The sequence below is a fragment of the Rhinatrema bivittatum genome, chromosome 8 (genome assembly GCF_901001135.1).
Source record: "Rhinatrema bivittatum chromosome 8, aRhiBiv1.1, whole genome shotgun sequence".
NCBI lineage: Eukaryota > Metazoa > Chordata > Amphibia > Gymnophiona > Rhinatrematidae > Rhinatrema > Rhinatrema bivittatum.
The window spans coordinates 221,484,608-221,556,475 of NC_042622.1; the positions used below are offsets into that span (position 1 = coordinate 221,484,608).

Below are 71,868 nucleotides of genomic sequence, written 5' to 3' on the forward strand. Positions count from 1 at the left end.
TTCCTGAAATTATTGACACACTATAATGATTTTAGAACAATTTTACAATCACTAATCTTCACCGGCACTGACTATTGTAATTCCCTTATGTTAGGTTTACCTGCATCAGTGATTCGACCACTACAGATCCTTCAAAATGCTGCCTCTAGAATTTTAACCGGATGCAAGAAAACAGATCACATTACTCCTATATTAAAAGCTTCGAGTATAAGGTATTATGCATTTTACATAAAGCCATATACGGCAACCAAGTAGAATGGCTAAATGCCGTGGTCCGCCTCCATACACCACAATGCAGTCTCAGATCATCCAATAAAGGGTTACTATCAATTCCCTCTCTAGTGACAGCACGTCTTACTACAGTCAGAGAGAGAGCAATCTCGCTAGCAGGTCCAGGATTGTGGAACACCCTCCCAACGAATATTCGATTACAAAGTGATTTAAAACTATTCAGAAAGCAGCTGAAAACTGGCTCTTTGAGCAAGCTTACAAGGATGGCATTGAAATCTTTTCCACCTACACCACACTATTTTTTTTAATAATGTTATTAATTGGGATTATTTTGCACCACTTTAATTTTCTTTTTTTATAATTTATATCTTTATTGAAATTTTTAACAAATATTTAACATAAAACATGTTACATCACAATTAGGCAATCCTTTCTTTGAAAACCATAACATTCCCAAATATACTTTAACTAAAATTTACCAAAAAATTTTTTTTCAAATTAGGAACTAATAATAAGGGGGGTCTGTATAGTAATAATACTTTTACTCATAACAATCAAGATATGAGAAGACAAACTTCATTCATTCAATTCTATAGCCTCACCCATGTTTGATACTTGGTTATTTGCTAGACTAGATTTATCTTTCAGAAAATGTTCTAACTGCAGGGGCTCATTGAAACTGAATTTCTTACCCTTGAAATTAATATAACATCTAGATGGGTATTTCAAATAAAAAGTTGCCCCAATTTCTAGAGTCTTACTTTTCAGTATCAAAAATTGCTTCCTGCGAATTTGTGTTACCCTAGCAACGTCAGGGAACATATATATCTTTTGACCACAAAACTGTATATCTTTATTCCTGAAAAATTTCTCAAGCATAATCTCCTTATCTCTCTCAGCCATAAAGGATAGAAAGAGCGTAGCTCTACTATTAATGATGTCTATAGATTCTTCTAAGAAGGTGGTGATACCTAAGCTGTTTTCTTCACCTACTACATTATTTTTCCGAAATGAAAAATAAAATATCTTGGAAATGCCTGGGATATCTTTATCTTCATACATAAGAATTTCTTTTAAATACTTAACCAACATCTCTGTTGGAGATAATAACCTAGTAATAGGAAAGTTAACCAATCTTAGATTTTTAACCCTTAACATATTTTCCAGGTTTTCCAATTCAAAATGTATAGAGGTATTATCCCTAACCAATGCATTCCCCATGTTTTGTGTACCATTAACTTTTTCAGACAATTCATTAAGTGTAGTTTCTACTGAGCTCAATTTCTTACCCTACTCCACAATTGACACTCTATTAACATTTACTAATGATGAGAGAGATGAGTTAACCTGAGTCAAATTCAGATCTAGCTTTACCAGAACCCTCCACAAGTCCAATAGAGTTACCTTGGTAGGATCTACAGAATTAATCTGAGTATTACCAAGAGTCACGGCAAGATTCTCCTCTCGTGCCTCAATTGAAACACTTTTGAGGCCCAAAGAGGGTTCAGGCTCATCTCTCACTTCCTGCAAATTCGTTGCACTCACGTGTGATGAGTCCTTCCCGTCCTGCTGGACTTCTAACGGACTTGTTTGTGGTTGGAAGGGGGTGGGCTGATTGCCTGGACTAAGCGAGGCTTCAAACGAGTCTCGCAAATTGTCCATTGCTGGCAGTCCCTGCCGACTCACGTGGGCATCCATAGGGCCACTTCTAGTCGTAGAAGGTGATGATGTTGTAAACTTAGCCTTCCTTTTCCAACCCATTAGATCTTAAAGGGGTCCAATTCCTCTCCTGTACTCCAAATCAAAAACCCGGCCTCAGTCCAGCCAAAGTCCAGTCAAAGCCGGTCTAAGCCGCGCGCGCCTTCGGCACGCGCGGCTTAGGCAACGCGCCGGCGTCGGCTACGCGCCGGCGTCTCTCTGGTTTTAAACCCGGTCTCCTGGTGATGACGTCAGTCTCGGGCACAGCTGATGGTGTTAGCCTCTCTGCTACTCACTGCTCGCATTAAGCTGGTAATTAGCAAGCGTTTTCGCTCCCAATGACTGGAACCAGGGCAGCTAGTTGTCCTCTCAGCTTCACGACCAGACCCCACTGGTATGCCGGCGTCTCTCTGGTTTTAAACCCGGTCTCCTGGTGATGACGTCAGTCTCGGGCACAGCTGATGGTGTTAGCCTCTCTGCTACTCACTGCTCGCATTAAGCTGGTAATTAGCAAGCGTTTTCGCTCCCAATGACTGGAACCAGGGCAGCTAGTTGTCCTCTCAGCTTCACGACCAGACCCCTGCACCACTTTAATTTTCTAAGTTTTATGATTTATTTATTAATGCCATTAAGTGTCCGCTATTTGTTATTTTACCTTAGTCATTATTTTATTTTGCTCTTAGGAATTTGAAGGTTAGTACTTAGTTTTAATTCATGAGTTAATTATCTTATTTACCTTTTTATATTTTATTGTTTAAATATTTATTGTACTTTGTATTATTTTTTTATTATTTTACAGACAATTCTTTGTATTCTTTTTTTTTTTGAAACCTTTATTTATCACATTTTTCAATAACAAGAATCGTATCGTAAACAACCACTGAAGTGAGTAACAGATTGGAAAGGCCCCTTGGTCAGCGACCCTGAGCCAGGGGAGAGATAACAACAGGAAACATCTGGTATATAATGAGAAATTATGACCAACAACATTAAAGGAATAGAGTGAATACAGCAAGAAGTTAATACTTTCCAACTTGCTCGATTTCCCCCCCTGCCCCCCCCCCCATTTCCCCTCCCTACCCCGAGCGCTATTGAGGTTGAGATATAAAGAAGGATTGATATAGCACAAGCTTCATAAAGGCACTAATTATATGAACATGAAATAATCTTGTGAGTCTCAATAATAGCCGAACAATTGACATAGGAAGTAAAAGTTCAGTGTTCAATTGTCCATGTGTAACATGTCAGAGGTCTACCTCTGTTCTCCATACCAGCGATGACGTGCTTTCCCTGGATAAGATCCGATAAGCAGAAATAACTTGAGGAACAGATATTAAAAAAATAGGACAAATAGGAGAATAGGACAAATAGGAGAAGTCCCTCCGGGAGCCAGGAGAGTGTCAGCACAATCATATCGAGGAGGCCAGTATTTTACTGCGAGCTCTAGGGTTGAGGGATAATAGGTACGGATTCCATATGTCCAGGTAGAGGTCATAGCGTCGTTGAGATGGCGACGACTTTGCTGACATATGCTCGAAGATGGCCAGTCTGTGTAGTCTTAACCTCCACTGCATTAGTGAGGGAGATTCCTTCGCCAGCCACTGAGTGAGGATTGTCTGTGTGGCTAACAAGAAGGCCTTGCATAAGAATTGGCACGTAGGATAATTAGGCGGTCCCGAAAGCGTGTTTTTGATGAGATGCAGTAAGCAAAGCTGCGGATTCAAGGGCAGATTTAAAGCTAAGAGTCCGCTCAGGTAATGAAGGATCTTGGTCCAGAATCTCTGAATTGCCTCACAGTCCCAAAGATTGTGAATCAAAGTCGCAGGCTCCGTACCACACTTAATACAAGTGGCTGATACAGTCAGCTTCCATTTATAAGCGAGAGTAGGCGGGATATAAAGTCTATGTAGTAGCTTGAACTGGGTTTCCCGCTTCTTTGTATTCTTATTATTCTTGTTTGTAAACCATTGTGATGGCTCGTTCCAAACGACGGTATACAAAAGTTTATAAATAAAATAAATAATACTTCCTTCCATCCATGCTTGCCTCTGACAGCATTTTTCAGCTTGGAGGGACTGAGGTATATTTCTCGTAGAACATGTATGGGAGGGTGACCTTGTGCTCTCTTTTGCACAGTTGGAGTTGCGATATCTCCTCCCTAAATCCGAATTTCTCCCTATTTCAACAAATTGCCCATTTCCTTTCAAGTAAACATATTAAGTCACACTTGTTCCTTGGCAAAAACCTTTGCTCTGGAGGGAGGGAAATCAATGGTCTAATCTCTAAGCTGTACCATTTGCTGCACCCCATCCTCCTTCTGGGGCTCAGCTACAAGCATGGGAAGCGGATCTAGGCCAGACGTACTCAGAGGAGGACTGCGATATTATCTATTTAGGCCTTCACAAAGCATCTGTCTCTTCCTTGATTGTGGAAGACAGCTATAAGATGCTTTACCGCTGGTACTTCACACCTGATAGGTTGCATAGGGTTGTTTTCCTACACCCTGTAACCTATGCTGCTGGGACTGTGGTTTGCTGGGATCCTTTTTGCATATTTGGTGGGATTGCCCAATTATTCAGAAGATTTGGGAAAGGATTGCAGCACTAGCTACTGCTATAATTCGCTCCCCTCTAGGATTATTAGCCCCCACAGTGCTGTTGAATTTCCCTTCTCATGCAGTGGCGGTCTCTGAGGTGTGGGTGGCCTCTCAGATTGATATGGCGGTACATGGGGGAAAGCCTGAAGCCCCAGCAGTTTCCAGGGTGATCAGCAGGTTAGATATGGTATGCACAATGAGGAAGCTTACTGCCATAAGGAGAGGCACTTTGGGCAAATTTCATGCTATTTGGGACCCATATTGGGATTGGAGGAATGCTACCCAGGGGGAATTCTTATAACTCACCATCAACCTTAGAGGCCAAATGCTTCTGGAGGGTTATTATTGTGTAGTACATGCCTGTATTGCATATGTTTTTCTTATTCTTTGTTTTCTGAGGAGCTTGCAGCCAATGACTATATAAAGATGTTAAGGGCTAGGTACCTCAGGGTCAAGGGGTTATGTTTAAAAAATTCTTATGTATCATAACGTCAACTTAATTTTGTTATCATTGTTTTCTATTTTATTTAAAAAGCTTTTATATACCACTATGATAATGTTGACATAAATAAAGACATAATTACAGAAAAAAAAAAAGTTATGCCATATGGGGTCAGACCAAGGGTCCATCAAGCCCAGCATCCTGTTTCCAACAGTGGCCAAACCAAGTCACAAGTACCTGGCAAGTACCCAAACATTAAATAGATCTCAAGCTACTATTCCTTATTGATTAATAGCAATTTATGGATTTATGCGCTAGAAACTTATCCAAACCTTTTTTAAACCCAGTTACGCTAACTGCTGTAACCACATCTTCTGGCAATGAACTCCAGAGTTTAACTATGTGATGAGTGAAAAATAATTTTCTTTGATTTGTTTTAAATGAGCTACATGCTAACTTCATGGAGTGTCCCCTAGTCCTTCTATTATCTGGGAGAGTAAATAACCGATTTACATTAACTTGTTCAAGTCCTTTCATGATTTTGTGGACTTCTATCATATCCCCCCTCAGTCGTCTCTTCTCCAATCTGAACAGCACTAACTTCTTTAGCCTTTCCTCATAGGGGAGCTGTTCCATGCCCCTTATCATTTTGGTCATCCTTATCTTTGCACATTTATACCCTGTCTTACTTCTCAGCAGCAGGTCTGTATAGATCATGGGGTAGATTTTCAAAGGGGTATGCGCGTAAGATATGCGCATACCCCCCGAAACCTGCCCCAAGTTCCCCCTGCGCTCATATGTTGAATAGGCTCGGCGGCGCGCGCAAGCCCCGGGACGCGCATAAGTCCCGGGGCTTTCCTGGGGGGCGTGCCGAGGGGGCGTGTCGCGGCGGCGCGTCATTTGGGGGCGGGGCCACGGATGTGGTTCCGGCCTGGGGGTGTTTTGGGGGCGTGGCTGAGGCCTCCGAAACAGCTCCCGGGCCAGGGAATTGCCGGCTGGCTGGCAGGCGTAACTCGCATGCGCCAGCCAGCCGGCAATTCCCCGGCCCGGGAGCTGTTTCGGAGGCCTCAGCCACGCCCCCGAAACACCCCCAGGCCGGAACCACCGGCCTCGGAGGGAACGGAGGCAGGCTGTGTGGCTCGGCGCGCACAGGCTGCCGATTTTGGGCAGCCTTGCGCGCGCCGACCCCGGATTTTAAAGGATATGCGCGGCTACGCGCGTATTTTTTAAAATCTGGCGTACTTTTGTTTGCGCCCGGTGCGCGGACAAAAGTACGCGCGGGGCGTAGATTTATAAAATGTACCCCTTGACTACCTTCTTGACTCTGTACCCTATTTGCTCACTTTGCCAGAAGTCTTGGTGTGAACATGGACCCAGTATTGTTTACCTACCCACATTACCAGCTCCACAGTGTATTCAAAATCTACTCCTCTCTCCTAGCCTTGGTATCAGGTTTCCAGTAAATTAAATTATTCTTCTATACTGCCTTTCTCAAACAAAGATTCCATCCCACGTGGTTGTATGGTTACTGGCTCTTGTTACACCTAACGTTGTGCCAAAGTGTTTAACTGGTCTAAGGCAATAGAAAAAAAAAATCATACCTCAGTAATTGCACCAAAGTCACCCAGCTCTAGTGCTCTTTCTACAAGGGTGTCTCCAAATGGGTTTGGTTTGAGCAACACCTTGACGGGTCTAAACCTCGCTTGGAAGCCTGGGTCTGAGCTCAAGCTCTGAAATGTACTGCTGCTAATGCCCTTCTCACCACTGCAGTGTGCTAGAGTCACCCTCCTCCTGGGGCTCATAGGATTCCCGGGCTGGAAGCACCAGGGCCTCAGCAACTGCGGCCTTCCTTAGCCCTCCTCATGTCTTTGCTCTCCAAAATGTTACAGCAGACATCAGAAAACCCAGGCTGAATTGTATTCGTTGCAGCCCTTGGCACTGCTTGCAATCTTCTTGTAACTTGGATGGCAAAGGTTCAGAAGAGACCCGTGCAGTGCAACACGAGATATCACTCCCCATTAATGCCTGGTACCGGCGGCTCTCAGCTCAGGAAGGGGGTGAGGGGAGGGCAGGGCTAACCTGAGGCCCTTTACACCCTCCTGGGTCCCTGTGGTAGAAAGAGCCACCTGTCACGCCCTAGGAGGACCTAATGCACGGCAGCGGATAAAGACCAATCAGCCCATCCAGTTTGCCCAGTTGTGATTCTTCTCTGGCTCTCTACTATTTTGGAGAGATGAACATATAAATTCCCATAATCAAAGCAACATCCGCTGGCCCCATTTCTTTCACACAAATTCTCAACTGTTCCTAGCACTGCCCTCTCTCTCTCTCCCCCAAGCCTGTCTAATTGCCACCCACAGCAATAGCCTCCACTGCCAGGCCATTCCAGGTCTCATCACGAACTTCGCTACTTACAAGCCACGAAGCTGTGCTCCAGTAACATCGGGCCAGCCCATGCTCGCTGATGTGTGGATTTTCATCACGGATGCTCCATGCTGGTTACTCCAATCGAGCAGAGATAAAACAGCCAGTTCAGAAGACAAGATATTAAAAAAAAAAAAAAAAAAATGACAACCTAACACTGGAGTGGTAGAAAAAAGTAGTAAAAAAAAAACAGGTCAGCTTGCAAGAAATCCTTCTTGATAACAGCTAGAGCAAAAAAAAACAAAAAAAAAACAAGGCCCGCTCCATCTGCCCCACTACTGTTAGAGCTGGAAGCAGGGTAGTACCAGGCAGCTCATCCCACTCACTGCGCATCGGAGTGCATTTTCCCCCTCCATAAAAGTTTCTTTTTTTTAATTTTATGACTGAGCAAATGCTCCCCCTCCCCCCTTTTAACCCCTTTCCTCCCCCTCGCTCTCATCACTATGCTCTGGCTCAACCATGTGCAGGTTGTCACGAGTGCTACGGCCTCTGCCGGTGGCTATTTCCACTATCTACACCCCCCTCTCCCCCCCCCAGTAAAGTATTCTCTCCTGTTTCCTTTGTACCTTTCTCCCTGCAATTTCAAATCATAGCCCAGCAGATAGGCAGATGATGCCAAGTCCAGCTGCGATATTCAGAAATCTAGGAGGGCCCTCTCTCCTCTCTCAAACATGTAAAAAAAGAGGTATAATTAGGAACAACCCTGCAGTCACAGTAACAAAGCACTTCCAGGCCGCCCTGCGGCTTATTGAGTGTCTTGAATGGGGCTGCTGCAGTGAGGACTGCCGTGCCCAGGCTGTTCCCCTGCCAGATTCAGGGACCCAACTTTACAGAAGCAGGGCTCGGCCCCAGGTTTCCCACCTCTAATGAAAGGTGGAGGGGAGTATAGCTTTCTCCTTGATCCTTCTCCACCCCCCCCCCCCCCCAATTACCTCTGCGCAGCCTTCATGTGTGCCCTTGCCCCAGCTGTTAAGACCTGTCAGCACGTGGGCCAGAGGGGAGGAGATGTTGTGTGTACAATACTATAACCATGGGCCCCTTGCATTTAACAGTGTGCGACTACTACCCCATCAGCTTCCATGAGGCTCTCTACTTCACCTTCATTCGTCTCCTGTTGCCTCTCTCTTGTAGTAACCCCCCCCTCCTTCTCCTCGTTGGGATTCCCCAGTTTGTGTCCCACCGTTGCTTTCCTTTCTTCACATCCAACCCCATTACCTGCCCCCTCGCTAGTACCTGCCCCCTGCTATATTTCTCTTTCTCTAGATACTAACTGGACCAGTCCTATATTCCTCCCTATCAGTTGCAACTTTTGTACCCGTTGTACTAGCTTTTCTCAATCTCTTGTTTTTTCCGTTATCTGCTCCCCATGCATACAAAGTTTTCTCTACTGTTTTAGCCCATATTGCTCTATGTACAGCCCTTGAGCGAAGTTAATGTACCTGTTGTACCAGTTTGTGCCAAGTCCCGTTACCTCTTTATTGGTATCGCCTACGAGCAAAGTTTTCTACTGTTCTTGTTTTCCATTGTTATCTATTGTTCTATGTACAACCCATCAGCAAAGTTTACCATTCACTGTAAACCGAGGTGATCTGTATCCCACACAGGAACCCCGGTATATAAAACCCAATCAATAAATAAATAAACAAACAGTAGAAGAGATAGTACCTTTAAAGTGGAGGAGCAGGCTGGGACCAAGCGCATGCAGGCTTCCAATTCCATATCTTTCCTGTGACCTTGGACTGGTCACTTCACCTTAATTGGCGCCAGTACAAACTTAAGCCCTGATTTACTAAGCTTTTTTTTTTTTTTTCTTACAGTTTGAGAAAAGCCTTCCTAAATCAGGCCCTTCTCTTGTAAGCCCTCCGGCAGGTAGACTTACCGATTACACCTAAAAGGTGGCATTTGCTTTTGAGCTCAGGTTTGGAGAGGCAATTGAATCTAAAATCCTAGTTCATCATTACCAGCTTCAGGTTTGGGTAGGCCCTGCCCCACTCCAGGCGACTGCACCAGCTCATTCTTACAAAAAGTAATGCTGTTATACAGTAAGAGGCTCGCCCCTGGGAGACAAAGCACCACTTCACAAAGGGCCTAGCGCGCACTGCACCATTGCAGGCTACTTCTAAATCTTAGCCCACAGTAGGAAAATTGGTTTTACCTGCTAATTTTCGTTCCTGTAACAACCGCCCTCCCTACCAGCAGATGGAGACAGAGAACAAAACTTTGAGGCACTGCTACAGAACAGAGAGTGCCACCTGCAGTCCCTCAGGACTGACCTGTAGCCAAGCCAAGATGTCTACCTAAATAGCCCTTGCATGGGCGAATCGATCCAAAGGGCTGGAAACCCCCCAAAACTGCAGACTTTACTCATCCACAAACAAAAAAACCCCACTTGAACTGGAACATCGCAAATCCTGCCCAGAAAGATTTTTTTTTTTTTAAGGTAAAATCTTGAGTATCAACTTGGCAGGAAATTCAGGCTTTCAACAGCAACGAGGTGGGGTCTCAGGACTGATCTGTGGTATTACAGGAACGAAAATTAGCAGGTAAGAACCAATTTTCCTTTCCTTACATACCCAGATCAGTCCAGACAAGTGGGATGTACCCAAGCACCATTAAACTGGGCAGAAACCCGAAAGACCCGCATGCAGAACACTCTCACCAAAGGATGCCTTGTCTTGCGCCCTTACAGCTAATCAGTAATGTCTGGTGAAAGCATGAATCGAGGACCACACCGCAGCCTTACAAAGCTCCTGGGGAGACAGGAGCTGACCAGGACGCTGCCTGCATCCTTCTGGAATGCGCTCTCTAACCCACAGGAATCTGGCAACCTTTACAAATGCCATACAAATTTATACCAATAGATTTGAGAGCTGAGGCAAATCCACTAAATTTTAAAAAGAACTTAAAAAACCTGGTTATTTTAGCAAGCTTTTCCTGATTGAATAATACCATTCTACCATTCTTTTACTGTACTATTTAATTTTATTGAGTATTTTAGGTTTACTGCATTTTATTTCTAATATATTAACTATGTTGTATTTTCTTTATTTAGCTTTTATGTGATGTATTTACTGTATTATTTTATTTTTTAATTCTGTAAACCGATATGATGTATTTTTCGAATACCGGTATATAAAAACAACCAAATAAATAAATGCACGTTGAACAAATTGCCTCCTTCAGCCAACGAGAAATGGTAGCCTTAGAGGCTTTGTCCCCCTTCTTCACTCTGCCGTACAAGACAAAAAGATGATCTAACCAGCGAAAATCATTCATAACCCTCTAAATAACATAACAGAATCCTTCATACCTCCAGAGATGCAACTCTCTGTCCTGTGGGGAATCTCTTGACCACTCCGGAAAGCCCGGTAGCTCCACCTTCTGACTGACATAAAAAGAAGATACTACTTTTGGTAAAAAGGAAGGCACTGTGCGCAACAAAACCCTGTCACTGTAAATCCCCCAAAATGGATCCCTACAAGACAGGGCCTGCAGCTCCGAAATCCGCCTAGGAGAAGAAATGGCCAGCAGAAACACCGCCTTCAACGTCAAATCCTTCAGGGTCGCTCTCCTGAAAGGCTCAAATGGGGCTCCACAAAGGACCCAAAGAACTAAATTTAGACTCCAATCTGGGCAAATCTTTTGAACCGGAGAGTGCAAATGCTTAACCCCCCTTCAGAGACCTGATTACATCCGGATAAGCGGCAAGCATCCGACCACATCACTTGCACCTGAGTGAACCCATGAAGGAACCTGCAGGTGAAGCGAGCTGTAAGCTAAACTCTTGGACAACCCCTGCTACAAGAACTCCAAAATATGGGAAACATCCACCACCAGGGGGTCCAACCATCGCTGAAGACACCAAAAGGTCTCCAGCCCCAACATACGCCAGGGACGTAGCAGGCCTCCTAGCTTGCAAAAGCATGAAAATGATCTGCACACAATATTCCTTCAGACACAGTCTCCGCCTCTCAAAAGCCAGGCCGCGAGACAGAAGTGATCCTCCTGATCCGAGAATATTGGCCCCTGATGCAGCAACCCTGGTAGATGAGCTAGTCTGAGGGGTCTTTCTGCTGCGAGCTGCACCAGATCTGCAAACCACGGCTGACACAGCAACTCTGGCACCACCAGTACCACACTTCCGGGATGCGACTCTATGCACCTTAGGACATGACCAACAAGGGGCCACAGAGGAAACATGTACAGCAGAATTCCTGTCGGCCAAGGGCACACCAGAGCATCGAGGCCCACCAAGCCAACTTCCTTTCATTGACTGAAAAATCTCTTCGTCTTCGAGTTGATTCACATCGCCATAAGATCCAGCTGAGGAACGCCCTACCTGGCGCAGATGTGATTCTAAGTCTCGTGGGACAACTCCCATTCCCCTGGATCAAGCTGTTGCCTGCTAAGGAAATTCAGCTGCACATTGTCTACTCCTGCTACATGCAACGCCACTAGGCATTTGAGATGGTGCTCCACCCATGCAAACAATTGCTGAGCTTCCAGCGCCACCGTATGACTCTTCATACCGCCCTGCCGATTGATGTTCACCACCGCTGAGAACACACGAACCATCCGCCCCCCTGATTAGGGGCAGGAAAACTTCCAGGGCTCATCAGACCGCCCTCGTCTCAAGGCGATTGATGGACCAGGACTTTTCCCATGTTAGCCAAAGACGGTGGGCCGACCGACCTAAACACACTTTCCCCCAATCCGAGAGACTGGCATCTGTGGAAACCACCCCCCAGGCCGGAGGCTCCAAATGCATTCCTTTCTCCAAATTGCGAGGAGACAGCTACCACGAGAGACTGGACCTGGATTCTCATAGAAGGGGCAATGGACTCCACCTGGACAATATCAGGCGTTGCAGAGGTCTCATGTTCACAGATGCCCACAAACCAAATCCAACATGGAAGCCACAGACCCTAGAACTTGCAAATAATCCCACACTGTCAGAACCACCAGCTGAGGAAGATGCCTCACCTGGCATTACAACTTCACCACTCAGTCCACTCCCAGGAAGACCCTGCCCTTCTGAGTATCGAAGTGGGCCCCCAGATACACCAAGGACTGGGTCAGCTCCAAGTAACTCTTTGTTACATTTATAACCCAATCCAGCAACCATAAGGTGTTCATCACTCTCTAAAGGGACCTCTCACATTCCTCCTTTTACTTCACTTGAATGAGCGAATTGTCCAAGTATGGATGTACCAAAATCCCTTCCTTGCAAAGGGCTGCTGCCACCACCACCATCACTTTAGTGAATGTGCATGGCACCGTCGCCAAACCAAAAGGGAGAGCCCGGAACTGAAAATGCTGACTCAACACCATGAAACGAAGAAACTTCTGATGCTCCTTCCGAATAGGAATGTGCAGGTAATCCTCTGACAGGTCCAGGGATGCCAGGAACTCTCCTTTCTGAACTGCTGCCACTACTCCATGTGAAAACGCAGAACCTGAAGGGCCTGGTTCACCGTCTGTAAATCAAGAATGGGATGAAACGTGCCCTCCTTCTTGGGAACCACAAAATAATGGAATATCTGCAAATGGGACGGGAACTATGGCCTTTAGGGCAAGCAACCTCTGCAGCATCCCCCACACCGCTTCTCGTTTGTTGTGAGAGACAATGTGGGATTCCACAAAGGCCTCCCTTACCGGGCAGAAAATTTTAGAGCATAGCCCTCTCTCACCACCTCCAGGACCCAACGGTTCGAGGTAATCCTTACCCACTCTTCATAAAAGCTGGACAATCTGCCTCCTACTGCTTCTACGCAGGAGTGGGGAACTGTGGCTTCATTGTGCTGACTTTCCACCTCCAATTCCCTGACCGGCCCCATCTCTGGCTGACCTGCGGGCTCCATGAAAGGACTGCTGGTGCCCACCGCCCTGCTTCGCAGAGGGGCCAGAAGGAGACTTGCCAGACCGAAACCTGCGCAAATCCTGCAACCGGGCACGATTTGAAAAAACTCTCTTACTGGGCTTCTTGTCCTCCGACAATCTGTTTCCCTTAGACTCCCCCAGCTCAATCCTCCCCAAATAGGAGCTTCCCCTTGAACAGGAGGTTACAGGAGGTTACAGAGTTGTCGTCCAAGGCAACAGGAGGTTGCCTTGGATGACAACTCTGCTGACCAATTGCGCAATCACAGATGTTTATGGGCCCCTACTGCTGAAACTGTGCTCCTAGCTGACGTACGTACCAAATCATACAGTGCATCTGCCACATAAGCGACCCCGGCCTCCAGGCGGGCCACCTACAAGGAACTGCAGTCTCCTCATGCCGCACAATCCAGAGGCTTCTGCACTCACCACAGACAGGCCCTCTGCATCAAACTGGCACAAACGGCCACTCGAAGCCAACACAGAGACCTCAAACATCTGTTTTAGCTGAATCTCCAGCTTCAATGCAGCAGCTCCCGCCATGGGGATTGTCATCTTCTTGGTAACTGCCGATACTGCTGCATCCACTTTCGGTACCTTCAGGAGGTCCAACGTCTCTTCCATCAAGGGGTAAAGCTTAGGCATTGCTCTGCCCATCTTCAGACCCGCATCCAGGAAGTCCCACTCCTGGTTCACCAACTTCCAGATCTTCTTCGGTAAAGGAAAAGCGCTTGTCGGACCTCTCAGCCCATCCAGGACCGGGCTAACTCCCTTGTTGTCAGACTCCTCCTGAGTCACCTTCACGCCCAATTCCTCCAGAACCTGGAGAATAAGAGGCCACAGCTCCTCTCGCTTGAACAAACGCACCACCCTCGGGTTGTCTCCTTCAAGGAAAAGAAACTCATCTAGGTCAGGGTCATCCTTGGTGCCATCAGGGTCCGCATGGGGGGTTGGCAGCGTGTCCAGATCCGCCCTGTGCTGATCGAGAAGGTCCTCCTGCTGCTCATCTGAATCATCACCATCCCTGGGAGACCCATCCGCATCCGCTTGACGTTAACCCCAGGAGCTGCAGGATATCTCTGGGCCTCTCTGAGGCCACCCTGGACTTCTTACCAGTGAGGCGCAGCAGCTGCTTCATGGCCCACATAGCCCCTGTGCCTTTCCTTGCCAGGAAGGCTTTATGCATGAGGAGCACAAATGCTGGGGTAAAATCCCCCAGCTCATCTTCCTCTGGGGTTCCAGGGGGCTGTCATTTGAATCCCCCTCCCCATTAGAAGCTTCCTGCCCCACCGAGGAAAGGGAATCATCACCTCTCGTGGTTAAGATCTCATCACCATCCCCTGCAGGGTCGGCTGCGGCTCAAGTAACCCCTGATCCCCCTAATAGGGGCCCGGCCCAATGGAGGACTTATTTTCCTCCAAGGCCCCCCCGCTGAGGAACGCTCCTGTCCGACCTGCATTCCCCACATAGGGACCAAGCGTTCAGCCAGGCCGAATACAGACCACAAGAGTGGCTGGCTGCCATTTTCTGCTTCAGCACCATTTTCCTTGCAGCACACAGCTCAGCTAGGTTGCACATGTGGCACTGGCACAGAAATCAAAGCCCTTGCAACCACCAGCGTGCTAACAGGACTGTGGTCGCCTCACCAGGCACTCGCCGTCGGCCCTCATAGGTGCGCCCGCGGCCCCTCCAAACCTGTGCCTGCGCCAGTCGCTGCACTCACCCGGGGCCCGGGGCTGTCAGCACTCCCTTCTCCCAGCCTAATATGATAGCTCCCGCTGTCCAGTCCCACCACCGTTGGGCACAAGACAGCCTTCCTTGATGTAATATACTCCTTTTGAAAAGGAAACTGAAATACTTTCCTGACAGAACCAAGGGCACCAGAGAGGGGAGCCAGTCCCCTGGCTATTGGACCCTCCAGCTCGATGCGGATGAAGCCTAGTCAGGGGTATCCACCCCCACTGGTTGCCAGGCTCCACCTGCGGGACAGCCCACGAAGGCGCCTAACACGGCAGGGAGCTTCCACAGTCCTCTTCTGCCCTAGCACCTAACTTTTTACTTTATTTTATTTATTTTTAACTAGACTGCAGGTTGCACCTCTCCCAGCTGCTGGAGCCAGAGAAATAGCGAGGAGACTGCAGGTGGCACTCAGTTATGGAGCAGTGCCTCAAAATTTTGTTCTCTGACTCCATCTGCTGGTAGGGATGCAAAACCCCATTAGTCTAGACTGATCTGGGGATGCTCAGCCTTATTAACCCTTTTCTTAATAAAGGGAACTGCCCAAGGCCTTTGCCCTCTATGTCTTGATTAGACTGTAAGCTCTTCTGAGAAGAGACCATCGCTTATGTGTTTCGGTACCACCCTGCATATGTCAAGTCACCCTACAAGGGTGATAAAAGTAGTAATAGACTGCATGGCAACGTGAAGGTGTGGATGAAAGGGGGAGAGAGGCAGGGCCCATCCGATCCTACACTGAAGTTCTGGACATGTCCCCTCTTGCTAATATCTTCAGCTACCACGACAGGGTGGCTCTTCATTGACAAGACACACGTGGAAGCTGCTGCAGTAGCCTGGTAGGTTTTGTTTCACTTGGAGAACTGAGCATTAGTTCTCTAAATGTTTGACTGCAGACTTTACCAATTATTCCATTGGTTGTTGGTGCAACCCTACACTACAATTACATAAAGATGAGTCCAACAGGCACTGCAGCTCCTGCTGTACCCCTACTGAGCAGGCATAGCTAGGTTTATTTTTTTATAATTATGACCTCAAGACTTGGCTATTTAAATGTGCTTTTACCGAATATGAGCTTTTAACCTCAAACACCAAATAATGAAGCCTGTAGTAAGACACAAATAAGCAACACCGGTTATACCAGCATTGCTGAACTAATCGGGCCGATCATTTTTATGGTTTGTCTGCTGTTTTGTGGTTTTTGATTATTTGTTTTTATTTTCTTGCTTTATTTAATTGACTTATCTTACTTTTACTGTTCTTAATAACTAACTTATTTCATATTTTAACAGAGTTAGTTATTACTTTTTATAAATGTATTGTATTTTATTATATGTTTTAAACCCTGTAAACCGTTGTGAAGGCACGTCTGATGTGACGGTATAGAAATACAATAAACTAAACTAATAAACTAAACTAGTAAAATTTGTTGGAAACTGATTTGAGTCTTTTCAAAAAAGTGTCTAAGGGTAAAAACGAAATGGAGGGAGGAGAGGTGGGGCCTGGCCATGGATTGGGCAGAGTAGAGCATTAGCCTGGTCTGGCCACTAGAGGGCACTCTCCCTTTTTCAGATTCACAGCACACAGGCTGCAGTCAGTCAGCCTCCCCCCTCCAAGAGGCACCAGCCACTGTACCCAGCCAACCCACTTCACCACAGGAAGGATCCAAGCTGCAGAGCTGAATAAAGCTCCTCTATGCCACTACTGAAGCCAGTTTCGCAGGCTCCCTAAGGTGCCCTTGAGCATGGCTTTTGCACTGAGTGTACAGTACTGCTGTGTGACAGGACACGAGTAAGGTTATAGCCTGTGCATGCTCTAATGCCTATTCCCACACCATAAAGGGAACATGAGAAACTGACGCTGGCAAGGACATAACACCCTCTCCACAACAGACACAGAAAGGAGACACAGTGTGATTTAATTCACGATAGTGACCCAAGATTTATACATACCAGAACAAAGAAAATGGAAATTTCCTCTTTATTGTGTACGTGATAAGACAGGTATATCTTTTTTAATTAAAAAACTACAGAGCATAGCGAGTCTCCACGATACATGTATTAATGAATTTAGAACACACTGGACACTGCTGCCACCAGTCACTAAACATTTTAAAAAGGTGGCACTGCCTACAATTAATGCAAGTCTAAAATTTCCCTTTTGTGGCCCCAGCACCGAAGCCCTGGCTTGTCTGAATTCCTGATGGCACGTAAAAAAAAAAAACTTAGAGAAGGAAGAGAGCAGAATGATGCCAAGAGACTTGAGCTACACTAGCTCAGCATAAAAACACTTAGTAAGGGTATGTGCATGCATTGCTGGTACCCCCAAACCCTCTAATTCACAAGTACGGCACAGGAGGGTCCCTTCTCTTCTCTGGCAGGTTCAGGATTCGTGATGGTCGCCTGTTCCAGGTTCCTCTGCATCACATGGAATCCTAGGCTCCGATCTCCCTTGAAAGAGCACAGCCAGGGGCAAGCTGGGGTCAGATGGATAACACATGTAATGTTAAAAGCCGAGAGCTGTCAGTCACGGCTGTCAGACAGACAAAGCTAGACAGCCAGAAGCTGTAGAGCCCAACACATTCCTGGGAGCTCATGTTACACTAGGAAGGACAATACTATGTCATCAAGTGGCCACACAGAGCTAGGCCAAGCAACAGCAAGAGGGCTCCAACACACATGTACACAAGAGTCCCACTAAAGCACAGTGCGAGAGCTGGGAGAAGTAAAAAAAAACAAAAAACTCATTGCCCGACACGGGATGGGGCTTCTGGCTACTACTTTCCAATCAAATAGTGGATATGAAGTGAAAGAACAAGTAGAAAGGTTGTTGGACTTTGTTCATGCTTCTAGCTTCAGAGCACTGCAAGGAGAGAGAGAGGGCATTGATCTAGCTCAATGATTCCCCAACCATTTTCATTCAGCCAAATGAATACTTATATAAAACAAACAAAAAAAAACGTAGCACACCAGACTCCTGCCCCTGGTCCTCCCCCCTCATTGACCCCAGTACATCAGTGTGTTCTTGGCCTCCTCAAATTGCCACCAGCAGCAGGGCCCGTAGCACCCTAGGCAGCCCAATGTAACACTGCACCCCTCCCCCACCCCGAGTTGAAAGTGCCCCTCTTACACTGGTAGATATATATAGTCATATTCTCCCCTCTTAGAGGGTTCTCCCCTACCCAGCAGCCCAGAAACCTTCCTACAGCCTCCCTCACCAGCCATGAGCCTGCTTCCTGTGCGCCTATGTCTGTGGGTGAAGGATTATGGGAATGGTTTTTCTGCCTCACTCCCGGACACTGATTTTTTTTTTTTAAAAGCGGAGTTGCAGGATGGGCTCTGCAGCTGGGCACACTGGTCTAGCTTTTAAAAAGCACCAGAACCAGACTGCACCGCATCTGGCAAAGGACATTCAGGTCCCACAGGTGACAGCTGCATCTCACCCTCCAGCTCTCAACTGCTTTGATCCAAAGACCTCCAAGACTATGTAGGATATGGGAGGGAGGGAATGCTACTCTTCCTAGGCCAGGAGGCTATTACTCACCATTCTGGGTCTACTCAGTTGGAGTTTCTCTGGCGAACATTGTCGTTGTTTATACTCGTGTTGCTCTTCCTATGGTAAGAAAAAAAAAAAGACTGAGAACAGTACCAAAAGCACCAACCCCCCAATCACCATCCTCTCTCACCCTAGGGAGCCTCTCCATCACCTCAGGGTTCCTGTCATCTCCATCTCCAAGCCCCCTCACATACCTGACAGGCTGCCATCCAGTCCCTCCCTGCCCAAAAACTTCCAGCACCACTAGAGCATCACCCTTCCCTCTCCAACCTTTGTCACCAGTCCACCAAATCCTCCAAGACTATCCCGTCTCTGCCCCCATCCCCCACTAAAACCCTCCCTGTTCCCCTCCCCCCAGGCTCTGGAGACATACTCACAGTGGTGCAGATCCTCCATCATCGTCTTCAGACCATCAAAGAAAGAAAGAAAGAAAAAAAGAGTGAGGAACTGTGACCATCTCTAGCTATACGAGTTAAGTCTGTACACGTCTCATCTTCTCAAGCACTCCAACCCTGCCCACCTGTCCGTTACCCTCAGCTCCACCTGTGCTATTGAGTCCCTGGCGCTGGTGTGCCCCCCTAGAGACTCCTGTCCACCAATACTGAGCACCTGGATTCTGTCCATGCCAGTCTGCTCTTCAGAAGGCGTCATCCAACTCTTCTGCCCCATGCCAGTTTGCTCTCTCCATCCCTGAACAGTGCCATTCCCCCTTGTGCCACACAGCAAAGAGCACTCGACACGAACGTCCCTTTGCCCCAATCTGTGAAGCTTCTGCATCGAAGCAGGAAACCAAGGAGCGGCAGATAGTTGGCCAAGATGGGGGTTATCAAGGGCAGAAGTCTGAGCACCTGCCTCCCCTGGAGGGTAAATACACAGAACTGGGGATTTCTGCTTCTAATTTTTCTATTGGAAGCATGGACCAGTGGCAAATGAAAGGACAAAAGATGCAGCCAGAGTAACACGTACCCTTCGCTTAGCCCACCGCAGAGCGGCCAGCAAGGAGAGGACACTACCGCCAATTGCAAATCAACGCGCAGGAAAGATGGTCTGCAGTACCCCAGTACAATATTACTCAGATCAGGTTTCCCCAAGCAATCCCCTCCGTGCAGGCATGCCTTACCGTCAGGGACCTCGTCTGGCTTTCTCCGTTTCTCATAGATGAAGATAATCGTGACCAGAATGACAACTTCGGCTACGATGCCCAGGAATGGCCACAGTGCAGCCAGCCTGCTTCGCACCCTGAGCATGATGGTGGCCTCTCGGCTGCCCAAGTGATTGGTGCCTTTGCAGACGTACTCGCCCTGGTCCTTCTCGATTTCCAGTTTAGCAATGTGTAGCTCCGTTTTGTTCCCACTGGCTTTGATGATAAAACGGTCATCGGTGCCATTCACCATCGGTGTCTGGGAGGAAGCAGAGAGACCGGTGAACCTGCCGGGTACTGCACTTGTGTTTCAAACTCTAAAGACTGGAGCCCCTACATGCCTTAGTTCATGCCTGGCTAGATATAACCCTACACGCTCCTGGGTCAGCTTCAGACAGGTTAGTAGTGGGCCTTCTGTAAAAGTGGCAAGCTTATAGAGAGTACTTGGCAATTGGCTCTTGTCAAGCGCCGATAATTTGCTAAAGATGTTCTCCTTTTGTCTCAGGTATGCGAGAGCAGATCAAGAAAGATTAAAGCTCGGTTGCTTGTTCCAATCTTTGAAGGCAATTAAGCCAAGCAGTGGTTGACACTGGACTATTTAAGGGGGAACTTTAACTGGGGTTTTGGGTGACTCTATGCTTTAAAAGTAAATATACACTTTTGTATTCCACCTATTTCCAGGGCCTGTTCTAAACGGCTTTTCATGTTGTGAGTCATCTATGATAAGATGAGGAACCCATAGAAAGACAATGACCACAAAAACCATCCCCCATGGTGGCCCTGTGAGAAGGCACCTGGAGCAGGTGAGACTATTCCCCCACCTTGAAACAATCCCAACTCAAAGGTGTGAACTGCAGAACTCAAAGGTGCCAGCCAGTCACACTTTGTCTTCTTAGCAGCGGAAATCCCGCTAGGAGAGAGCGTGCTGATGGGCATGGGAGGGGGATGCTCAGCCCACAGTGGTTACTCGCAGTGACGAATTTGTCCCAGGTCATCAGCCTGGAATCTTTTTTTTTTTTTTTTTTTTTTAAACTTACTTCCTTTTCCCCATTGGCAAATAGTGGAAATTAGAGGCTGTTGCTAGCCCTGATGTTGTACCTTGATTTAGAAAGATACCACCAGTTACTGTAATCTTAAGATTAACAAAAAAAAAGGGGGGGGGGGGGGGGGGGGGAGTTATTTTAAAGCGAAAACCTCAGCTATTTCCACTGAATTCTGGTGAACTCCTGAGCTTCCATGCCCGTCCCACCCAGCGAAGGCATTCAGGCTCCGCTACTCACCAGCTCCTCATCGCTGCTGCGCCTGTACCAGCTCCACTGGTCCACAGGAGGGTAGGAGCTGCACTTGCAGATCAGGACGCCGACATCGTTCTCATCCTTGTTCTCTTTCTCGTGGTACGCCACCACGTGGGGGGTAACTAGAAGTGAAGGAAGGGAAAGTGCTAAGAGCAAGAGGCTGAAATGTCCCCCTTTCATCACCAGAGTGACACACTAGTAAGACTCGGCTCTAGGAAAGGTGCACGTCAACATCCATATTCATGGAGAATCGGTGACAAGACAGGACAAGGTGCTCAGACTTCACAGACAGAAAGGAAGTGGCTCTCAGCTGCACAGCAGCCCTAGCACAGAGGGCCTGCTCCCATCCTGCCAGCTGATACCAACAAGACTTCTCCAAGGTAAGATCAACCCTCCCCCTGCCTGCCAGTTACCTGACACGTTGATGGTTCCTTTCACCGCGGGTTCAGTGAGGAAGATGCAGTGATACACGCCGGAGCTCTCACCGTTTACTTCAGAAATACTGCAACAGAAAACATGGCCATGAGAAACAAGCAAGAGGAAGCTACAGGGCAGACCCAGAGACCATACTGCATCCTCCAACCCCCCCCCCCCTCCCTCCCAATCCAATTGCCTCTCAGCCACCCTTCTCTGTATGACCAGGGCATCAACTCATGAAGATGGACACTGGCCTTGTTAGGGGCACCTATGTGCTCGTTCCCCAGCAAACCTGCATCCCCCCCCACAGGCACAGGAGGGGGCAATACTAACCACACAGACAGGAGGGCCCAGGAACGGCTGGCAACAGAGCTCACTTACATAAGAAATTGCCATGCGGGTCAGACCAAGGGTCCATCAAGCCCAGCATCCTGTTTCCAACAGAGGCCAAACCAGGCCACAAGAACCTGGCAATTACCCAAACACCAAGAAGATCCCATGCTACTGATGCCAGTAATAGCAGTGGCCATTCCCTAAGTAAACTTGATTAAAAGCCGTTAATGGACTTCTCCTCCAAGAACTTATCCAAACCTTTTTTGAACACAGCTACACTAACTGCACTAACCACATCCTCTGGCAACAAATTCCAGAGTTTAATTGTGCGTTGAGTGAAAAAGAATTTTCTCCGATAGTCTTAAATGTGCTACTTGCTAACTTCATGGAATGCCCCCTAGACCTTCTATTATCCGAAAGTGTAAATAACAGATTCACATCTACTCGTTTCAAGACCTCTCATGATATTAAAGACTTCTATCATATCCCCCCTCATCTGTTTCTTCTCCAAGCTGAACAGCCCTAACCTCTTTAGATTTTCTTCATAGGGGAGCTGTTCCATCCCCCTTTATCATTTTGATTGCCCTTCTCTGTACCTTTCTCCATCGCAAACTATATCTTTTTTGAGATGCGGCAACCAGAATTGTACACAGTATTCAAGGTGCGGGTTTTCACCATGGAGAGATACTGAGGCATTATGACAATTTTCCATTTTATTAACCATTCCCTTCCTAATAATTCCTAACATTGTTTGGCTTTTTTGACTCGCTGCAGCACCACTGAGCTGACGATTTTCAATGTATTATTCACTATGATGCCTAGATCTTTTTCCAGCATGACTGAGTATTAGAAAGCTGGTCACAATTCTCCTTTCACTAGTCACTCTATGACCTCAAAAAGTCACCCTGCCCTTTCCTTAAGGTCAGCCTAAGCTCTGTGGGACAGAAGGCCCTAGCACCCTAAGATCTCGAGCAGAGAACTGCGTATTCTGAAAGCTACACCGGCAAACATTACAAATAAAGGGACATAGAAAGCTTCAGTACATCCCAGAATACTGAGGAAACAAAAGTGCACCTCGCAGCTCACGTCAGCTTATCGCTTGAAACTCAATGTGGAACCACTGCACGAGGGTGGGAACAAGGAGGAAACGGAAAGCCTAGAGCGCTGTTAGCTTACCATGCACTCACTGGTGGCGGGGAAGTAATGAAAGGACGGAGCAGTGCGGTACCTCGAGGGAGGTGACAGGGATCACAGGCAGAAACTTGCCCAGCAAGCTTGATTTGATGAAGTGACCAGAGCAGGGTGGGGGGGGGAGGTGCTGTAGACGTGACCTATCTGGATTTTACTGACACTTTGACACTAGTTGGGAGAAAAGTGATAAAGTAGGAGAGAACCAGGACAGAGTTAGTCACCGGGGTCCGGGCTGCGGGGGGAGAAGTGACCAGTGCTAGTGCTCTTCAAGGTCTTTAGAAGTGATGTTGGGGAGGGGGGGGGGGAAGATTAGAAAGGAAGCTTCGCCCGTTGGGGAATGATCTGCGACAGTACTGACATGCTAGGACAGAAAGAAAAATGAGAACTTTTTGGAAGAATGGTCAAGAGTTTGGCAGCTACATTTAAAAAAACAAACAAAAATGATTTCACATCAAATACATAAACCCAAGGCCTTATCTCTTCTTGGAGAGGGAAGAGCTAGTGGTCAGCAAACTGGAAAGACCTGGTGTGACAAAGCAGTTGGAAAAGCTAAGACTCTCCTTGGGTGCTTAAAGAAAGGGCACCAGTGGAGATTACCTCTCCACAGGGCTCTGGCGAGACCCCCACCTTGAGACCCGTGACCACCTCTACAGAGGGACACCGACAAAGCAGAGGCAACTCAGAGGACGGTCACCAAAAAACTGGGCATGGACTGCACCATAAGCCACGCACGGAGAGCGAAGGAAGTAAAGAAGGGCCAGGGGAGGTGCGGTACAGACACGCACAGCTGGAGCGGAGAGGCGTCGTGGTCAAAATAGCACCAGAACGCAAGGAAGTTTGGGAACATGGTGGCAGAGGGAGGGGAGAAAAACTACCCATTCAGAATGACTGGCGACGGCACAAATGGACAGAGTGAGCACCAAGCGACATCTTCCCAGCACAAAGAAAGCATCAGCACTTTTAAGGGGGAAAGATACCACAGTTTAGAACCAAAGCCCGGCAGAAAATACTCCACCCAGCCAGGAATAAAAGTCATGAAAACCCCTGGCGGAGCAACAATGAACAAAGCCAAGTCACCGGACGTACGAGGAGTCAAAAAGAGAAGGAGCATTTAAAGCAACTCACCAAAACAGCTTTAAAATGTCCCTCTTTCTGGATTCCCTCATAGTACGCCATGAGCCGGAGTGCCCTGCCAGCACAGACCAGTAAAAGCCCCATCATCCAGCAGGCATCTGAGGGGGCGGGGGTGATGCAGAAGTGGACAGAGCACAGAAAAGCTACTGCACTCCCTAATTCCACGCCTCTGCCGCCCTCCTTGCAGAGAACAGGGAAGAGCAAACCTAGTGTTCGGTCGAGTTATTTGCCTAGAATGGCCCCTTACATTACTGATGGGTATTCAGAGGACAGCAGGATGTCTGTTCTCACATCAGAAGAAGCCCCGCAAAGGAAGTTTTGACTTAAACACGTCCAACTGGGCATATGCGGCCTGCTATAATTCCACATATCCACGTGGGGCCCCCTTCAGTCCATAATTTAGCCGAAACAAAGGGGAGTTGGGTGGATTGTGAGAGGACCAGAAACCCTGCTGTCCTCCGATTTGTCTTTTTCCCAGCATATTCCAGAACAATCTGTTCACGGTGCATTCCAGTAAGACAAACATAAAACACTTCACCTTAACACAGAGACAGGTAAAGCATTTCTGCTTTCTCCAAGGACAAGTGAGATGGCATTCCTCACACCTAGGGAACCCCTAGCTACACACGGCCTGAACCAAAAAAAAATAAAAGGCCAAAACAGGCAGAAACTGTTTGGGGTGCCAACAGGCATTTTTATACTTTGAGGTTGGTTTTTTTTTTAACTATATGGGGGGAGGGGTGTCTGAAACCCCAACAGACCCTGCGGGGGATGGAGTGTGTTTCTACACCTCAGAGACTGCTCCGGGGCCTAGGCCAAGCCCCCTGTCATATCGGGAAGTCCCTGCGGGGAGAACTCTACCATTGCAGTCGTGCAGACCTGCTCCATGGAGGCTTCTCTCAGGGGGGGCTTACTGACGCTGCCGTGGCTCTGACCCATCTCATTCAGGCCTGCTGGCCTGAGGGGAGGGGATGCAAGCTGCTACCCGATTAGAAGGGTGTTTTGTACTGGCAACAGCAATGTCAGGTTTGCAGATAATAGCAGTTATCCCTCCTTTATTATTTTTTTATCATACCTAAGATTAATTTAAGAGTACAGTATTATCATATGGATATCCTATTCATATAAATGGAACTTCCAATCCACAATCCAAATAGCGTATATTATTTGAACCATGTAACCGAAACTTTATTGGCACCTACTAGCTAATTTATAATCCTAACCAGACTTATTTATGTGCCTATCTGTAAACCGTTGTGATGGTAAACCACTAAACGACGGTATAGAAAAGTTTTTAAATAAATAAATAAAAGAAATAAATGGCAAAAGAAACACAAAGTTGGGTGGACTTTTTAAGGGCTTCAGCCTGCACTAAACAGAAGGCCCGTGCTTTAATGCAGTCCAAACTATGTGGTGCTTCTTCATCTCTGAGGACATGTGGTCTGGGGAAGAAAGTTGGAAGGACGACAGGTTAAGGTGTTGGTCTGCTAGTACCGTAGGCAGAATTTAGATGCCTGCATGTAACTAGCCTATTGTGAAACTACTTGGTATAAGGTGGAGAAGTCTCTAGGGCCTGGAGCTCCAACTACAGGTCAAAATGACCACCACCAAGTGTGACCTTCCCAGGTCAGGTACTTCAGCTCATAGGAGTCTATAGGCTAAATGTTTTCATCAAATGGGTTAATGCTACATTGAGGTACCATGACAGCAGGAGGCTTCAAGCGAAGCAAGCCCTCTGCATAAACCTGACAGCTAAAGCCTATACAGAAGCAGGTTTACCTTCTACATAGTGCAGTGGGGGCTCCAGAAAACTTTGTATGGGGGCAAAGTGAATTTCAGGGAGGGCAAGTGCCAAGAGGCTTTCCCTCCAACCAAAGTGGCCCAGCTGGACCTGGGGGGGGGGGGGGGGGGGGGGGGGATAAGATGGGGGTTTAAGCTCCTTGTCTGGGGGACACCCCCCCCCCCCCCCCCTTAGAGCCATCCCCAGGTGGTGGTAAGCACTAACTGTACTAACGTGAACCCTAACTGAGCTGGTCTTAAGACCTGACTCTAAATGACACAGAAAGTAATCAAGCAGTTTGGATGTGGAGCAGAAGAAAGGATCTGGCGTTTTCCCCTCACACCAAAAGGCAAACATCCTCTACTGTAGGACTTCCATGTGGAAACCAGAATGAGGCATCCTCGGGAAGATTCAGGGGTTGTAGAGTTACCCTGTCAACATCCAGGCTGTGAGGGCCAGGGACGGCACAATAGCCCCTGATCTTGATGGATGAGAGTTGGGGAATTGTCCGTCACGAATCCAGTCAAGCTGGACATCGCCCCCAGGAGTAGAAATCAAATCTGTCTTGGACAATAGGTAGTTATGGGAATTATAGTTCCTCAGTCTCTTCTGAGACTCGTTAAGGTCTTCGCCACTAGAGGAATTGCAGGATGTATACAGTAGACTCTGACCCCAATTCATGGCAAAGGCAACTGAGGCTTAATTTGTTTTGAGTCTCTTTGGGAGCAGAAGAGCAGGACCTCTCTGTTCTGAGGGAATATGAACAGATCTACCATGGCCGTGACACATTTATGGTGTATCTGGTACGCTATCTTCCAGTCTAAGGACCATTCATTGGGGTCCAGGACCCAACTGTCTGGCAGGATGTTCCCTCACTTGCCAGGTATACAGCCTTAAGTACCATTCCCGAGAAAGAGCCCAGTCCCACATATGGACAGTGTCCTGACATGGGAGTTATGATCCTATTCTTCCCTATTTGTTGATGTAAAACATTGCTACTTTAATGTCCATCTGGAGAAGGAAAACTGTTGGCCAACCAATCTCTGAAAGCGTTTAGGGCCTACTGTACCCACCCTTAGTACCAGAAAGGGTATCTAATAAAGCTTTTAAGCCAACCAAAGGCTTGGGGTGCAGAATCCCTCCACATTGGCTCTGCACCCCAGGTTGAACGCACCTGTGGTTAAGACCATTCGTACTGGAAACGTTTAGAACAGTATTCCGCTGGTCAGACTGGAATGAATCTGCTACCAGGACAGCGTGTCCCTCAGAGGGTGGGCGATGTGGATGCTATCCTGAAGATCTTGGAAGACTTGATTCCATGGAGATCTGAGAATCTGCTGGGCTCTTCTCATGTGAAGATGTACCAACTGATTAACCTGGATCTGCCATGAGGTCCAACAACCTCAATACGTCCTATGCTGATGTCTGCTGATTCATTCTTTTCCTCTCCACTGCAGACATCAATGTGATAACCCTCTCCTGTGGGAGGGAGGATCTAACCTGAATCATGTCCAGCAGCACTCCTATAAATTCCACTTTAAATGATGGGCTCAAGTGGGATTTGGGTTAATTTATGGAGAACCCTAGCAACTCCAGCACCTGAATGGTTTTACTCATTGAGTCTGTAGTACCACCTTTGGACATGCTCTTATCAGTCATGAGCTGAGGGGAAAGAGGACATCTCAGCACCTTGCTTGAATACCTCCTGGTATTGAAGGTCTGGAGTGGCACTGGAGAGACTCTGAAGCCATTACACCGTGGTCATTAATTTGGGCTACCACTTCCTTGGCTTTATTGCCAAACAGATTCTTCTCCATTGCAAAGTACATCAGTGAGTTTTTCCCTGGACATCTGGTTGGAGGTCTGAGGCCCACAGCTAAGCAGGTTTGTGGAAGCAGATATCCACTGCAATACAGTCTCCAAAATAAAAGCTGACCAGACCACATGGTTTCCATACTTCACATCCTTACCCACCAGTGACTCCAAGGTATCATACTGCTTCTGAAGAAGCTGCTCTGCTATCTCCTTTATGCTCTTCAGTATGTCTCACATATACTGGCTCATGAAGAGAGACTCCCTGAACAACTTCTCCTCCAGTCAAGTCCAGGTTACCAGAACCCATCTCCAGGGGGCACCAAGGAATGAAAGCAAATTCTAAACCTCAGATTAGTGGAGAAGCCGATGCTTCTCAAATCTGGGCGTCTTCTGGCCACAGTCTGCCTTCATAACAGGAACCACAGAGAGGGGACTCTCCCATGTTCTCATCTATGCCTCCTGAAGAATCTTATTGACAGGCACTGCCACGATATTCTTGAGGGGCTCCACAAACTGGAGGATGTCTAGCATCTTTGCCATGGGCTCTTCCTCATCCGCCATTCTCTTAAAATCAGTGAAGGAGAGGTCTTCCTGATCAAAGAAGTCAGATCCATAGCTGAACCCCCCCCCAGGACTATTCCAAGTGTGATTGGTACATCGGTGACATGGAGCTGGACCTCATACAGATAGACAAGGCCACAGAGGACAGCACGTGTCTGTTGGAGCCTAGATTCAGATGAACCCCCTGCACTTTGGTGAAGCTTCCTCCCCTGATGGCAAGAGATATCAGTGTGGCAGTATCTGATGTCAGTTCCCTTTCAGGAACCAGCATCGGGGTTCTTCCACTGGGTACCAATAAGGAATCCAGCAGAGACTGGACATCCATCTGCATCCTATGATCCAGGGCCTTCGGGATTTTCTGATCAAACTCCTCCTCAAAAGCTGCTGATGCCAACACAGCCTGGAAAGCAGGAGAGGCCATGTCTTCCTGGGACATGGAAAACATATTGGTGGTTAACATCTGGACCCTTGAGACTGTCTCAATTCCTGAGACGGCATGGAGATTCAAGGCTTCTGCCAGAATGTCCCTCCCTGCATTGCACATAGACAGATACAGATGCCGATGTTCTTTGACTTTCACCCAATGCATGTCAGAGCTTTGCGATGCTAGTACCAAAGAGGTTGAACGCTTTGCTCTCTTCAGATGGAAGGATGCCGATAATGGTCAGTCCCCCTGATTCTGCTTGAGGCCCGATGTCCTCTCAATCTCGATGCATTGCCAACAGTTGTGCAGCACCTGAGTCCCTTAATGTCAATGCCTCCTGTGCAAGTACTGATAGGCCAAACTTACAATTCCATGTGATCAAGGTGTGAAGGACACCCCGAGAGATCATAGCTGCACAGAGGGGAGAGCCCCAGATGTCCTGCTCAGACTCCAGGCAAAGGATATATTTATAATGGGGAGGCATGACAAGCAGGACCAACTTACACAGGAAGGCACTTTTCGAAGCCACTGGCTTTCTCCTTCTGGAACATCGGATGAAAAACCAAACAAGTCAAAGTCAGGAAAAAACATAACCAATGTTACTTCGATGCATCGGTACCGCCACATCATGCGGTCACTGAAAAACAAACCTAAAAATGCTTGAGAATGTACCTAAAGGTGACTAAAGAGTGGGATGACTGTGCGGCCCAGCAAAGCACAAATCCTGTGAAGCAAAAGGTCCCTATCAGACAGGAGAGAAAAGGTCCGTGACCAGTTGGCTCTGCTCATGCTGCATAAGCCCATTAGGACATGTTCAAATTTCCTAGAAACTGTGAAGTCAAACTTCTGTGCCAGGCGGCATCTGATGTCACCCACATATGAGGACAGACATCTGTCCTCAGAGAATCCCTCACGTTGATGGGCATTCTGTGTAAGCCACCTTGGCGGCATTAAAAATTAAAAAAAAAAAAAAAAAAAGCGCTGCAGCTAGATGCCAGTTGGTGGCGTTTTCTGGTTGGCTGAATGCCAGATGAGGCTTTTCCTGTGCTCAAGTCTAGTCCTGCTTCAGCCACGTGTAATGGAGCAAGAGCGATAAATACATTGAATCCATTGGAAATTTCTGTAGGGAACTGGTGAAGGCTGAAAAAATATAAAAGTTTACTAAAAATACTGAATATCACTCTCAAAAGAAAACACTCATGGGCAGCAAAACTGCATTCCAGGCTGATACAATACAGCGAGCTCAGCTGAGCGCACTGCTTAACCCGCAGCTGGGTGCCAGTCGACAACCCCTTGTACCATAAGGGGTTTAGTGCGTCCAAAACATAAAATGACAGCAGAAGAGGACCAAATGGTCCATCCAACCCTCCCCCCACCCCGAAACTAATAGCGCTCATCACATGCAAATGCTACTCTCTCCAGATACAAAAAAAAAAAGTGAGCCTGATCCGCACATTTTAACACCAGCCTAGAGCAGGCATTAATTTCTGAGCAGCCCAAAAAAGTATACAGAAAAGCAGAAAATACTGCTTTTCTTACATCCTCTGACTCAATTATCATGGCGATATTAAGTCAGAGAAACCAAAAGGTTAAAAAAAAAAACAAAAACGTGTACCAGCAGTCAGGATAGGGAAAGGAACCCTCCATTAACGAGCGTCCATTTTCCTAACCCGCCGACAGCCACTTCCCCGGGCGTCCACTACCAGGAGGCGCTAGGGGTACGCAACTGTCCCCAGCACCTCCTTTTTTAGCATGACCCCTCACATTTAAATACCACATTGCGCACCAAGGCCGATACAATAAAGACGTGCAGAAAACGGGCACTCAGTGTTGAGCGCCTGCTTTCCTAACGTGCGCCCGGCCACCTCTCCAGGGCACGCACGATACAGTATAGAAAATGAGGGGTCGCGTGCCTCTAGCGCCTCCTCAGCAGTGGCTGTCAGCGGGTTAGGAAGATGGACGCTCATTAATGGAGTGTTCCTTTCCCTATCCTGACCGCCGGCACACGGTTTATTTTTAACCTTTTGGTTTCTCTGACTTAATATCGCCATGATATTGAGCCAGAGAATGTAAGAAAAGCAGTATTTTCTGCTTTTCTGTATACTTTTTTGGGCTGCTCAGAAATTAATGCCTGCTCTAGGCTGGCGTTAAAATGTGCGGATCGGCCTCACTTTTTTTTTTTTTTTTTGTATCTGGGGCGAATAGCTAATACCCTCAACATGCATTTGCATGTGATGAGCGCTATTAGTTTTGGGAGGTGGGGGGTTGGACACATGTTTTGGACGTGCTAAACCCCTTATGATATAAGGGGTTGTGGATAAGCGTCCGAAGTGTGCGTCCAACTGCAGGTTAAACAGTGCCCTCCGCTGAGCACACTCTATTGTATCGGCCTGAATGAGGGAAGGCAGACCAATCGCAGGTTACTTTACATACTTCAGGGATGACACTCTGGGTTCAAAGGTCCCTAAAGCAAGACCGAGAGAAATCAGAAGGTCTGAAAGCAGAAACATCCCCAGACTCCCCACCCTCCTTGGCTCACTGCCCTTGGAGCCAGCATACTGGGCTGGATGGACCTTTGATCGGATTCAAATTTAGCAATTTTTAGGTTCTTCCAAGTCTCAAATAGCTGCAAGTAAGAAACGTTTGATCCTGTAGAGGAAGCCTGCTGGGTCAGGCCTTGGTACACAATGATTTGTTTGTGTTCCCCTCCCCCCTGCTGGAATGGAGGTCAGGTCAGGGAGGCTGGGGTAATGCTTCACTCCTGCTTTGGTTGGTAGCCAGTCAAGTCTGCTACCTCACATGGGTCTCCACTGCCTAGGTTTCAGCCAGAGGATTTTATTTATTACACTCTATATCCTGCAATTCGTAAAAAAAAAAAAAAAAAAACACATCAAAGCAGATTACAAACAATACAGAGCACAATCTAGTGGAGACCCCCAGTAATGAGGATGGAAGTGGGCTGCTGCTGCTCCTATTAGCTGGCCAGCTGCTTTCCAGCTCTCTGAAGGCCGGGAAATGATTCCAAGGACAGCAAGAGAATGCCCATTCCTGCACCCTGCCAAGATCAAACAGGACACAGGCACCCTGCACAAACACAGGGGAGAGCTCCTGCAGTGTGTCCCCAACAGGCACACCCTGCCCAGACGGAAGGGACTGCCAGGCTCAGCAGGAGGCCCAGCCAAGCTAGGCCATTCTCCCCAGCAGGAGGCTCTGGAACAATGGCCTTAGGAAAAGCAAACACACCGTTCCTGCCTGCAGTAACAAACAGCAATGCAGTGTCCCACCCAGTCAGGGGAATGAGGGCTTGCTGGCCTCTGCTTCAGACTCCTGCTACCCTGCAAGTTCTAGACTACCTTCAAATCGAAGCCCAGTCTGCCATCCGAGTACGAGGTGGGCTATCTGCTGACTTCAATATTTCATGGTGAAAATTTCAAGGTTAACGATACTCAGCTTTGTGGTGTGCACCAGCTTTCTAGGAGAAGGGCCTGCACACAGGCAGGACAGGCCATGCCATTTCACGCCTGTCTTTGGGAGAACAGATGCTGCACACAGATAACACAGCCGGTTTCTAGACCAGGCACTCGGCACCCTTTACCCCTGTTCCAGCAGAGTGCAAGAGTTTAAAGGAGACTTACTTGTATGTCATTAGCGTCCCCAAGTTAGTGTCCGCCTCAAGGACCTTATCCCCCTTCATCCATTTGTGGCCAGTGACTTGAGATGGAGGTTCCGTCAGGTTACAGGAAAGCAGCTCTGGGCCAGAGGTTGCCTCCGAGGAGTTGGTTATTATCAGGGGATCTGTATTTGCAGAAGAGAACATGGCATTGACATGAGTGTACATAACAACCAGTAACAGCCTGCCCAGCCACCTTACAAGACCAGTACCTGCTCCTCCTGTTACCATCCTCCGACTTCCCTAATTGGAAACTTATCTTCAGCACCAAACTGTACAACTCTAAATGACGTGAACTCTTCCGCTCAGTCACCGGTGCACAAGGAAAAGAGGGGACTTTGTCTTACTGACCAGAGGTAAGATCGTGCAGGTGAAATGCCTCCCAACCTTTCCTTACAGTGTCTCCATTTCCTACAAGGCTGAAAGCTGTATAAAAAGCAGGACAGGAAGAGCGTGCCAAGATTGCTTCATGCCCCTTCTTTAAACCCCTTAACTTCAGGATTGGGGCAGAGATCTCCACCTGCCTTCCTGAAGCTTCAAGCCCCAATAACTCCAGTTTCATCGTCTTCCTTCTGAATCAATCTCTAAACAGTTCATGCTCTTATCAAGAAAAACAGGAACTAGCACCCCGGACAAATCACCACAAGAGACGAGGTCGCTCAAGGGCTCGGAGGACAGAGACGGGGGTTGTAGGAGAGAAAGGGCTGATTCTTGAGTCTAAACAGCATGGGCTACAGTCCTGCCTTTCAAAGAGGTGAAGGCCACGTTAAGATGGACAAACCTGTGCAGGGACCACAGTGGAAGGACTGGCAGGTGACAAGGTACAGGAGGGCAGAAGGTTGATTTCTACATGGGTGAAAGAGGGGGGAAGGAGGTCATTTTCAGAAGGTCACATGAAAACGGGAGGGAGCAGTGGGGTTCATGGCAAAACACGCATTTCCTGCACAGCCTTTGTGGCAGGCACTCACGTTCGATCACCAGAACGTTAGCCTGCGAACGGATCCACTTGATCCTGGGGTTCTTTGACAAGTGGTTCCGGTCAGGATCGTTGCTGGCACGACACTCGTACAGGCCCGAGTCGGTCACAGTGAGGTTGGAGATGAAGATCGTGCTGGTGGCATGCAGGCCGTAGGTGGCGTGGATTTGGACACGGTCCTCCCGCATCCCATCCCAAAGCTGGGAAAAGGTCTCGTTGAGTTCGCCTGCTTCAAACCACCACTGGATCTCAGGAACCGGCTGGCCAAGCACCTCGCAGTGCAACTCCGTGTTGTCCTTCGTTAGCTTCACCTCTGACAGCGGTGACTTTATAAAGCCAGCTGTGAGGTGGAGAGGTACCAGTGCAAAGTGTTAGTGGAAAAGGAAAGAAAAACCTGAAAGCCATAGTTACAAGATTAAAAAAAAAACAAAAAAAAACAGAGTGACTGAATGGCAAACAGTGTTCACCCAACAGACTGCAGGGCGACACTAAGAAACACCAGAAACTAGGTCCGCAGATCCTAATCCACCTCAGGGATATGGAACAGGAAGTCTTACAAGAGCAGAGAAAGGAAAGATTAGGAAAGGGGCCCTGCTGTTCTCCGGGATGGTAACAAAGAGCTTACCTACAAAACTACAATCTAGAGAGCTGGGCCTGACTCAATAGGGATGGGAACCTGCGACCCACCAGCTGGCTCCTCTCAGACCTGCTACCAGAAGAAAGCTTCGATCCCGCCAACATTAGAGTCCTTTCCACCATTCCACTATATACGGTAGTTTTTTAATTCACAAAACCCACCATCTGACCTACAAGCTCCGTGTATCCACTGACAGGCCAATACAGTACAGTGCTCCGGTGGAGCGCACTGTTAACCCACAATTGGACGCGCGTTTTCAACGTGCTAGCTTTACCCCTTTATTCAGTAAGGGGTAATAGCGCGTCGAAAATGTGCGTCCAACCCCCCCCCACCGAACCTAATAGTGCCCGCAACCTGCAAATTGCATGTTGATGGCCCTATTAGTTATTCCCACGCGATTCAGAAAGCAAAATGTGCAGCCAAGCCGCACATTTTACTTTCAGAAATTAGCGCCCAACAAAGGTAGGCGTTAATTTCTCCGGGCACTGGAAAAGTGCACAGAAAAGCAGTAATATCATGGCGATATTAAGTCGGAGGTCCCGAAAGTTTAAAAAAAAAAGTTAAAAATAAATACATTTGAAAATCGGCCCACGGCTCTAAAACCAGATGCTCAATTTTGCCGGCGTCCGGTTTCCGTACCTGTGGCTGTCAGTGGGTTTGAGAACAGACGCCAGCAAAACTGAGCATCGGCTGTCAAACCCGCTGACAGCCGCCGCTCCTGTCCAAAAATAGGCGCTAGGGACGCACTAGTGTCCCTAGCGCCTCTTTTTGCCGCGGGCCCTCATTTGAATACAGAATCGCGTGCACAGGAGAATGGCCTGGGCACTCTCCCGCGATTTTTTACTGTATCAGCCCATAAATGATGCAAGGTTTGGTGATGCAAGGTTTGGTTTTCAATTAGGATAATGAGTGCTCAGCTCCAAAAGAGCACTCTATGCAGTGCCTGTGGAAAGCCAGCTCTCTCCTTGCATGGCACAAGTACATAGGGCACACCTTCCTTCCTACAGCAAGAATCAGCCTGGAGAAAGCAGGACCAACCACATCCACCCCCGCACACAAGCTGCCAGACATGCACACATTTCAGAACACCCCGACCCGTCAAACGGCTAACCAGCTGCTCTCCCTCATTCACACCTCACTTCCCTGCAAACACACGACAGCATCTCCTATTTTCCTAAAACTACGGTTTAAAGCTAGGACTTCCGCTGTCACGTTTCAGAAGCTATTCCTAACGGGCTGGTCTGATCCGTCCTTTATGGTGTTCGCAAAGGAGTGGCCGTATTATATGCTCTAGCAGTGCACAGAGAGCTAGGGTACATCAAGGACTCGAGGCTTTACTGCTTGCATTTAAAGAAGGGTTCAGCTATAAAAAGCTGCAGTGGCTTCACCAAGAGGATTCTTCAACGGGGCTCTAGCCAAATGCAAGCGATGCCCTCTTACAAATGTGTCATCTACCTGCCTAGGGACGCGCTGCCATTCAAGGCTGCGCTGCGCGTTAATTTGCTTCGGGCACCTTCTCGAAGGGTGTGCCCAGTTCCTGTAAAATATAGGAATTGTTGCTGTGTGCACTGCAATATCTACTCCAAACGGGCTGTATTTTCAGCTTGGATTCTCCAGAGCTTTGTTCTAAGCCTTCCATTAAGGACAAACTTCACTTCAAGCAGCTCCTGAGTATTTAAATAGAAACGTGTCACATGCTCACATTAATTATAACCCTGAACACAGCCTTTCCCCATGATTAATCTTTTACTCCCCCAGCCCAGGAATAGATTCCAGCACCTTCCAAATGACTACGGACACAGCCGCAGGAACTGTACGCCACTGTCACCACTATGCACTGTCAGAGCCCAGTAAACTTGGTTAACTGGTCAGGACCAGAACTACCAAGTGCTCACTACCTGCCCTGAGAAGTCTCGAGCACCAGGAAAGATCAAATGGCATCTTCAGGAAACTTCTTGAATAAGATCAATGATCATTTTGGTTTTAATTTCAGACTGCAGAAATTACTGGCTCCATGAGGAGCGGAGGGTGGGGTGGGGTCTCTCAGACCCTTAAACTTAGGTGACTTATCCCACTACCTACGATGATCAGACTGAAAAGTATTTCCCTTCAGTTATAGAGCATCACTGTTGTGGAACAGCATATATTTTGATTTGAAGGCCAGAAAAGCACGAGGGGGGCTTTTTTTTTTTTATTTTTAAAAGCCTTTGATGTGTAAATTGTCAGATCTAGAGACTTGCATATGCACTATCAGCTGGTTTAGATATTATTTCTCTTTGAATTTTGAGTGGAAATGTATATATTTGAAGTATTTATTAATCACTTAACTTGAGCAAGTCGCAGTAAGCGAGTTAACGTACCTCATAAAATCATACCATGTCAAAAGCATCAATATACAACCCACAGCACAAGACAATAAAATGGCCATGTCCAAAAAATGCCTCTTGAAAAGGGTGGACTTTCAAACATTTACCAAACGCTTTCATACCAGATATAGAGCGCCAACTAGAAGGTAACCCATTCCACAGGGAAATATTTATAGTGGTGTCAATTATTATTTTAGTCAATTTATATTATTCTAAAACTATTTATGTATTTGAGATATTCATTGTATTGATTTTTTTTATTTATTTTTTTTAATGATTTTGCAGTTAATCAAGTAAAGACTAAAGGCTCTAGGCTCCTGCATGCCAGCACCACATAACGTATGCCCAAGTGACCCAGCCTACTGCTGCCTTGACAGCCGCTGTTTCAGCCCAGGGGCGTCTGTATCGAGGGCAAATCTCCAGTCATGCAGCATGAGTCAGCATTCTAAGAAAGCCAGGAAAAGTAGTCTCCGGAGCTGATGGAGGGACAACGCTCACCATCCAGCCTACCATGCTGGACAGACCTTTTACTACACAACTGAGACCACCACACCAGAAGCGTGAGCACATGGGGTGAAAGCAGTTAGAAATGATTCAACGGGCAGTGCGGAACAGAGCAGGGGCAGCAGACCTGGCACGGCTCCTGGGGCTCAAACTGCCCAACCTCACTCTGTAAATCATTCCACATAAAGCCTTGCACATCCATGGGCCCTTCACAGCTTGGCAGAGTGACGTTTGCTACTACACTCGCCAGTCCTGAAAGGTCAGACGTAAATATCAGCAGCTATTAGCCTAGGTTTCTAACAATATATGTCCTTAAGTCTTGGCTTGTCACCAGGCAAGCAAAAGAGCACTTTCCTAGAAGCAGGAGCTGATAGGACTAAGTATTCATTGCCTCTCTGTTCCATTTCCCTTCTCATACTGTTAGCGTATTCTAGGACAGTGTTGAACTCCATCCAACAAGGAAGAGATTTGACACAGCTGTATAAAAAATGAAGTAGGATGCGTCCTTACTACAGAAGGAACACTTTCAAAGTTTAAGGGCCAAACCAATCTCTCACTCTGGCATCACACATGAATTTAAAAGTATTAATGTCACCATGTATAAGTTAATTGCATACTTAGCAAAAATCATTTTTGCCAGTTAAACATGGAGCTAAGCCAAAACAGGAACCTGAAATCTTCCACATGAGTGAAACCCCTCCCAGCTCTGCTGCGATCCCGCTCTTGACAAGGCTGCTCCACGAGCAGTACATGACCCAGCAGTGAAAGCAGGTCAAAGCAAAGTCACCGTCACCCATGGCTGTAAACTGTGCACAGCTCCGGGCCTTGCTGCCATGCTCTTATACTCAACTGTTTCCATAAACAAACCCAGCAACAAAGTCCTTGCATGGGCACGGAGGACTGCACTGCTCCTGCCTCTCTTCACACACAGATGAAATAAAAAAAGCCTTCTCACGCTGCTCTAATTAACCGCATATCTAAAAGTATCAAGTCAAGTCAACCCACCCCAACAATTGCGAACTCCATTCCCTGGAGGACAGAAAGCCTGCTTCTTAGGCTGAGTTACACACGGACGTTTTTGGCACCTTCCTCTTTACCCACTGCTTGTGTCACAATCCTGACCTCAGCGGGGGGGGACGGGACATGGCAACACTGCATGCGCACTTCCCGGAATCTGGACCAATACGTGAGTGGTAAAGTGTAACAGTAAACGTTTTATTCACAAAAAAAAAAAAAGTCAGATCACCACCACTACATTGCTGTCCCAAGGTAACACCTTCCTCTTACACAGAAATAAAGAGTGATTTTGGGGGTGAGGGTTCCTGGCATGAGGACCAGCGTTGCACTTTGGTCTGCTTGCCCTGTCAGCTGTATCTTAATGTAACCAACCAAAGCAAGGAAGTGCCCTAGATACAGGGGAAACCAGAGCAAACACAGGCAGCTACACCAACAGAGCTTCAAGTTCAGCTCCATACCGCTTAGGCATACTGCACCTTAGAACGCCAGAATGAAGTGCTCTTTGGCACAAAACAAATATTCAAGGGCACTGGCAGTAAATCAGACTGAGATCGTACCAAACACACCCTGGTTTAGGAATGAAGCTCGTTCTTATCATGGTATGCAGAAAACAACCCGTCTGGAGGCCTTACACTGAGATAACCTTGAAGGATGGCTAAAAATTCAAGCACTGAATGGAAGACCAAGAAATCCTAAACATACGAAGGGAGCATAAAACTCCCTGGAGTTGCTCTGCAAAGCTTAAGTTCAGAGGTGTTCCCTTTCACACCACCTCCCTTCTCTGCAGCCAGGCAGATACCACTGCCTGCCTTCACCTGGCAAATACCCAGCAGCAGGGCTCCTTCCAAGGGTTACAGCAAAACAAAGTCCATAGACATTGAATACTTAGCTACACAGAAAACAATCACTAACATCCTTTCCCCAAAATTCCCTCAGTTCCTACTTATTAGCCATCTGGGGTTGCCCTCCCTACAGAATATGGATTGGAAAAAAATGGACAGCACAGACTTCAGATCTCCTTCCAAGCAAAGGAAAGCTGGAGCCAAGCCTAGGTGAAAGTGAGAGTGGGAGTCCCCAAGTGGAAAAGTCAGACATCTCCACAGCCCTAACCCCCCCCCCCCCAAAAAAACATGCAAATGCAGATCCCCTCCCCCCAGCGTGCGACAGCCCTGAGGGGGGGGGGGATCTGCATTTGCATGGTGTGGTTTTTTTTTTGGGGGGGGGGGGGTTAGGGTGTGCTCAGGGCTGTGGAGATCTGCCCCTCTCTCCAGCAGCATGCGACAGCCCCGAGGGGCAGATCCACCACTAGCCCCTCTCTCCACCAGCGTGCGACAGCCCCGAGGGGCAGATCCACCACTAGCCCCTCTCTCCAGCAGCGTGCGACAGCCCCGAGGGGCAGATCCACCACTAGCCCCTCTCTCCAGCAGCGTGCGACAGCCCCGAGGGGCAGATCCACCACTAGCCCCTCTCTCCAGCAGCGTGCGACAGCCCCGAGGGGCAGATCCACCACTAGCCCCTCTCTCCAGCAGCGTGCGACAGCCCCGAGGGGCAGATCCACCACTAGCCCCTCTCTCCAGCAGCGTGCGACAGCCCCGAGGGGCAGATCCTTTCTCTCCCAGTACTACCCCCTCTCTCTCGCCCTCTCACCCTAAAAGCACGTGACAGCCCCGAGGCACAGATCCATCGCTCCCTGCAACTCCCGATCCCCGGCACTTGACAACCTCGCGGGTCAGGTCTGATACCCTCTCTCCCAGCACGTGACCGAGCCCGGCACTCCCGACGAGCGGCGCTGACATCGGTCGGTCACCATGCCCACTCCCTCCCTCCCTCCCTCTCCGCGCCTCACCTGCCCCCGCGACCTCACTCCTACACAGCAAAGCCGTGACGGCGGCCGCCAGCAGCAGCAGCCGCCGCCGCCTCGCCGCCCAGCTCGGACTCCCTGCTCGCGCCATGGAAGCGGAGACTGAGGTCGGGCTCCTTCGGCTCCTCACACTGCCAGCGCGCGCGCCCACCTCCGCCAGTTTCTATGGCCACAGCCCTCTACGTCACCGCGACCACTGCGTTCCAAGCCTCATTCCCAGGCGATGCCGCCGCTAACAGGCTTTGAGGTCGGAAGGGGCGGAGCAATGAGCTGAGCTCTCGGGCCGCGCAAGTGCACCGATGTCGCTCGATGGGGCCGCGGTGCTCATCGTCATCAGCAAAAGGAAAAAGAAAAATCACTCGGCGAGCGCATGCAGCTTCTGCAGCTGGAGAGAGACTTCGGGAGGAGGGCAATAACAGCACCCAGGGACAGCCTAAGCAGCTCGAGAGAGATTTCAGGGCTGAGGAAAGCAGCACCAGCAGCTGGAGAGAGATCTCAGAGGAGGAGACAGCAGCACGCTGCGACACTTGCACTGTGCATACAGCCTAATCAGTTGGAGAGAGGCAAGAACAACCTGATTACACCCCAGCTGACGACTGTACAAACAGATGGAGGAAGCCATCAAGACGTATCTTCTGAGCCTCCTCTTTGCCATTACAATTTGTGGTACATTTCAGTTTCCATTCTGCTGGAGTCTCTGAAATTGTCAGCCTCTGACTTCTGCCTAGATCTCATTCTGCAGTTTATTACCTTCCCCCAAATTACTAGTAATCCATAAAGTGCTGCTTTAATGCTATAAACGGCATGATGGAAGCTGGTACTACACCAGGCAGTACTGGCTGCAGTTACTCTTTCTCAGCCCAACATGATATGTTCCATCACATTCTACCACTCATACAGAAACGTTTAATAAAATGAAATGTTAATATTTAATTTTCAGGTTACGAAATTTAGGTCAGCTGCTTCATTCTGTGCAATAAGTGGATTTAAAGGCTGGTTGCAGAAGCAAGCTCAGATAACAGGTTGTGCTCAAGACTTTCGGTGTTGGATTTTGACTCATCAGAAGTTTATAACAAACTGCTATTAAAATCCCCTATTTACTTGTCCGAGCTAGTTATTAGGTAGCAACCAGGTAGATCGCTTAGGTTTTTCTAAGCGATAAACAAAATAGAACCTAGCGCTCTGGCAATTCTCAGCTGCTAGACATTTCAGGGGTAAAGATAGCTCATTTACAAGAGACACTTAAACAGGGCTTTATCCATCGAGGATCCTTTTTTTATGGGCGCATTACGAGAAGAGCTTCGGGTTTTGACGTACCTAAAACTCCCTCTCCCCTCCAACCCCACAAGCACGTGATACCAGGAGAGGCAGATCCACTACTACACCTTCTTCTTCCCCATCCCAGCCCGTGGTTGTAGAAGCTTTTTCGCCTGAAATTTAGGGAGGTGATGTAATACTGAGTTAAATTACTATTTATGTATTTGTTAAGTTGTGATCCGCATGGCATAACATGCTTACTATTGGAAGAATATAAATATTTACCTAAATAAGTCATTTTTTTTCCTGCCAGCTTCTCGCAAGGAACTTATGCAGTTTGTGTAAGTTTCTTGTAACCTGCCTAGCACTCTAGATACTTAGCAGACTATGCATTTATAAATAAATAAATAAATAATACAAGAGATGGCGGAGAGAGTGTGCTCTCCTTACCGTGGACTGCACCCTCCCTACCCAGCCTCACCAAATCCCCAAATCCATTTTAAAAATTGTCAGTCCAGCACTTTTCACCAACACTGAACTTGTTAAAAGTTAAAATAAAAATGTTCTGGGTCCAGACTGCCTTGCCCCATAGGCATCCGAACAGGGTGGGGGCATGCAGGGGTCAAAGCCCCTAAAATTTTCCACCAGCAACTTCATTGGTGGTAGATAGGATAGCACATTATGTCCGTTCCACCACCACCATGACCTCCACCCTTTCTCTCCCTGTTCCTGGAGGATCGTAGCCCACAGTACCTTCGGCCACTTCCTCCTTCTTGGCTGCTGACACCTGAATTACATCATCAGGCACCTGCAGTGGAGGAGACGGAAGCCGCCCACATGGCAAGGCTGTGATCCGTTAAAAACAGACCCGGGTGAGCCGCCATGGAGCCCATCCCAAGGTGGCAGAAGCAGCAACTCAGGCTGCGCTAGAACCCATCCCATGGCGGCCGAAGTAGTCCAATTCCTGCCACCGAAAATGAGGCCTTGAATGCCTTCCTGCCTGCATGTATGAGAGAGTGCCTGTGTGTGTGTGTGTGTGCGCATGCGTGCGAGAGATTGCCTTCCTGCCTGTGTGTGTATATGTGTGTGTGTGTGCGCATGTGTGCGAGAGAGAGTGCCTTCCTGCCTGTGTGTGTGTATATGTGTGTGTGCGCATGTGTGCGAGAGAGAGTGCCTTCCTGCCTGTGTGTGTGTATATGTGTGTGTGTGTGTGTGCATGCATGTGAGAGAGCGTGCCTTCCTGCCTGTGTGTGTGTGTGCACATGCGTGTGAGAGAGCGTGCCTTCCTGCCTACGTGTGTGTGTGTGTGTGTGTGTGTGCATGCGTGCAAGAGAGAGTGCCTTCCTGCCTACGTGTGTGTGTGTGAGAGAGAGAGAGTGCCTTCCTGCCTACGTGTGTGTGTGTGAGAGAGAGAGAGAGTACCTTCTTGCCTGCTTGCAAGTGTGTGAACGAGAGAGAAAGGAAAAAGTCTATGAGGCAATCTCACTCCCTATTCTTCTGCTTCACAGCTATGGGCGGTACTTGAATGGCATTAATCCAAGTGTAAACTGTGGACAGTGTTGGAACAAGATATCATAGGGATTCCTTCCATGGAATCTAAGTCTGGTTAACCGAAAGTAATAAGGATAGGTTGTAGAAAGCTTCTCCTTTGTCCTGAGCCACTCTTGCAATGTGGATGAGGTATAGAAAGCAAGTGGGTGGGGGGAACAAACAGTTCTGGCCCCTTACATCCTTTTTACTTAAGTCTTTTCCTGCAGGGGAAACAAAGTCCGCAGTAGCTTTCTAGAGGGGAGTGGGTTTTGAGAGGTTAGAGCAAGTGTGGGATGGGAGGTTGGTATATTTGTTTGAGGCAATATGTCGTCTATACCCCTGGGGTAGGATAGATTTGCCAACAATTGGTGACCTTTGTAAGCTGTAAGTGAGTATCAGAGGCACTTCAAAAAAACAAATCAATATTTGAAGTTTGCCTAGCATGTACAGATGGACTCAGGATCAGTGGGTTGTGCACCTCTGCCAGCAGATGGAGACAGAGCAAGCTAACATCACAGCAACATCAGCCCGCCTGTATTCTCCGTCTCCAGCAGATGGTGGACGTGCATCTCCCTATGGGGATTGCTTCAGATTTTAGAAAGAGAATTAAAAAAAAAAAAGCCCCGCTCTTCTGCGGTGATACCAGATGGTCCCTCCCCCAGGTTGAGAATTCCTAAGGTGATTTCCGTGGACCCTCAGATGTGTGCCTTGGTCCGGTGGCTGGTTTTCCGCCAGCGTGGACTTAGCTGATTGTACGGCTTAAAGGTAACGGGTGCAGGAAGCCAAGCAAGGCGGTGACAGCAGATGCCCTCTCCCCCCTGCAGCCGGAGACCATCTCTGTAACTCAGGGGGCAAAGGCTGAGCTCATGTAAGTTAAAAATAAATAAATAAAAAAGCCAGAGACAGTGTAGAGGGGTTTGGAGGACTTCCTCCGGTCTACGTGCTCAAGGTGCCATTTCGACATTTGTTCCCATTTCTGTGGGGGTTGTGGGAACTGGACAGCCTGGCGGGGTTGAGCAGCCCGGGTGGGATTTTTCCTGCGTGCCGCGTGGTAGGCCCTGGCGGTGTTTTCACGCACTTCTGTGCGTGTTCGACTGCCCTCTACGGGAATGTCCGTGTGTGCAGCGCGTCTGGATTTGCGTATAAATTGTGCGCTCTGTTTTGGGGGCACTTCCTGTGTGCACATTTTTTTAAGCCTCTCGGCGGTGCGCCCAGATTTTGGCGCGCTGTTTGTGCGTTTGTTTTTTTGCAGCACTTACTCTTGGGGGGCCTAATTTTTGTGCGCTTGAAACTTTTCAGCGTGAGCCGGCTGGATGCACATTCTCAGTCGACCTAACGAACTAATGGCACTGGTGAACCAGAAACCTAAGCGCCTTTCTCTCTGTGCTGCCTGTCATGTTCGGGCATCTCAGCCTGGAGTGCCCTCTAACCTGTGCCAGCGCTGCTTAGAGGCTCAGGGAGGATTGTCTTCCTCTGATTTTGCTAAGCCTGGGTCTTCCCAGCCTGATGATGGTCTGGTTAAGGACTTGTCTGGGGGTTACGCCAGGCCTTGGAACTCCCCTGACTGGGTCCTCCGCAAGAGATGGCAGCTCAGTGGGCCCCGCGCCAGTGTCTTCTGGTTTTGGCCTGGATCCTTCTGCCTTTTCTTGGGTGGAGCTTTCTCAAGGATTGCAATCCTTTCCTCAGGCGCGGTCCTCAGCTTGGACCAATCCTGTCGGGTCGGATCCTCGGCCGGTGGCCCCCTCCTTCTTCCAGTCCTATATTTCAGCACCGAAGCACGCCTCGGTTAGCTGCAGGTAATCCCGACGGGAACCCGGATAGCACTGAGGATGAGGCAGATCCTGACTCCCTGGAAGATGGGGAAGTTCCTCCGGGCCTGGAACCCTATCGGACCATGATGCGGTTCTTTCATAGAGATGAACTGCCAGCCTTGATTTCCCAGACCTTGAAGCTGCTGGGGATACGTGGGGCAGATTGCATGGCTGAGCCAGAGAAGAATCTCATTCTGGTTTCTTTGCGTAAAGCCTCTTGTTTATTTCCCTGTTATGGAAGCCATTCAAGAACTGATTGATCTTGAATGGGGCGCTCCGGAAGCAAATTTCAAAGGAGGTCAGGCATTGGTAGGGCCTGTACTACTCCCTGCATCCAGCGCTGAGAGAGCGTTTGCATTTTCCGAAAGTGCACGCGCTGGTCTGTGCCGTCTCTAAGCGGACGACTATTCCCGTGGAGGGAGGCGCGGCCTTGAAGGATGTGCATGATAGGAGAATCGAGGCCATGCTCAACCAAGCGTTTGAAGCAGCGGCGGCGACGTTGCAGACAGCTTCCTGTTGTGCCCTGGTGTCTGTTTCTCTCTCAGGAGGTTGATGATTCTGGGACGAATTCCAGAGCAGTTAATGGAACCCGCCGTCGCCGCTGCGGCCTTATTAGTAAGATGTGGGCTGCGATTTGGCCCGTACCTCGGCTAGGGGAGTGGCTTCGGAAATAGCGACCAGACATCAATTATGGCTGCGTAATTGGTCGGCCGACGCAACCTCCAAAGCTGATCTTCCGAAGTTGCCCTTTAAAAGGTTCCCTCTTGTTGGGGGAGCGAGTTGGAGAAACTGGCCAGCACGTGGGGCGAATCCCCGGTTTCTCGGTTTGCCGGAGGATAAGAAGCAGTCGCAGCGCCCCCTTTTGGTATCAGGGGGTCATCTCAGGGGTTCCAAGCGGTTTCGTCCCTACAGAGGGCCGACCTTTCAGAGGACTTGGGCCTTTCAGCTGGTCTTAGTCCTTTCGTCCCAGACAACCCAAAGAGAAGCGCGGGCCCGGGTGGCGGACATACAGTTCTACATTCCATTCGCCAAATCATTCGGAAAAAAACTGCATCGACACTGTCAACATATACATGAAGGCAATACAAGAAGAACTGTCTCAGCTGAAACTAACACTAAACACAGAAAAAAAACCAAAAACTGAAATCGTGTGGTTAAGGAGAAACTCCTCTATAGTCAAACCGCCACCTCTAGACCTAGGTAATGTTAACATTGCACCCTCAGATCAAGTACGGGACCTAGGAATACAGATCGATGGGAACTTTACAATGAAAAAGCACATAAGCAAATTAATTAAAACAGGATACTCCAAGCTGAGAATATTACCCCAGTTGAAACCATTACTGACATTACAGGACTTCCGCACTGTTTTACAAACACTAATATTTTCAAACATAGATTACTGCAACTCCCTTCTACTAGGCCTACCTTCAGGGCTATTAAAACCACTACAGTTGTAACAAAATGCATCAGCAAGACTTTTATTAGGGACAAGGAATTTGACATCACATTACCCCCTCGCTGATAGCCCTGCACTGGCTGCCAGTACAATCCAGAATTCATTATAAAGTATTAACACTAATTTTTAATATCATCATCATAAACCCCTGCTTAATTGGAGAGACACTTCAACCATACACACCACAGCGAGCACCAAGATTGCAAAACAAAGGACTATTAACTGTGCCTCCAACGCGGAGCACACATCTAACACAAATAAGAGACCGAATGTTTTCCAAAACAGGTCCCAAGTTGTGGAATTCTCTATCAGAGACATTATGTCTAATAACGGAAAGAAAGAGTTTCAAACGTGAACTGAAGGCATGGCTTTTCAAAAAGGCATATGATTTAACTTAAAATATCAATATGCAGATAACTTCACTATCAAAAATCATAGATAATCTTGATAGAATAATCAATAAGTGAGTGATGTAAAGTGTATTATGACAACTTACTAATATGTACTGCGCAGCAGGTGGACCTTTGAGCCGAGGTGGGGTTGACGCTACCCACAAGGCAAGCCCTACGGGTCCCCACCGTCAGCAGGCAGTGCTGGCTGACTGACGGAGGCCAGCTGGAGCTTCGCCAATACCAGCCCTCGTTCCCCGCAGGTTGAGCTCTTGGGTACCTGGGGCCAGCTGGAGTTAGGTGGGCCTCCATCCGAGGTCTTCTTATGGACAAGGAGGAGGTCAGCCAGGGACCAGCAGCGGTAAGACTAGAAGGTCAGATCTGGACGAAGCAGAGTCCGGGAGACCCGGGCGCCAAATGGAATGAGAGGCAGACAGGTGGCACCCGAGTAAGAACAGGCCGAAGCCTGAGAGGCCGCATCTCAAAAAAGATATAATTGCGATGGAGAAGGTACAGAGAAGGGCTACCAAAATGATAAGGGGAATGGAACAACTCCCCTATGAGGAAAGACTAAAGAGGTTAGGACTTTTCAGCTTGGAGAAGAGACGACTGAGGGGGGATATGATAGAGGTGTTTAAAATCATGAGAGGTCTAGAACGGGTAGATGTGAATCGGTTATTTACTCTTTCGGATAGTAGAAAGACTAGGGGACACTCCATGAAGTTAGCATGGGGCACATTTAAAACTAATCGGAGAAAGTTCTTTTTTACTCAACGCACAATTAAACTCTGGAATTTGTTGCCAGAGAATGTGGTTCGTGCAGTTAGTATAGCTGTGTTTAAAAAAGGATTGGATAAGTTCTTGGAGGAGAAGTCCATTACCTGCTATTAAGTTCACTTAGAGAATAGCCACTGCCATTAGCAATGGTTACAAGGAATAGACTTAGTTTTTGGGTACTTGCCAGGTTCTTATGGCCTGGATTGGCCACTGTTGGAAACAGGATGCTGGGCTTAATGGACCCTTGGTCTGACCCAGTATGGCATTTTCTTATGTTCTTATGTTCTAAGTCCAGAATAAGTATAGAAGAAGCATCGTTGAACAGGCTGGAGTCAAGGCAGGCTTCAGGCAAGGTAGAATGGTAAGGCAAGGCAGTGGTCAGGTCTGGGAGATAATCAATAGCATAGTCAGGCAAGGTAGAGGTTGGGTCCAGGAGATAATCAGTAGTTTGATCAGACAAAGCAGAGATTGGTCCAGGAGAAGATCAGCGTGGTCAGGCAAAGCAGAGGTCGGGTCCAGGAGATGATCAGTAGTATGGTCAGGCAAAGCAGAAGTCGGGTTCAGGAGATGGTCAGTAGTATGGTCAGGCAAAGCAGAGGTCGGGTCCAGGAGATGGTCAGTAGTGTGGTCAGGCAAAGCAGAGGTCGGGTCCAGGAGATGATCAATAGCATGGTCAGGCAAAGCAGAAGTCGGGTTCAGGAGATGGTCAGTAGTGTGGTCAGGCAAAGCAGAGGTCGGGTCCAGGAGATGATCAGTAGTGTGGTCAGGCAAAGCAGAGGTTGGGTCCAGGAGATGGTCAGTAGTGTGGTCAGGCAAAGCAGAGGTCGGGTCCAGGAGATGATCAGTAGCGTGGTCAGGCAAAGCAGAGGTTGGGTCCAGGAGATGGTCAGTAGCGGGGTCAGGCAAAGCAGAGGTCGGGTCCAGGAGATGATCAATAGCATGGTCAGGCAAAGCAGAGGTCGGGTCCAGGAGATGATCAGTAGTGTGGTCAGGCAAAGCAGAGGTTGGGTCCAGGAGATGGTCAGTAGCGTGGTCAGGCAAAGCAGAGGTTGGGTCCAGGAGATGGTCAGTAGCGGGGTCAGGCAAAGCAGAGGTCGGGTCCAGGAGATGATCAATAGCATGGTCAGGCAAAGCAGAGGTCGGGTCCAGGAGATGGTCAGTAGCGTGGTCAGGCAAAGCAGAGGTCGGGTCCAGGAGATGGTCAGTAGCGGGGTCAGGCAAAGCAGAGGTTGGGTCCAGGAGATGATCAATAGCATGGTCAGGCAAAGCAGAGGTCGGGTCCAGGAGATGGTCAGTAGTGTGGTCAGGCAAAGCAGAGGTCGGGTCCAGGAGATGATCAGTAGCATGGTCAGGCAAAGCAGAGGTCGGGTCCAGGAGATGGTCAGTAGCGGGGTCAGGCAAACTATATCTTTTTTGAGATGCGGTGACCAGAATTGTACACAGTATTCAAGGTGCGGTCTCACCATGGAGCGATACAGAGGCATTATGACATTTTCCATTCTATTAACCATTCCCTTCCTAATAATTCCTAACATTGTTTGCTTTTTTGACTGCTGCACCACACTGAGCCGACGATTTCAAAGTATTATCAACTATGACACCTAGTTCTCTTTCCTGAGCAGTATGGAACCTAACATCATGTAACTACAGCATGGGTTATTTTCCCCTATGGGGCAGATTTGAAAAAAGTACGCCGGATTTTAAAAGATATGCGTGAAGCCGCGTGTATCTTTTAAAATCCAGGGTCGGCATATGCAAGGCTGCGCAAAATTGGCAGCCTGCGTGCACCGAGCCGCACAGCCGGCCTCCGTTCCCTCCGAGGCCGCTCCGAAATCGGAGCGGCCTCGGAGGGAACTTTTTTTTTTGTCCCCCCCACCTTTCCCTCCCTTCCTCTATCTAACCCACCTCCCAGCCCTAACTAAATCCCCCTCCCCTACCTTTTTTCATTAAATTCACCTGCCTCTGGCAGGTGTAACTTGCACGCGTCGCTGGCACCCTGCCCCGGCACAGGCCGCTGTGCCGGGGCACTCAGCCCCAGACCACCGTCACACCTCCGGCCCCGCCCACGGACCACCACCACGCCCACAGACACGCCCCCGAATGCCGCACCGCGCCGCCTCCGACACGCCCCCCAAGCAAAGCCCCAGGACATACGCACGTCCTGGGGCTTTGCATGCGCCGGCGGCCTATGCAAAATAGGCGCGCCGGCACACAAGTGCCTTGCGCGCGTAAATCCAGCAGGATTTACGCGCACAGGGCTTTTAAAATGTACCCCATATGCCTTACCTTGCACTTATTCACATTAAATTTCATCTGCCATTTGGATGCCCAATTTTCCAGTCTCACAAGGTCCTCCTGCAACTTATCACAATCCGCCTGTGATTTAACTACTCTGAATAATTTTGTATCATCTGCAAATTTGATAACCTCACTCATCATATACTTTTCCAGATCATTTATAAATATATTGAAAAGCACAGGTCCTCGTACAGATTCTTGAGGCATTCCTCTGTGAAATTGTCCATTTAATCCTACTCTGTTTCCTGTCTTTTAATCAGTTTGTAATCCACGAAAGGACATCGTCACCTAACCCATAAAGTTTTACTTTTCTTAGAAGCCTCTCATGAGGGACTTCATCAAAAGCCTTCTGAAAATCCAAATACACTACCTCTACCGGTTCACCTTTATCTACATGTTTGTTAACCCCTTCAAAAAGGTGCAGCAGATTTGTGAGGCAAGACTTGCCTTGGGTAAAGCCATGCTGACTTTGTTCCATTAAATCATGTCTTTCTATATGTTCTGTGATTTTGATGTTTAGAACACTTTCCACTATTTTTCCTGGCACTGAAGTCAGGCTAACCGGTCTGTAGTTTCCCGAATCGCCCCTGGAGCCCTTTTTAAGTATTGGGGTTACATTGGCCACCCTCCAGTCTTCAGGTACAATGGATGATTTTAATGATAGCTTACAAATTTTAACTAATACATCTAAAATTTCATTTTTTAGTTCCTTCAAGAACCCTTCAGAATCCGGTCTGGGTGATTTATTACTCTTCAGTTTGTCAATCAGGCCTACCACATCTTCTAGGCTCACCATGATTTGGTTCAGTTCATCTGAACCATTATCCATGAAAACCTTCTCTGATACGGGTATCTCCCCAACATCCTCTTCAGTAAACACCGAAACAAAGAAATCGGGTTTAATCTTTACACAATGGCCTTATCTTATCTAAGTGCCCCTTTAACCCCTCGATCGATCATCTAACTCTGCTTCGGATATAATTTTTGCCTCTATGGCCAACCTTTTTTCAAATTTTCTCATAGCCTGTCTTATCAATGTCTTACATTTAACTTGCCAACACTTGCTTATGCTTTATCCTATTTTCTTCTGTTGGATCCTTCTTCCAATTTTTGAATGAAGATCTTTTGGCTAAAATAGCCTCTTTCACCTCCCCTTTTAACCATGCCGGTAATCGTTTTGCTTTCCTTCCACCTTTCTTAATGTGTGGAATACATCTGAACTGTGCTTCTAGGATGGTATTTTTTAACAATGTCCACGCCTCTTGCACACATTTTACCTTTGTAGCTGCTCCTTTCAGTTTTTTTCTAACTATTTTTCTCATTTTCTCAAAGTTTCCCTTTTGAAAGTTTTGCCGGAAGCCGTTTCTTCGGGTGCCTCCAGGAGCGATACAGCCGTGTACTGTTCCCTCTTTCTTGCCTAAAATGGTCTCAGATTTTCACTTGAATTGGACCATTTTCTTGCTGTCATCAGATAAGGGAAAAGTTGCGTCCTTTGGATGTCAAGAGACATGTCATGCATTTTGTGGAGGTTTCTAAACCTTTCCAAAAGATAGATCACCTGTTTGTCTTTCATGGTGGAAGGAAGCAGGGCGAACCAGCTTCACGGCTACAATAGCTCACTTGATTAAGAAGGTAGTCACGGATACATATGTGGAGGCTGAAAAGCCATTGCTTACTCAGGTTAAGGTTCATTCCACTAGGGCTCAGGCAGTATCATGGGTGGAGCTTAGTTTGTTGTCTCCCTTTGACATTTGCCGAGCTGCAACGTGGTCCTCCTTACACAATTTTTCCAGGTTTTATTGTCTGGATGTGCAGGCCCAGGAGGATGCAGCCTTTGCACGTGCAGTGTTGAATGGACTGCAGGCAGCCTCCCACCCTGTTCGGGAGTAGCTTGGGTACAGCCTACTGGTCCTGAGTCCATCTGTCTACACGTTAGGAAAGGAGAAATTACTACTTACCTGATAATTTCATTTTCCTTAGTTGTAAACAGATGGACTCAGCTTCCCATCCTTGGCTGCCGCATGATTGGTTTAATGGTCCTCCTGTGGGCTATGTGTTCCAGGGGTTTACTGGTACGTGTTCATCCAGTCCCTAGACTGGGGTACATAAATTCATTAGCTGAGTTCAGGGTTTCCTCTTGGTTGTTTTTAATCAAGTTTTTTTGCTAGTCTGTCCAGTTGCTTTTGAAGAGAATACTGGTAGGCTGATGTCGCTGCAGGAGTATATATACTGTGAAGTCAGCTTGCTCTATCTCCATCTGCTGGCAGAGGAGCATAACCCACTGGTCCTGAGTCCATCTGCCTATACTAAGGAAAATGAAATTATCAGGTAGGCAGCAATTTCTCCTTACTGCGCAGGAGCGGATAAAGTGGGGAAGGTGATTTCTAAAATACATGCGCTATTGCTAGGGAAATGGGCAAAAAACCAAAACAAATGCTAGCTTGGGAAAAGGATATACAAGCATAAATAGAGCAAACCGATTGGCATTTATGTTATATAATGACAGGGAGGAGTTCAGTTTCATCATTGGTGGTAGAAAACGGATATAAGTTACTCTACAGGTGGTATCATACATTGGCCAGGATGTTTGCGGGGATATATGATTGGTGCTGGCAACTTTGTGGGGGAGAAGGGGCATTTTTACCATATATGGTGGGAGTGTATTAAAGTGACGAGTTATTGGAAAATGGTCATGGATTTAATTTATGAGATTAGGGGTGTAGGATTGCGAGGAATCCTAGGCTGTGATTGATCACTATGGATATTGACACAGTAGAAGAAAAGTCGTGCTGCCTGATTCAGTTTATTATTATAATGGCAGCGCAAACCTGATGTCCCTCAGAAAACAGATGTTCCAAGTTAGATTGGCCAGAAAGGAAAATTAGTTCTTACCTCTTAATTTTCGTTCCTGTAGTACCATGGATCAGTCCAGACCGTGGGTTGAGCCTCCTTTCCAGCAGGTGGAGACAGACTAAAACTGAAAGGATATCCTATATGAGGACAGAGCCTATCCTGTAACCCTTCAGTATAACCATTGTCAAAGCAGAAAACAACAAAAACAGAATCGGATCAAGCAAGTAACCATAAAGCTCAAGGGAGCAACTGTAGAACAATGTAAAAAACATGGTATGACTAACCGCTCTTGTATATACTTGGTGCTCGAACAACCAAGGCTTCTGGTGTAATTGCTCAGTACTCTTGCAAGTAATGAAGTATCAAAATCTGCAAATCTGCAAGAACAAGATTCAAGAGGACAGGAAGGAAAGACAAACAGGGAAGGGCATCTGGACTGATCCGTGGTGCTACAGGAACGAAAACTAACAGGTAAGAACTAATTTTCCTTTCCCTGTACGTACCCGGATCAGTCCAGACCGTGGAATGTACAAAGCTTCCCTATCCCAGGTGGGACCGAGACAGTCCCGCTCGAAGCACTTGCCGCCCAAAAGAACCAAAAACTGGCGCACGTCCAGACGGTAGTGTCGAGCAAAAGTATGCAGGGACGTCCAGGTGGCAGCCCTGCAAATCTCTTGCGGAGAGACCAGTTGGCTCTCCGCCCAGGAAGTAGCTTGAGAACATAGCGAATGAGCCTTTAAACCCTCCGGAATCACCCAGCCTTGGCAGAGATAAGCTGAGGAAATGGCCTCCTTCAACCATCGTGCAATAGTGGTCTTAGAAGCCGGCTTGCCCTGATTGGGACCACTCCAGAGGACAAAAAGATGGTCCGAGACCCGAAAGTCATTGGTAACCTGGAGATACCTGAGTAGGACTCGTTTGACATCCAGTTTACGAAGGTCGCCTCCAGCGGTGCTTGCAATCGCCTCTGGAGAAAACGCTGGAAGCTCTACCGACTGTTTGACATGAAAGGTGGACACAACCTTCGGCAAGAAGGAGGGCACCATTTTGAGGGAAACACCGGAGTCGGAAAAACGCAAAAAAGGTTCCCGACAGGACAACACTTGAATCTCAGACAGCTGCTAAGCGGAAGCGATACAAACAAGAAAAACTGCCTTGAGCGTGAGGTCCTTTACCGTAGCCAGACGGAGAGGTTCGAACGGAGCAGAACAGAGGGCCCAGAGGATCAGATTGAGACTCCACGACGGGCAAGTATTGCGAGCGGGTGGATGCAGGTGTTTGACTCCCTTCAAGAACCGGACCACGTCCGGGTGGCCCGCTAAAGGATGACCCTCGACCCATCCGAGGAGAGAGCCGAGGGCAGAAACTTGCATGCGGAGGGAACTGAAGAAAAGGCCCTTGGAGAGACCCTTCTGGAGAAAGGAAAGGACCAACGAGACTGGGGTGGAGCGCATTGAGACACCTGACGCCTCACAAACAGTCTCAAAGACCTTCCAAACGCACACGTAGACTAGAGAAGTTGACTGCTTCCGGGCTCGCAGCAAGGTGGAGATGACCTTTTCCTTGTAGCCCTTACGCCTCAGGCGCCGCCGTTCAAAAGCCAGGCTGCTAGACAAAAGCGATTGGCCTGGTCAAAAAATACGGACCCCTGCCGAAGTAGATGAGAATGGTGGCCTAGCCGCAGAGAGCCGTCCATCGCCATGTTGACGAGATCCGCGAACCATGGCCTGCGAGGCCACTCGGGTGCTACCAGAACCACTGGCCCTCGGTGGAGTTCTATTCTCCTGAGAACCTTTCCCACCAGAGGCCACGGAGGAAACATTTACAGAAGGATGTCCGCAGGCCAAGTGAGAGCCAGAGCATCCACGCCCTCCGAGCCGTGCTCCCTCCAGCGGCTGAAGAACCAATTGACCTTGGCATTGCGCATGGTTAAATCTATTTTTACCTTTTTTTCCTTTCAGAGCAGCTCCTCTTCACGGCGGATGGGACCCCACCTGCGGATGGGACACCCCTGCCGACAATCAGATCCATGGCTTCTTCCGAGAGTTCTCACTCTCCCGGATCGAGCGATTGACGACTGAGAAAATCGACCTGGGCATTTTCCTTGCCCGCGATGTGTTGGACCGCCAGGCAATCCAGGTGTCGTTCTGCCCAGGCGAAGAGATGGCTGGCTTCTAGGGCCACCAGACGGCTGCGGGTGCCCCCCTGACGAATGATGTAAGACACGGTGGTGGAGTTGTCAAACAGCACTCTCACCGCTTTGCCGCGTATGAAGGACAGTAACTCCTGCAGAGCCAGACGTACCGCCCGGGCCTCCAACCGATTGATGTGCCAGCGAGTCTGAATCAGCGACCAGATCCCTTGAGTGGACCGGGATAGGCAGGCTGCACCCCAGCCCAAAAGACTGGCGTCCGTGGTTACTATCGTCCACTGTGGAAATTGAAGGGGCATTCCCCGGAGAAGATGGGGAAGCGAAAGCCACCACAGCAAGTTGGCGACGGTAGAGGCCGAAAGAGGGAGGACTATTTGAAACTGTTCCGACACCGGCTGCCAACGGGATAGCAAAGCTTTCTGTAACGGTCGCATATGAGCAAAAGCCCAGGGAACTAGGTCGATGGTGGAAGCCATGGACTCTAGGACCTGCAAGTACTCCCAGGCCGTTGGAAGAGGCAGCGAGAGCAGATTCCAAATCTGGCCAATCAAATTGAGGGCCCGCACCCGAGGCAAGAAGACTTTGCCCGCAGAAGTGTCGAAGTGGGCTCCCAGGAACTCTAACTCCTGGGAGGGCTGAAGGTTGCTCTTGGAAAACTTCACTATCCATCTGAGAGATGTGAGAAGGGCTAATACCCGAGTCACCGCCTGTTTGCAAAGAGCCTCCGACTTGGCCTGTACAAGCCAGTCATCCAGATAGGGGTAAACTAGGATGCCTTCCCGGTGAACGGCTGCCGCCACCACCACCATGACCTTGATGAAGGTGCGAGACGCGGTCGCGAGGCCGAAAGGCAGTGCCCGAAACTGGAAATCCCGGTTGAGGATGTGGAAACGAAGATACTTCTGGTAATCACGGTGAATCGGGATATGGAAGTATGCCTCTGTCAGATCCCGTGAGGCAAGGAACTTTCCGGGGCGAACCGCCGCGATGACCGCTCGCAAGGTTTCCATGCGAAAATGTGGGATCTTGAGGGCCCAATTGACCCTTTTGAGGTCTAAGATCGGCCAAAAAGCCCGTCCTTCTTGGGAACTACGAAGTAAATAGAATACTGGCCTGCGCCAAGCTCCTTCTCCGGAACCGGGACCACTGCGCCCAGACTCAGGAGTCTGGCAATGGTTTGCTCTACCACTTCCTGTTTGAGACGCCCGCATGGGGAGAATAGAAAAAGATCCGGTAGGTCGCGAACAAGTTCGAAGGCATACCCGTCTCGAAATTTATCGAGGACCCACTGGTCCGACGTGATTTTGATCCATTCCTCGAAAAAAAGGGAGAGGCGGCCACCCAGAAAAGGGACAGAGGAATGGGTCGACTGAACTTCATTGTGTGGAAGGCTTAGGGGTAGAGTGCACGGGCTGACCCTCGCGAAAGGAGCGACGCCCACAAAAGGGCTGTGACTAAGACTGAGACCGAGAAGAATACCCCCTGGAGGAGCCATCCCGGCCGCGTGGCGTATACCGTCTCTGTCCCCGGAAATGAGGACGGGAGGGTGTAAAGGAGCGTGATTGTTTCGGACGGTCCTCCGGAAGCTTATGAACCTTATTTTCCCCCAAGGAGTCAATAAGCTTCTCAAGGTCCTCTCCAGAAAGCAACTTACCTTTGAAAGGCAACGTGCCCAGTCGTGCCTTGGAGGACGGATCGGCCCACCAATTGCGCAGCCAGAGGAGCCGTCTAGCGGACACCGCCGACGCCTTCGCCTTCACCTGGACACGGAGGAGATCGTAGAGCGCATCAGCCCCATATGCGATGACGGCTTCCAGGCGTTCAGTCTGCTCCGCCTCTGCAGACGGGAGGTCCTGGGTGCCGAGTAACTGTTGAACCCACCTGAGACCTGCCCGCAGCATGAGACTGCTGCAGATAGTTGCACGGACCCCTAGAGCTAGGACTTCAAAGATGCACTTCATATGTGCCTCGAGCTTGCGGTCCTGTCCGTCCTTCAAAGCCGTTGATCCCTCCACAGGGATAGTGGTGTGTTTGGTGACCGTGGAGGCAGAGGAGTCCACCATGGGAATTTTCAACATTTCCAGGCATTCCTCCGGGAGGGGGTAGAGCTTATCCATAGCCCGCCCCACCCGGAGTACCGCTTCGGGAGCCTCCCATTCCCGCAGGAGCAGCAACTTGTGCATGGGATGAAATGGAAAAGCGCTTGCCGGGGCCCTGAGTCCCGCCAGGACTGGGTCCATATTTTTGGGCAGGGAGGCCGTAAGGGTATCCGCGGGGGGCCCCTCCAGCCCCAATTCCTGGAGGACAAAGGGGATGAGGGGCTCTAACTCCTCCCTTTGGAACATGCGGAGGACCCTGGGATCGTCCGCCTCCAGGGGCGGGAGAGTACTCCACGAATCAGACGCGGGGTCAGGGTCCAAAAGAGCTGGGGCCACCCCGGGACCACCCGCATCCGAAGCGACCCCTGGGGCTCCGCGGCCGGGCAAGCAGTCAAACGGCGCGGAGCGTGGAATTTTGCCAGGGGGGGCCGCGGGGGGGACCTTCCTCCTCCTCCTGCAGGCTAGCTAAATAAGATTTGTGCAGGAGGAGGACAAAGTCCGAAGAAAAACGGGCCCTGGATTTCCTGGGGGGGGAGGGGCAATGGGGGGTCGGGGACCATGTCCTGGGAGGCCTCGGGGGCTCAAATCGGGGGGTAAATAAAAAAAATCCGGCTCCCCAGCCCCAGGCAGCTCCGAAACGGGAGCTGCCGAAAAACCCAAGATGGCCACCGTTCCCGGGCTTTGCCGACCCGGGAACGGCCTGGCCATGCGCTGGGGATACGATCCCCAGCTTAAATTTGCCTGTCTTGCCGAGGAGGGGCCTTCCTCATCCGGCAGGCAGGCTGAGCAGAGCCCCTCGCGGGATAAACGCGATGAGGTCTACCCACAGACAAGGCAGGCTGCCGGCCGCGGCATCCGCCGTGAAGAGGAGCCGCTCTGAAAGGAAAAAAAGGTAAAAATAGAAGCAGGGTAGAAAAACCTGCTGACTCCTGCCTATCTGGCTGCCGGTTCAAATCCCCCTTAAGTACAAATGTAAAAAAATATACTTGTATTGCTGTACTTTAAGTTAATAAATAACTTTTAAATTTTTTTTTATTTTTTTTTTTACAGACTGAGCACAACAATGGAGCTTTAAGCTCCCTAGGCAGCCAGAGGAGGGGGAGACGAGAACTGGACCACCAGCCTCGGTCCCCACACCTGGAAGCACTCACGGACTCAGGCTATGCTCCGCACAAGGGGCACAGCCCCCCCTGAGTCCGGCAAGAGCCAGGAGACGGGACCGTCTCTTGCACAGAAAAAAAGACTGACTACTGTTTTCTATTTTTTTTTTCCAGAGAAAAAGCCAATTCAAAAGGTAAGGAAGAAGTACTTGCCTTGATCCAAAGAAAGGAAGAAGAGACGGCTGACTAGCCTAAATCAGGAGACCGAAGGGTGAGCTGATCCACCTGCTGGAGACAGACAAATACTGAAGGGTTACAGGATAGGCTCTGTCCTCATATAGGACACCCTTTCAGTTTTAGTCTGTCTCCACCTGCTGGAAAGGAGGCTCAACCCACAGTCTGGACTGATCCAGGTACGTACAGGGAATGTATACTATGTATAAATTGACAGCTTGCTTTCATGATTGCACTCCAAAGTTTGAGAAAAAAAATCATGGGTACTGTATATTAGATGGAGAGAGGTTCCGAGTTTGGGGTCTGGAGTGTAAGCGTACAGTCTACTCGTGCAGTTATTGGGAGGTAGCGCCGTGGTTATTTGGGGTGACGGGTATGGGGGGGGGGGGGGGAACCTATACTCAATGTGGGGATTAAACCTATCAGTGGGAGGTATCAGAGAGGGTTGGGGAAGTAGAAGAAAATGGTGGCTGATATTAACAATAACTATGGTCTTTGGTTCAATCAGTGATGATTGTGGCTGGGTGGAATGTTTCTGTGTTTTCTGCTTAAACTATTGTACACACATGACTGAGGGTTTGTATTTTGCTTATCCTATTAATAAACATTAAATTAAAAAAAAAAAAAAGAAGAAGAAAAGTTTGTGTGACCACCCTCCCCCCCATTCCACATTATTTTTAGGGTGACTGGACATAAAAGAATCCAAGTATGGAGAGTGGGCCCGCCCCACCCCCAATCCAACAGGCGTTCTGCTACCCCTGGCCTTGCCTACAGGATACCGATTCTCTGGCATTCTCCACTTGTGCTGATCAGGCTATCCTTCTCTTTATTGTAGTAAAGTCAATACATAATCCAGCACCGACTCCCCCATTAAATGACCATAACTGCTTTTTATGTTAATTTTTTTATTCAATAGTTTTCACTAAGCAAAACATCTGTAAAAACGGTTGAAATAATAACCATCTCAGGGGTAGAGAAGCCATAAAGAGAGAGAGCAAAGTATTCAAAGCAGGCTCCAGCTACAGCCTAGGGGAAGAAAGACTTGGTGGTCCAGCGGTGATAACTGCAGGGAAGGGGAGAGCGCTGGGTACAGACAGACCCGGTTCCCTGTCAGTAAGAGGCAGCCCTCCATTAGATTTATGGACCCAGTAACTCTCACGATGGCTGTACATAATGCACCCCTGGCTGTGGTCTTCCAGGGGTGAGCCCATGAGGGATTATTTCTAGACCCGTTGTAGGAGTGCAAGATTCGAGGGGGTGCGTGGATGATGTCTCATCTCCCAGCAGGGCTGCAGAATTCCAGGTGGAGGTGGATTATTTCTCATATCCCACCCAAGACTGTGAGATTCTAGAGGTGGGAGCATTAATTCTCACCCTCCCACCGGGGCTGTGAGATTCCACGGATGGGGGGGATTATTTGGGGTGGAGCAGCTTTCTTCTGCTTTTCATGTGGGCCCAGGCATTTCTGACCGACTGCTACTGCCACCTGCCGGACAGTTTGGGAAAGGTGGGCTTTAACCCAGTCGTAGCACAGGGCTATTTCATTTTAATCCTTATGTAATTACTTTGGCAACACATGTAAAATTTCTAAGCCAATAAGGTTATCTGAATCTGACTCTAATTAAATACCCTGACAGAAGCAGGAAGTACTGGGCAAGGAGACAGAGCCTGGAAAGGACTGAAGCCTTCAGCTGACAGTGTAACCAGTGCAAAAGATGCAGCATTTAATCTAGTTGCATTCCAGTACCACTTGACTGATCACTGTGGTTCCCAAAACAGCCTAGGAAACAAGAAAGAAATGCAGGGGAAGGCATTTTCATGGTGAGAAGATGGAAATGTGCCTAAAAATTACATTATTAAAGAGCAATAATGGAAACAAGGCCCACAGCATCCAAAAAAAGAGAGAGAGAACACAGACTTCAACAGATGCAACCTGAGAACCTGACACTATTGCTCCAGGTCATCAGGGCCCAGTAAGCACCTGCAAAAAAAACCAAAACCCCAGAGCTGCCAGATTATAAAGCAGACCTGGCTGGGATTATGTCTACCCGTACGTCAGTCTGGAGGCCACCAAACTGGAAGAAAAAAAGCCTATTGCGGTCTCTAACTGTTGCCACGGTTCTCATTATGGTGGGAGAACATTTTTTAACTATGTCTTTTTCAAGAGAGGAGGCACTAAAGGAAACAGCATACAGGGATGGGGGAAATCCCTTGTCTCCACGAGCAGTTTGGCGGGTGGAGGAGTGAGGGGGATAGGGGTTTAATTCTGAGGCAGGACAAGCAATTCAAATAGAAGAAACGAGGGAAGGGGGGAGGCCTTGCTACGTGGTTACAGGCCTAGGGAGGAGGAAGGGTTGGGGAGAGGGAACCCTGGCAGGGAGGTTTTGGGTTTGCTAATCCGTCTGGGGGTTTGTAACATAAACAGTAAGACTACACATTCTATGATGCTTTGAGATAGGCGCTAGTAATTTACAAGGTAAAATGGGGCCTGATTACCTGCCTATCATATGTAATCAGCTAGCTAACCCTGCTGAATTATCCCGAGACTGACACCACTTACCCAGCACAAACAACACACAAAAGACAGCCAGAGTGCTCTGTGCCCAGCAGGGCAAAGTGGGCAATCAGGGGATCTCTGCGCTTGCAGGCAGTTCATTCTTCCTGGGAGCAAAGGTGGTCAGGCCATAGGCTTTTTGATCCATTTGATGAATCGGTGCACCGCGCTCACTACTGGAGGCTTAAACTGTTCGGCGCATCCTCTATCTAGAACTAGAGGAAATGGCTCTGGCTGGCACCTCCTTTCTGCAAACCAAGGCCCTCCCCAGAATCTCTGTGCAGTCACAGCACACACAAGAATCCAATAAGTAGGAAGGATGACCCTCAGCTGAAGAGTCCAAACTGCTCCCAGTTTTTCTCTCTCCATATCTCGTGGTCCCAAAATCTATCTCCCCTCTCTCACACATCATGTGTTGGCTCAGCCCGATTCCCCATAGTAACATAATAAAGACAGCAGATAAAGACCAAAGGGTGCATCCAGTCTGCCCAGCAAGTTGCTTGTGGTAATAACTGCTGCTCTGTGCAGGTTATCCCCTTGCCTTCTGGTAAGGGTAGTAACTGCCGCCCCGTGCAGGTTATCCCCATGTTCCACGTTTTTCATTTACAACATCTAACATTTAGGAATCTGCATTGTCCATCCCATGCCCTTTGAAGTCATTTACTGTTTTCGTCTTTCCCACCTCTCCTGGGAGAGCATTCCAGGTATCCATCACTCTTTCTGTGAAGAAATATTTCCTGCTGTTGGATCTGAATCATCCCACCTGGAGTTTCATATCATGACCCCTGGTTCTACTGTGTGCTTTCCACCTGAAAAGGTTTGAAGTTCATGCATCATTAAAACCTTTCAGGTATCTGAAGGTCTGCATCATATCTCCCCTCTTCCAGGATATATCCATATTTAGATCCTTCAGCCTCTCCTCATAAGTCTTCTGATACCGACCCCACACCATTTTGACCGCCCTTCTCTGGAGCGTCTCCATCCTGTCTCTATCCTTTTTGAGATATGGGCTCCAGAACTGAACACAGCACTCCAGGTGAGGCCTCACCAAGGACCTGTACAAGGGGGCTATCATCTCCTTTTTCTTACTTTTATTCCTCCCTCTATGCAGCCCAGCATTCTTCTGGCTTTAGCTTTCGCCTTGTCACATTGCTTCGCCATCTTCAGATTGCCAGACGCTGTCACACCAAGATCCCTCTCTTGGTCCCTGCACATTAGATTTTCACCCCCATCACATACAGCTCTTTTGGATTACCGCACCCCAGATGCATGACTCTGCACTTCTTTGCATTGAATCCCAGCTGCCAAATCTTCAACCACTCTTCAAGCTTTCTTAAATCACTTTTCATTCTCTCTACTCCTTCAGGTGTGTTCACTCTGTTGCAAATCTTAGTATCATCTGGAAGTAGACAAACTTAACCTTCTATCTCTTCTGCAAAGTTGTTCACAAAGATATTGAATAGGACCAGTCCTTGAGGCTGATGCACTGCAAGATGCAGTAGCATGTTCCCTTCTTTCTCCTTCCAAGGGCCCACACCTTCCTCTTGCACACTTGCCCCTTACTACTCTTGGGCCCCAGCTCACTCCTCTCTCACCATTTACAGGGCCTTAGTCCCTGCCAACCTCCTTCTTCCATTGCTCCTCCTTTTACCTTGACATGGGGCCCCAGTCTCTGCACCATTCCCCTATCACATCTCATATAGAGCCCGTGCACCACTCTCCCTCTCATCAGACAGAGCTTCAGTCTCTGTGCCACTCCCCATTTCACCTGACATGGGGCCAGGTTCTTTGCCAAGCTTTGTATTCATAGCATGGATTTGAAGATTTTGCCATTCCAGAAGCGAGTGTTATTGAAGATCCTGCTGTCCATGATTTTAACATAGAGCTTCTTCACAGCAGCCGAGAGGATGCTTTTGTCATGGTAAGAACACCCCCACACAGCCACACTGCACTCTGGTCCAAGAGGCACTGCTTGCGCCTTCTTGGGAAGTTGCAGTACATTTATCCATGTATTCAAGGCCACCTTCCAAGGCAGCTAAAGGGACAAGGGAAAGTCAGAGATCTTGAAAGAGACCTGATGGAGCCACACCATGTGTCCTAAACCAGGGCCCAAACTGGTCATCCCTTGCTACCCACTCGGCATCATGGGCCAGGCTACTTCTGCATACCAGCTTCAGTGCTCGGGCTGGCCCTTCATCCCCACACCAAGAACCAGGCTGTCATTTGTTATGACGGGACAAGAACAGCGGTCCAGCGATGCCTCCGTTTTGTTGAGCGGAAGTGGTCCCCTTGCCGATCTTGGAGAAGCATGGCGGGAACCTATAAGAATATTTTACTCTTTACAAGAGCCTGGGAGGTAGTTTGGTGGCAGCGTTTTTTGGAGTGCGGTCTATGGGTGAAACTTCCTCAGCACTAGTGACTTTGGGTGCCAATTTGCAGGAAGTACAGGCAGCCATCAACTCCCTCCAGGTGAGACCTCCTATTATAAAATCGAATTTTGTGACTTTGGATAATTTATGGGGCGTCAAGGCCTCGATTGAGCATTTTGTGTCATCATTGGTTTCATTTACTTTGGATATTCATTCTAAAATTCAGCAACAAGATCAACATTTACTGCAATGTGAAAGTAAGGTATCTAACTTAGAGGTTTCTATCTTTAAGGTTAAGAGGTTCAATCAACGCAAATTGTGGAATCTGCTGTGGTTTCTTGTAGACTTGGAAATTTGGAGAATTGTTCTAAAAATGTGAACTTGCGGATAATAAATTTTCCTCAGACACCACTGATTTCCCCTTTGGAAATGTTTAAACTTTGATATTTATAGCACATTTTTCATATATAGTCAGCTTTTCCTCCAATCCAGAAAATGTGTTATTTACCGTCAGCGGAGAAACTCTCTGTTATCGATCAACAGGATAGAGTTCCACAGAATATTTCGCTTAATATAACTGACTTTCTAGAGAGTTCTGGTGCTCAGTCTTTTTCTCGTGTTACTTTACTAATATTATTTGTATTTTTGCAAGACAGAAATAATATTCTCCGTTTATTTTTCTCTCATCATAATGTTTCCTTTAAAGGAGAGAAAGTCTGGATTTTTCCAGATCTTGCAAAATCTACCTTGGAAAGAAGAAGGAAGTTTCTTTCCATAAGATAAGAGGTTATTTCTTTAGGAGTCTCCTGCATTATTTGACACCCATGTAAATGTTGTGCTATATTGAATTCTGTAACATATAGTTTTTTGGACCTTTTACAACTGAGGAGCTTCATTGATGCCCATCTCAATATGTCCCTCCCTTACTCAATGGATGGTCCATAGAGAAAAGGCAGTTTGGTTAGGATGCTATCTTTATTATCATCATATGTTGTAATTCCTGAAATAAATATGGTCTAGCCCTAAGAACCTTTCTAAATCCTCCCAGTATAATATGATAGATATTGAGGATACATTTAACAGTTTTACTTTTTCTTCTTACTATAAATTTTTGCTGTATGTTTGCTTTCTGACAGAATATATTTGTATTTGAATCAATCTAAATTTCAATAAATATTAAAAAAAAAATTGGTCTCGGCGATTAACATTACATAATAATAAAGATGAAACAAATCTAGACTAAAAATAGATTAAATAAAAAACAATACATAAGAGCATAATAAAATTCCAAGTGAAACAGTAAAATAATATAAAACAATTTAAAATAAAATGTAAGTTAATAATAAAACTTAAACAAAAAAAGTCTTAAGGAATTCTTAACTGAGTCATATTGACGAATCTCAAAAGGAAGGGTATTCCAAAATACTGGGCCAGCAACTGAAAATGAGCACTCTTGAGTAAGTAGTAAACTGTGATCTTGAGGGTTGGTAAAATTTCAAGATGGCGTTAGTCCATGGGCAGGACTGATTGTTAATCAATTTAAAAATAGTCATTCCAATTTTAAATTTAATTCTTTCATGAATTGATAGCCAATGTAACTCAATAAAGGCCGGAAAGATATGATCATAATGCTTCAAACCAGTAATTAGGCAAGCCGCTGAATTTATTAACAGTTGTGAAGGCTGTAGTGTAGATTATGGGAGACCAATATAGAGAGCCTTACAATAGTCAAGGATTGGAAATATGGAAGCTTGCAAGACAGTGTGAAATTCTGGTGCATGTAAACATTCTCTCAGGCCTGAGAGAACTTGCAGTCTAAAAAAAAAACCCTGCTTGATGACATGCTTAACTTGCGGCCGAAATGAAAGTGCATTATCTAATAATAAGCCAAGGCTTTTTATCTGATTTTTAAATTGAAAACGTTCATTGGAAATGTGAATAGAATTTTCAGTGAAAGTAGAGTAAGGGCTATAGATGGATAAGAATTCTGTTTTGACATGTTTAAAGAAAGTTTATTGTGTTTTAGCCAAGAATTGACGGCAGAAAAGCAGATGTTAAGGTGTTCTATGTTTTCATTCCAAGTAGCACGCATGCGCAAGACAAACTGAATGTCGTCAGCATATATCTTAAGAGTCTGACAGGTTCGAAAGAGTTTTACAGATTGGAGATAAGTAAATGTTGAAAAGCACAGAAGAAAGAGCAGACCACTTGGGAACACCAGTTTTAATGTGAGAGAGACTAGAAATTTCATTGTTGAATTTGATATGTTGAGATCGATCAGAAAGATATGATCAAAACCATCCCAAAACTTTTCCTGATATATCGCATTCTTGAAGTTGAAGAAAGAATGTCGTGGTCGATGGTGTCAAACGCGGATGAAATGTCAAGAGACACAAGAAGAAATTGCTGACTATTATCTATTCCTCTCCTTAAAATGTCTGTTAAGGAGCGAAGAAGTTCTGTGCACGCCTAAAACCAAATTGGTGGGGATAGTGCAAATCAAATTTCTTGAGATGATCGGTTAATTGACCAGAAGCCTCAAGAATTTTGGAAAAAATTGGAAGAGAAGAAATGGGTCTGTAACTGTTCAGATCAGAAGGATCTAAATTACTTTTCTTTAACAGCAGGTAGACTACAGCCTTCTTCAGATTGTTTGGGACAATACCCTCAGTTAAAGATAAATTGATTAAACGAGCAAATGTAGGAGACAGCATTTCTCTGGCAATTCTGAAAAGTGCGCTGGGACAATTGCTTGAGGGACATATAGTATCGTTGGAGTTAGTAATAAAATGACTAATTTCACAGGTATAGACATAATCAAAAGTATCCCATAAAAAATAGATCTGCCCAGGGTCATCAAGATACCATTGGTACAGTGATGAAGTTAAGACAAAGCTTCTCAATTTTTAAATTAAAGTGAATGTGAAACAATTCTGCAGAAGGGGAGTATGCAAAGTGGTATTTGGAGATTGAGACTTGGTGAGTCGTTTAGCAATTGCAAAAAGAACTTTGGGATTATATCCAATAACATAGATTACCATTGAGAAAGGGCATCAGTTATGTTATCAAATGAGATATTAGGGAGTAGGGGTGTAATTAGGGAAGAGAACAAGGCTTGATCGATGATACTATGACAAGGCAGCTTGATAGGTGATGAGAGAAGAAGGTCTGACTGGGAGACGTGTGTATGAAAATCAATGCGAAAATGGTCTGATCATGGGATCTGAGAGACAAGCAATGACTGAGTGCTGAAGGGATTAGTTAAACAGTAGATGAAGCATATGACCAAATCTGTGAGTAGTGATGCCATATTATCTAAAAATAATGCAAAATGTGTAGGAATCGGATCAGCGTCAACATGCAAATTGAAATCCCCAGGAATGATCATGTTATTTAGATTAGCTCTGGACAGCATTAATTGTTCTAGGAATGGTGATAAATCAGCTTCTAAAGTTTTAGGCGGACAGTAAATTAAGTAAATTGATAAAAAAAACATGAAGAAATAACCAGCATTTTAACTACGGAATCTCGAGAAAGAAATTCTGATTTGATATTCCAAGTATTCTCATAGATAATAAGCAGCCTGCCCCCTCTTTTTTTTTTTATGTGGTTGTGAGACGAGAGTATCCTAAAGGGCAAATTTGATTTAAAATAACATAATCTGAATCTAATAACCAGGATTCTGTGAAACAATAAAAATCAAGTTGCTCAGTATGAATAAAATCATGAATCAGTTGAAACTTGTTTCTTACCAACTGAGCATTAATTAAACAAATTGAGACTTCTGAAGAAACAGGAGAAGAAACCAGCATTTACAGAGGCACTTGCTTAAGACAAGATGGCAGACTATAACTCCTGCGAGTTGTGTGAAAAGAAAGATCACCATAACGACCTTGACCAGGCATCATTTGGATCGTGAAAGGAGGTAAGTTTAACACGAGCATCAAAAGACTCAGCAGCAAGCTCAGTACTCAGCGTGCACGAAGGAGCACCCAAAGGAGCTCCTTTGTCGTGTTCCTTCATGCATGCGGTGCCTCTGGTGTCCCATGCCGGCCCTTCACCCCCCTCGCTCTGATATAATCAAGAGGGCAGGGCTTAACACCGTCAATGAAACAGGAGCCAGTGGGAGCAGTTGGGGCTCAGACAAGGCTCTCCCAGAACAGCCAGCGTATCGAGCGGCCTGTTGTGCCGGGGAGAGCCTGAGCAGAAATTAACAGTAGATAAAAAAAACCTAATTGGCCTATCCAATCTGTCCAATTATTCCTGTCCACACTAAGGATATTGCCCAGCTGCCAGCCATAGAAACTTGACCACTTCTAGGATATCTGTCCTTATCCAGGACAATTTCTGTCCCATCATGGGAGAAGCATATCATTCTCCGGTGTAGTACGATTGAAGCTGGGATGGTGGAAATATTCTTGGATGATGAATTTGTGCTCAGGACATTTAGCAGACAGCTTATGGCCCCCGCCCCGCCTTGGTTCTGTGTGCAAATGAGAAAAGTCTGCTCAGTGCCAGCAGTGACACCCCCCACTCCACCAGGACTCACCCAGTAACTCTCAGCCCTTCCTGCCTCAGCCTTCTAATCACCTTCTCATATAGGGAGGGACAAACTCCCTTCCCCTCCAAATAAATAAAAACTCCGTAAGATCTTGACATGACCGTGACTGCCATGTTGCCCCTCCCAGTGCCAGCATATGGCAGAGAGGCAGGTATCCATTTCAGCAGCCACTCGAGGCAGAGGCTTTGCTTGGTTTCACATTTTGGCTCGGTGGTAGCTGCAGCGGGTGGTACTCACAAATTAGGGAAGCCGTGAACAGCCGTTAACAGCCACTGCTTCTGCACAAGGGTCCTGCCGCAGGCAAGCTCTCCTCCACCCCTGTAAGGATACTAAATATGGGGCTTCACTTCTTGACCACCAATAATCCTAGAGCGGAGTCTAGGGAAAGGATAGCAGGTATACGAAGAGGCTTTTCAGTGGATCCTGGAGGCAAAGCTATAAAGTCCCAGAAAGTGCAGGATAAGCACAGAGAGTCCTTATCTGTGAAGCAGGTGGGGGGGGTAGGTAAGGAGGAAGAGGAGGGGTAAACCTGAGACAGCGAATGTGGGGGGGTAGGTAAGGAGGAGGAGGAAGGGTAAAACCTGAGACAGGGAATGTGGGGGGTAGGTAAGTAGGAGGAAGGGGGGGGGGGGGTTTAAAATCTTAGCTATGGAAATGTGAGGATTAAAGCCTGGAATAAGCACAAAAGGATCCTTAGTTATGGGAGGGGGGAGTGAGGGGTACAGCTTGGGCTAAGCAAAGAGGAGCCTTAGCTGTGAAGAAGTGAGGGTAAGCCTGGGGCAGGCACAGAGAATTCTTGACTCCCCCCACCGCTAAGGGCCCTCTGTGCTTTTCCTAGGCTTTACCACCCACATCCCAAACGCTAAGGATCCTTTGTGGTTATCCCAAGCTTTACCCTTTCCTCTTCCACAGCTAAGGAACCTCTGTATTTGTCGGAGGTTTTACCCCTCACTCCACGACAAATAGGCAACCTCTGTGCTTAGCCAGGACTTTACCCCCTCACTTCCCACCGCTAGGAATCCTCTATGCTTGTTCGAGGTTCTGTCCCCCACAGTGGGGGCAGTGAGGGGTAAAGTCTGGGACAAGAACAGATGCTTCTTAACTGCATGGAAGGGAGGGGAAAAAGAGAGGTGACGTCTGCTCTGACCTGGGTAGAGACTAGATGGGCCTTATGGTCTTTAGCTCCAGTCATCATCCATGTTGTCAGCACCTTCCCCTTCTACTCCCTCACCAAATAACCCCAACTCCAACCTCCCAAATACAGGGGGAGAAAGGAAAGGGCGGCCATTCCATGGGGAGCAGAATGTCCCACAATAAAGAGGCCATTGTCACACACGTATGCCGTAGGCAGCGGAGAAAAGACTCTGCAAACTTTGCACTAATTCTCAAAGCAAAAGTGTGCCGGCTTTCACCATGTGTACAAAGGCTGCATGGGTCACTTGCACTTGCTTTATCCGCAGGGAGAGTTTTTTTGCTGGAAAAGTACATGCAAAGATCTAAACAACCCTGGGATGCCTCCTCAGTGCCGCTAAGAGTCACGCGTTGTGGAAGGCCGCATATTTTTCCGCTTTATCAAGAGACGGTAATTTACGGACAGCCAAGGTATACGGGTAAAACACTTTGAAAATTGCCTTTCACGTGGGGGAGGGGGTGTCTCTCCCCCATTCTGTCCCCCCACAGAATGGTGCACTGGGACCTGTGGGAGGACCCTCCCACTTTGCCTTTTTATAGAACCAGTCCCCAGCGCTTCAAGCTGCACGGCTTCCAGTTCTTCCGCTGGGTGGACCGGCACGCTGTAACGCAGGAGTCTCCCCCCATTCCTGTTCATACCCGGATCAGTCCAGACGCCTGGGTTTTGCCTCCCTTCCAGCAGATGGAGACAGAGAAAGTTTCATTGGCACATAACCTGGAGTGCCATCTGCAGTTCCTCAGTTTTTCTCTGTCTCCAGCAAATGGTGGAGGTGCAATCCCCACAGTCGGGGGGAGGGATAGAAAATTTTTCAAATCTGTGGCTTTATCCTCCCAGGAGGTTGTTAGGCCCTGGTGGAGCTGTGCCTCCTAGTGTTGAGGACCCTGGTTTCCCTCATTTTTTCACTGCCCGGAGGGGGGGAGGGGGAAGTGTATAGCTGGTGATCCGATTCACCACCACCAGGAGAATGACTTGAAGCCCAGCAGCAGCTCTTCTGCCAGGGAAGTAGTTATTTTTCTTTGCTTGTTTAGTCAAGTTAAAAAAGAAAAAGAAAAAAGAAAAGAAAAACCTTTCAGCAGAGGAGCAGAGAGGTTTTTGGCAGCCAGGAAGGCTGCGCTAGAACTTGGCAGGGCTGTGAGAGGTTTGCTGAGCAGCAGTGTTAGTTGGCCACATGGTGCAGCGGTGCCATTATTTGCTACATGCCTGCCACTCTTGCGGTGATACCTGCGCATGATTATCGCTTTCTGGTCTGTGTTCCCACTGCCTCTCCTGAGGTGGTGGTGGTGGTGGTGGGAGGGATTGGGGGGTGGGGGGGGGGTGGGGTCGGGACTGCCTGAGGCCATGTTGGAGCAGCAGCCAAACAAAATCAAGCGCAGGAGTAACTGACAAGTCGGTGGCCCCTCCTCTGCCAGGCGCAGGAAAGGCAGCCATGCTGACCGGGGCTGAAGGCCCATTGGGCCTGCTTCGGGGGGGGGGGGGGGGTGTGATGATCTACCTCCGCCGCTGTCGCCGTTGGGCCAGGATGCTACCCGCTGTACTGACCCAGATTCTGATGAGGAGGGGGTTCCTTCTGGTGCCGAGTTGCGAGATCCTGCTCCTTTTTCCTCAGAGTTTGTCCTCCTGTCACGAGACATATTTGGTACGAAAGGTGGTGACCAGGCAGGCAGATCGTGCTCAGAAGCCAGGAGTTCCAAGGCCGGCTGCTTCTGGAAGTCAGATTCCACGTAAGGCGTCTAGGGTTCTCGGGCTGAGGACAGCGCTGGGCAGTCCAGATATAGAATCTGATGAGTCAGAGGGGCTCCATGCATTTCCAGACTTCTTGACCCTTCTGGGCTAGGCAACGATCCGGCTGAACCCGATATTAACCCGGATGGAGGGTAGAATCAGGTGCCCATGGCTGAAGGGAACAACCCTAAGGCGGTGTGTTTATTCCGGAAGGAAGAGTTGTGGTCCTTAATTCCTCATGTTCTGGAGAAACTTGGGATCAAAATTCCTCAGGAGGAATCTGACCAGGAGGGTGTGGACCTGGTCATGGATGGCTTGAGGGGTCCAGTGAAAGCCTTCCCTTTTCACAAATCTGTGAAGAAACTTGTCGTCAGGAAATGGGACACCCCTGATGCTAGCCTCAAGGTAGGCTGGGCAATGGCGAAGTTGTACAAGTTGCCTGTGGACACGCTGAAGTTGTTGGCAATCCCCAAGGTGGACGTGTCGGTGTCTGCAGTCACTAAGACCACTATTCCTGTGGCTGGTTCAGTGGCGCAGAAGGATGTGCATGATAGAAAGTTGGAGATTCATCGCAAGAAGATATTTGAGGTGTCGGCTCTTGGCATTCAGGCTGTTGTGTGCAGTAGCTTCATGCAGAGGGCCAGTTTGTGCTGGGTTCAGCAATTACAGATCATGAGACCGCTATCTCCATCTGAGGCTAAGCAGGCGGAATATCTGGAAGCAGCAGCAGCTTATGTAGCGGATGCTCTATATGACCTCATTAGAATGCCTTCCAGTGTGATGATGGCTGCGGTGTCAGTCAGGAGGCTCCTTTGGCTGAGAAACTGGTTGGCAGAAATTTGGTTTGATTTAGGGGTCTAACCTTTCAAGGGAAAGAAGACTTGGAGGAGCTCCTGAAATATCGGAGAGACTAAAGGGTATAGGCTTCCAGAGGATAAGCCCAGAGGAAACAGGAGTTCCTTCTCTGAGCAGCCCCGGTTTTGATCGAACAGTTTTGGCCAAGTAGGGTTTCAGTGGGAGCTCAGAGGCAAAGTGCCAGGAGGCAGCAGTCCTGGAACCAGTCCTTTCGAGGCGGCAGAAAGTCAGGCAGAGATGGCCGCGGCGAGGGCTCTGGTGGAGCCAAGTCCTCCCAATGAAGCGAGGCCAGTCCACGCTCTTCCTCTGATTGGAGGCCGTCTGGCTCTATTTTATGAGGAGTGGACCAAGGTCACTTTGGACTGCTGGGTTCTCAGCATCATAAAAGACAGTTACACATTAAAATTCCCTCATCTGCTGCAGGACTTGTTTATGGCTTCCCCTTGCATTCCGCTCGACAAGAGACATGTGGTTCAAGAAAGCGTGGACCGGTTGCAAGCTTTAGGAGTTGTAGTTCCCATTCTGTTGTGGGCACAAGGGACAGGAAGGTATTCCATATATTTCGTGGTTCCGAAAAAGGAGGGCTCTTTCTGTCCAATTCTGGGTCTAAAGAAAGTGAATGTGGCTCTCAAGGTTCCCCATTTTCGAATGGAAACTCTGCGTTCAGTGATTGCAGCGGTGCGCAAGGGGCGGTTCCTGGCTTCCCTGGACTTGTCCAAAGCATTACCTTCACATCCCAATCCACCCAGACCACCAGCGATTTCTCCACTTCATGATCCTCGGGAAACATTTCCAGTTTTGTGCCCTTCCATTGGGATTAGCGACAGTGCCTCAAAACATTCACCAAAGTGATGGTGGGTGTGGCGGCGGCGCTCAGGAAGAGGGGCATCGTGGTTCATCCATATCTGGACGACTGGTTTATTCAGGCGAATTCGGAAGTTCTTGGTACTCAGCTGGTGGCTCAGGTCCTCCAGCAA

General features: G+C 48.0%; 1 protein-coding gene across 1 annotated transcript; it reads right to left on the minus strand.

Annotated features, from left to right (window-relative positions):
* Positions 1–16,963: 16,963 nt before the first annotated feature.
* BSG (basigin (Ok blood group)) lies at positions 16,964–39,855 on the minus strand. Its single transcript, XM_029613598.1, has 9 exons — positions 39,665–39,855; positions 33,287–33,634; positions 32,284–32,443; positions 21,407–21,495; positions 20,979–21,115; positions 19,678–19,957; positions 18,935–18,959; positions 18,546–18,614; positions 16,964–17,865 (listed from the first exon to the last, which is right to left on the minus strand). Exons 1-8 carry the CDS (start codon positions 39,768–39,770, stop codon positions 18,560–18,562), a joined length of 1,200 nt encoding a protein of 399 aa, XP_029469458.1. The 5' UTR covers positions 39,771–39,855; the 3' UTR covers positions 16,964–17,865; positions 18,546–18,559.
* Between the last annotated feature and the right edge of the window lie 32,013 nt (positions 39,856–71,868).

Excerpts from the sequence above, each read along its gene's own strand:
- BSG (XM_029613598.1), bottom strand. The coding sequence starts at position 39,770 with ATGGCGCGAGCAGGGAGTCCGAGCTGGGCGGCGAGGCGGCGGCGGCTG. Across the intron at positions 21,116-21,406 it reads AGGAACCATCAACGTGTCAG|TTACCCCCCACGTGGTGGCG; the intron begins GTAACTGGCAGG and ends CTTCACTTCTAG. Across the intron at positions 19,958-20,978 it reads GCAGCAGCGATGAGGAGCTG|ACACCGATGGTGAATGGCAC; the intron begins GTGAGTAGCGGA and ends GCTTCCTCCCAG.